Source organism: Cydia splendana, chromosome 1 (assembly GCF_910591565.1).
Source record: "Cydia splendana chromosome 1, ilCydSple1.2, whole genome shotgun sequence".
In the NCBI taxonomy this organism is placed as follows: domain Eukaryota; kingdom Metazoa; phylum Arthropoda; class Insecta; order Lepidoptera; family Tortricidae; genus Cydia; species Cydia splendana.
In genome coordinates, this window is record NC_085960.1 from 27,143,703 (window position 1) to 27,215,791 (window position 72,089).

General features: G+C 37.5%; 6 protein-coding genes and 1 long non-coding RNA gene across 8 annotated transcripts in view; 5 read left to right on the forward strand and 2 right to left on the reverse strand.

Moving 5' to 3' along the window:
- The first annotated feature begins 5,684 nt into the window (after positions 1-5,684).
- On the forward strand, positions 5,685-6,830 carry LOC134792415 (large ribosomal subunit protein uL4m). The gene is made up of 2 exons (XM_063763717.1): positions 5,685-6,438; positions 6,571-6,830. The coding sequence occupies exons 1-2, from the start codon at positions 5,798-5,800 to the stop codon at positions 6,785-6,787; spliced, it is 858 nt and encodes a 285-aa protein (XP_063619787.1). The 5' UTR covers positions 5,685-5,797; the 3' UTR covers positions 6,788-6,830.
- Positions 6,831-8,085: 1,255 nt separating this feature from the next.
- LOC134792427 (uncharacterized) lies at positions 8,086-9,598 on the reverse strand. Its single transcript, XM_063763724.1, has 4 exons — positions 9,397-9,598; positions 8,909-9,244; positions 8,465-8,652; positions 8,086-8,225 (listed from the first exon to the last, which is right to left on the reverse strand). Exons 1-4 carry the CDS (start codon positions 9,551-9,553, stop codon positions 8,193-8,195), a joined length of 714 nt encoding a protein of 237 aa, XP_063619794.1. The 5' UTR covers positions 9,554-9,598; the 3' UTR covers positions 8,086-8,192.
- A 706-nt stretch (positions 9,599-10,304) lies between these two features.
- On the forward strand, positions 10,305-20,525 carry LOC134797534 (aminoacylase-1-like). Its single transcript, XM_063769812.1, has 9 exons — positions 10,305-10,484; positions 12,464-12,633; positions 12,768-12,939; positions 16,589-16,735; positions 17,482-17,552; positions 17,775-17,891; positions 18,714-18,809; positions 19,056-19,189; positions 19,843-20,525. The coding sequence occupies exons 1-9, from the start codon at positions 10,403-10,405 to the stop codon at positions 20,045-20,047; spliced, it is 1,194 nt and encodes a 397-aa protein (XP_063625882.1). The 5' UTR covers positions 10,305-10,402; the 3' UTR covers positions 20,048-20,525.
- A 1,255-nt stretch (positions 20,526-21,780) lies between these two features.
- LOC134792440 (U4/U6.U5 tri-snRNP-associated protein 1) lies at positions 21,781-39,863 on the forward strand. The gene is made up of 16 exons (XM_063763732.1): positions 21,781-22,031; positions 28,571-28,709; positions 29,304-29,476; positions 29,896-30,028; positions 30,190-30,295; positions 30,624-30,758; positions 31,151-31,264; positions 31,669-31,794; positions 31,977-32,054; positions 32,284-32,412; positions 32,768-32,855; positions 37,655-37,788; positions 38,106-38,264; positions 38,471-38,748; positions 39,108-39,339; positions 39,639-39,863. Exons 1-16 carry the CDS (start codon positions 21,893-21,895, stop codon positions 39,762-39,764), a joined length of 2,289 nt encoding a protein of 762 aa, XP_063619802.1. The 5' UTR covers positions 21,781-21,892; the 3' UTR covers positions 39,765-39,863.
- A 1,945-nt stretch (positions 39,864-41,808) lies between these two features.
- On the reverse strand, positions 41,809-42,844 carry LOC134802310 (ubiquitin-like-conjugating enzyme ATG10). Its single transcript, XM_063774936.1, has 2 exons — positions 42,500-42,844; positions 41,809-42,035 (listed from the first exon to the last, which is right to left on the reverse strand). The coding sequence occupies exons 1-2, from the start codon at positions 42,790-42,792 to the stop codon at positions 41,828-41,830; spliced, it is 501 nt and encodes a 166-aa protein (XP_063631006.1). The 5' UTR covers positions 42,793-42,844; the 3' UTR covers positions 41,809-41,827.
- A 923-nt stretch (positions 42,845-43,767) lies between these two features.
- On the forward strand, positions 43,768-50,458 carry LOC134802383 (uncharacterized). Of its 2 annotated transcripts, none has more exons than XR_010145839.1 (7): positions 43,768-43,879; positions 44,336-44,449; positions 44,976-45,107; positions 46,450-46,585; positions 46,924-47,070; positions 47,908-48,047; positions 48,941-50,458. It is a non-coding gene; the product is annotated as an uncharacterized LOC134802383 (long non-coding RNA). The 2 variants fall into 2 exon arrangements; XR_010145838.1 differs by having other exon boundaries at positions 46,924-47,066.
- Positions 50,459-67,365: 16,907 nt separating this feature from the next.
- LOC134797740 (spermidine synthase) overlaps positions 67,366-72,089 on the forward strand; it is a 15,097-nt gene continuing 10,373 nt past the window's right edge. Inside the window, exons 1-2 of the mRNA XM_063770099.1 lie at positions 67,366-67,583; positions 68,238-68,363. Coding sequence (XP_063626169.1) covers positions 67,380-67,583; positions 68,238-68,363 — 330 coding nt within the window. The 5' untranslated portion in view covers positions 67,366-67,379. The remainder of the gene's footprint in view (positions 67,584-68,237; positions 68,364-72,089) is intronic.

A 72,089-nucleotide genomic window follows, 5' to 3' on the forward strand; every position in this document is an offset into this window, starting at 1 on the left:
TCAATATTGTATGCAAATTGTCATTTGATTTCGAATAAAACGTCATCTCGACTGATATTAGAATAGGGGTCAAATCAAATTGCTTTTTTTTTTCAGAGATGTTCGAAATTTGAATGCATTACCAAATCGATTTTGATATAGTAATGAAGCTATTACCACATTTTCACAGATAAGAAATTTGCCGTAACAAAACAGTTTATCGTAATAAATAAATTATTTACGGATTTTGAAGGCATCATAGACAGTTTATGATATGTGTGTAGATAAACAATATTTTTTCTACTCGTCGACTGTACTGGTTGAATTAAAATTTCGTATATCAAACAGTAACTGGGTAATTTTCGATTCATTAAAATTCATATGAGCTCCTAACTCAACTATATACAACTATATTCATTTCGATACGGTTTAGTCAACTATAATGAAATTGACCGATTACCTACAGCTCGCCGCGGTCAAGAGGACGAAACAAAACGATAGCTCAAATTAATTCATTATTTTAGGTTGTAGTAGTAGTAAACTCTTTATTGTACAAAAAGACATATTAAAAATAACATACAAATAGTAGGAAGTACAAAGGCGAACTTATCCCTTTGAGGGATCTCTTCCAGTTAACCTTATTTGAGTAGATGAGAGGAGAGAGTGAAAAGAGGGTGACACCTGCAGCAAAATGTACAACAAGGTACCAGAAAAATAAAGGATATAAATACATACAAAATTTATAGGATAAACATACATATATTACACAAAAAGGAATGGGAAAAATACACAAAAAAATTGAAAGAATTAGAAAGATATAAAGCAACTATACTATAGAAATATAGACAAATTAATCAGTCAGATCAGATAACCATAATATAGCTTCTTTAACCTCTCATTGAACGACGCAATCGATTGTGCCTGCCTGAGCGAAACAGGCAGCTAGCAGAAAGAGTGTGAAGATCTCTACGGCGGCGGATTGGAAGCCAATTGAGTTTTTGTATACTAGAAACAGAAACAATTGCTTCATAAGTCACAAACGCGCATGTGACACCCTTAATATACCTACCAACATCCATAGACTACGCAAACCGCTTAGCGTTGCTTGTTAGTCTCCATAGGCTATTACGGTGACCAAAATCGAGAAAAAATCAAAGACCTTGCAATAATCGCACGCGATCCATTGTCGACTAAAGTTCAATCAACAAATACAACAAGTACAAACAACTCGCTCTATATCGTTTTGGGCGAACTACTATAGTTTATAAGAACAAAAAAGGTTTTTTGTCAAAATTGTATTAATCGTGAAAGTTTTTATAGCCGACTGTTCTTATTGTGTAGTGGGACCGTATCAAGGCCTATTGACTTCCTTGAAACGATGTGTGACCCTTCAAAATTGTACATGTGTTGTCCGTTCCCAGACGAGATTGCCAGTAATTAACATCAAAATATTTTACTACAGCAACATTGCTAGAACTGGCTTTGTCTATAGATACGATTTCTAGGAACAAATCAAATTATTTTATCAAATATATTTTGATTTGTATTTTATGAAGTAGTCATATGTAAATTATTATTTATTTTTTGATATATGTATATTATTATCTATTATATTTCAGTTTGTCTTTGTCTATGTTCATAAAATCTACGAAGGGTAGACGTGCCTCTACCCTCCTTGATAAAATAAAAAAAAATCTTTGTCAATTGGCCTCTTTGATAGGCCTTGATTTGGGTCTGGCCGGTAAGAACATAGAAAAGATAAAAGTCTGTAATGTCAATGCTGTCATTTAAGTCATTTAATGCAAAAATATCAATTTTCATATAAAACGATTTATTCACTTGAAATATATTTATTTACCTATTAATTTTAAAAATAAAAACTATTCATATGTACGAGCAACATATCTAAATGCGTCTTCGCACAGACTTAGTTAAATTTAAACCTTTGTCTCTCTTCCTTCCTTGCTGTATGTATCCGGCAATGGCGACTTCATCAACAATTCTTATCCGGATTATGGAAAGCCCTAGTGTGTGTGTGGAAACTGTTGTAGTAAATCAGAAACAGCGATAATTTCAAGGTAAGATATATATTAATCTTTAAATAAAAATGAGCGTGCTAATTACCAAATTCAAATATAATAATTTAATCATACTATCCCCGTAAGTCCCGCGGACGCTATATCGCGTCCGAAATTATAATCAAAATTCAACATAGATGTAAAACCCCACATTGTTTAAGCTGGTAACCCTAGGAATTAGCTACGTTAGTAATTAGGAAGATAGATTATATTGTTTAATTTTTTGACTATTTTGTTTTAGAAAGTGAATCAGCAGATGGCTTGAGCGTGAGATAATAATATAATCCTGGGCCTTCATATGATTTCTTGGAAAAAGCTCAGAAGGGCACGTATCTGCCGCATATCCAAACTAGTTACCCGGTGACCAAGAACGCTGCGCGGAGCTGTGAAGCAGAAAATGTCCGATAACCGGATAGATGTAATAACAACTTGTAACCATTTGCCATATCAGTGTATGTGTATGTATTCATATGTATTATGAAAATATTTATATCTTAATAATACGTAACTTTTTGTTACCTTTTATATTTCACGAATTTCTGAATATAGTACCTAATCATTATCTTTTAACGTATTTTTTTACTTATTTGTGAAATGCTAATTTAAGAGCCCAACAACGTGCACACTAGCGCCACTGCTAAATAATTGTGATTATTTAAATTTAACGACATGTATTTAAAAAAGGGGCCGCTACGGACTGTATTGTGTATTTAGGTACCTTTTGAATACATCAAACTAGATTTTATGTTGCTGGATTCGTCGATCTATGAGCTCAAAACAAAAACGGCCGTTTTAACTTTGGACGGGTAGATTGACGAATCTAATAACATAAAAACTAGTTTAATGTATTCAGCAGTGGCGCTAGTGTGCACGTTGATGGGCTCTTAAAAACCTGACCCCAACAAAAAAGAAAAAAATACAAAAATAAATTCCCTCTCTGGGATTCGAACCCAGGACCATTAGCTTCCTGAACTGGATTACTGCCAATACCCGCTAGGCTAAACGGGTTGTCAATTCTAATTACAATGGTATCCTACCAGAGCGCTAGTAGTATAAACGAACTTTTGAAAGGGACATTTTTTTGTATGGAGTTATCGTTCTTCTCCTAGTGAGTATTATATTCTTTGGACCGTATTCACTTTTATTTGTCTATGATTTTGATGTAAAGCCCCCCATTCACACTCCTACATTGTAGTCCGCCTCATTATGTAGGACTGTGTGTATGGGGTCGCGGACTACGTGCCGACCTGCAATACCCAAGTAGGATGCCTCTTGAGTCCTACAAATCCTGCAAGCCCCGCCCACCGCTGCAGTCCGCCGCGCAGTATTGTTTGTGGGTTGACGTCCTGCGTAGCGGATTGCCGTGTTTGACATATGACAACAGTGCGCGCAATTTTTTCGAAATTTATAAAGAAAATCGCTGTTCGTGGGACCAAAAATCACCCAATCACTCCAACAAACAATGGAGGAATAGGCATTGCAACAATTATTACCAATACTTAAGAAATATGACGCTCTCTGGCGAATTTTTAGCAGTTTCTTCTCCCACACTCTTTTTTATTTTTACCCAATAACATGAAAATACATATACTGGGTCAAGCAGATCTTGTCAGTAGAAAAAGGCGGCAAATTTGATAAATGTAGGCGCGAAAGGATATCGTCCCATAGGAAATTTGAATTTCGCGCCTGTTTCTACTGACAAGATTTGCTTGACCATCTTATAGCAGAAGAGCTATTTCCTTTTTTTTTTGCACGTAACATTTTCAAGAGTAGGTAGACCGACACTAGTGAGAAACGAAGCAGTACTGATGATGGACGGCAAAACAGTACCGTGTGTGAGCTATTTCTTGCTCCGTAGTCCTGCAAGGCGAACTACAATGTAGGAGGTGTGTGAGCTATATCCTACTCCGCCTTAGAGGATATAACCAACGGAGACGCCATGTCTAAAATTGTCGGTACAAAATAGTCTGCCGTTTTTTGCGGGGGAGGAGCACATCAAATGTATAGGCAGGGGTGCGAAACTCCTGACTTCGGTCAAACTCGGCTCCGCTCGGCTCAGCATTGCTCCGAGCAATTATTAGGGTTGGCACCACTTGACTTCCTTTTGCGTGCACGACCACAGATAAGATAATCACTTGATTTTTGACAACCCTAAATAGCCGAAAGGGATAGTGCCATATATTAGAAAGGGACAGCAAGATTCGACCCTGAACCGCTGTCAAACTTCGTTTTAGTAGGAAGTTTCCTTTCTGTACGGTAGTACTATTAATTATTCTGTGGTATAGGTACGTCATGTCAGATAAACGTCAGTTCATACATATGGTTGACATGTGGTTGACCATTGGCCGCCTTTTTTCGACAGAGGGGAACGCCTGTTAATGGCGGCTCCATTGTTAATTACTCCGAGTACTCCGCGGTCCTGCGAGCCGGACTACAATGTAGGAGTGTGAATGGGGGGCTTAAGTATTCCATTCCGTTCCGTACATGAATCTAGTATTTAACTGGATCTGGCATGAGTGATGGGGGGAACTGATAGAACGGGATAGTCTTAAAGCGTTAACAGACTATCGCACCGCACCGCGACCTTGGTGCGGTGCGGAGCATTTATCGATAGTGTGTAAGCTTCCATCGCACATAATTATTATTAATAGCGGTGCGGTGGGCATGCACGTCGCACCAACTGACAGGTAATAATAATACTGGTGCGCTCCGCACCAATTTCCCTAGTGTGTAAGCTGCATCGCACCGTTTGACAGCTGTCATCTTCAAATTATGACAGTGGAATAATAATACTGGTGCGCTCCGTACCAATTTCCCTAGTGTGTAAGCTCCATCGCACCGATTGACAGCTGTCATTTTCAAATTATGACAGTGGACGGCAATGTAGCCAGCCGATGAAATAACAAAAATGCGGAAGCAGTGCTTTAAAAAGACACACATTTTTTAAGATTTTCATGGAAAAAGGTGCATTATATTACCTCACGCCCTTCATCTACCTCTAAAAAAGCGGAACCACATTAATTGAAATTCAATCTTAAAGGATTCCCTTCCAAAAATTCATTGAAAAACACGGAAACATGGGACACTTGGCAACACTGGGGCACGTGTGCGGCAGTCTGTAAGCTAGGATCGCACCGTTTTGACGGTTCGGTGCTATAGTGTGGCAGCCCACGCCAGTACGAGGTATTCCTAGAACCGCTCCAAGGTCGCGGTGCGGTGCGATAGTCTGTTAACGCTTTTAAAGTCAGACCGAGAAAAGTCTGCAGCGATTTTGAGAGCCCTCGCAGTGCAAGTGTAATTTTAAACCTCATCTATGAAATTGTGTCGTATAAATACAATTGCACTGCGTGGGCTATCAAAATCACTGCAGACTTTTCTTGGTGTTACTCTATGTATCTTTCAGTAGGAGTAGCAGCAAAAGCGCTATTATTGTTTGTCCTTGTCACAGTCTCACTTTTTTGATTCTCCACTACAAATAAATTCGACCAATCATATTAGTGTCGCATTGCGTATGTTTTGTCCCTCACGGCACGCGTATAGCACTTCTATAGGATCCTACCTTCTATGGTTCCGTAGCAAATATTTATCGTATCTGTGGTTAGTTTTAGCAAAGTGACTTTTAGTGTTGAGGTTATGTTATTTAATTAAATTGATTCGATTAATTTTAGAAATAAAAGCCATTATGGTGTACAATTTCTGATTAAAATCTACTTTGGACTTACTCGCTGCTGAAAATCACAATGACTTCGATACTATTAAACGCATTTAAAAACCTTCATATATCTTTTAAGCCGCAAATACGAGCCTTTGCTTCGGCCAATGCTTCTATTATAACATCTAAGGATAATTCATTAACGGTGAGCAACAAAGAGTGGAAGGTTTCCCCCCAATATACCAAGCCTCGCGAAGTATGGATTGAAAACTTGGATACAATAGAGGAACAGAAATTGGGATTGTTCGAGTTGCACCCTTCGGTGTATGCAACGGTGCCTAGAATAGATATAATTCAACGTAATGTGGTGTGGCAGAGGAAGTACCGGTGGGTATCGTGGGCTCACACAAAGACCAGAGCAGAGGTGCGTGGAGGAGGTAGAAAACCTTGGCCTCAGAAAGGTCTGGGCAGAGCCAGACACGGTTCGATTCGCTCGCCTTTATGGCGTGGAGGCGGTATAGCCCATGGACCCCGCTCGGGCACAACCCACTTCTACATGTTGCCCTTTCATCTAAGACTGCATGGTCTGACGTCTACGCTATCTGCTAAATTTGCCCAAGATGACCTACACATAGTCAGAGACCTTGAACTGCCCACAGATGAACCAGAATATTTTGCTGAGCTTATTGAGCAAAGGAATTGGGGACCATCTGTCCTAATTGTTGATGAGTAAGTTTAACCATATATAAATATTCATTTTATTGCACAATACAAAGAGGGGGAACAAGCGTATTGAAATGAATATTTGCTTTGTTAAAATAAACAGTTTTTGAATTTTCTAATTATATATCTTTTTTTCAGTACTGATTTTGTATCAAGAAATATAACATTGGCCACCGATGCTATGCCACATGTCAATATTATGCCAGTTTATGGACTGAATGTGTACTCCATGTTGAAACATGACACATTAATTCTCACAATGTCTGCAGCTGAAAGAATTGAAGATCGGATTCTAAGCCACTTGCACGGCATTACCACTGAGAGGCAGTCACAGTATAAATTAGATCAGGTTTAAATATTAAAGGCAAAAAGTTAGTATAGAAATAAAAAATTACAAATATGAGGTATTATTCATTTTATATTTACAGCACCAGGTGTGGTTTAGCTTAACCCGTGGAGCACCCCAGAATCACAGTAGTATGGAACTCCTATATTAATTACCATCATATGTGTGACAGTAGAGTGCTTCACGGGTTAATTTTAAACAAATGTAAGAAGCCAACTGTGCTGCAGCATTATTATAAACACAGTCACATATGGTTTTCTATGAAACAATGCACAAGAAACTTTAACAGTTTAATAATAATGAACAGTGATCGGGGATTTCTATGCCACACCGTGGGACATCAAGTCGAAATGGTAATATGGATACGCCGCTTGGCCCGCGATAGGAACAAAACTGTTAGAAAAGTTAACGCTATTTCGGTGTTGGTAATTCGTTTATAAAATAAAGGACTGTAAAAAATCAGTGTTGGTTATGATTTAAAGAAAAAAAATGATTAACCCATTCAGGGCCAAGAACCCGACAGTCGGGTACACTGTTCGTAGCGGCTACGCGCTACATACGGCGAAAACGTGGCTACGCGCTACGAGCGTAACCCGTAGCACTCAGTGGCAATGAATGTGTTAAGTTATACAAAAATGTTCTTATAAGTACATATAATGATTTAAGTAAAACATTTTTAAAGAACCGTACATATGTACGTACGTATTTCTATTTTAACAGTTATGTCGGGATGTAGTTTGTCATTAACTTCATTAAGACACGTGGTATTTTTGCACTTAATAATATAATGAGTGCAAAAAGCAGCTGTAGTGCGTTTTTTATTAAAAGAAGACCAACGCGTAACCAATGTATCGTTCTACTGACATTTATTTTTAGACGTTTACTACCTGCAACATGGGTCTCGACTCGGTCGTTGAAAGGCAATGCAAAACTGATAAGGTAACGCGAGCTTAGTGGTTTTATTGATATATTCAATTGATCTGTAATCAAATTTTCAATTATTAATAATAATAATATATGCAATGCATGATTAATTGATTAACAGTAACATGCCAAAACACTCTCCTATATCGCACACGAATCCCGGAATCCCGCGGCATATCCATACCTAGCATTACCTTCACCATAAATGATTGAGGTCATTCACCCCAAGTGGCATAGAAATCCCATCACTGATAATGAATTAATTGTATTTTCTCAAAGAATGTTACACCATTCACTTAGTCTATTTACACATTGATTAGTGTAACACTAAACACTAATCAAAGTGTAAACCGGCCCTAAACAATATTATCAATACATATTTAATTTGCTACTTTACATCAACTTATTGCTAATAACTCTGGATTCCATTCCCAAGTTTAAATATCTATATCTTTTACTCCACAGATACATTGATGTTAAAAGATATTTGTCATTTATCCAATATTTTGGGATTATCCGGAATCTGGAACAAGATAAAAACTATAATTAAAACAAAGAAAAATACATATTATGTATTGTATTTACATGCACAGTAATACATTTTTATGCACAGAATGAGTAGCCTTCAGACACAGCCTCGGGCAAAATCCTTGCGGCTAAATTCTGTGTGGACCCGCCTATTGATTATGTATCATGACATGTGAAAACTTACAAATTGACCTATTTTTATTGCACTTAAATGTATAAAAATGTTAGTCTCACCTTGTTTATTTTATTATGTGTTTGGCTGGCTGTACCTGCCATTTTCTGTCTCACACTCCACCTCAAGTCAGACCAGTTATTTTCACCGGGAACATTGGGCTTGTACTTCTCCCAAAGTGATGTATAATAATGATACAGGGATACAGGATCACATTTCTTCACTGCTGGTGGCTTTGCTACTCTAATTACTGAAATGATCATAATTAATTTCAATACTTATCTATACATGACACTAATAAATTTTTAATATTGCAGTCTGTGAAATTTCCATCTTGCTCCTTTATTTAAATATGAATTAATTAGCTTCAAACAAAAAATCTAAAATGCAATGTCCAAGTCATAGTATCAATATTAAAATCAAACATTTACAAAAAATATTATCAAACAATTAGGTCTTAATATGTTTTGATTGGTCATGACACATTATTTCATTACAAAACTTACTATTATTGTTTGAGGTTGTATTAGAGGTTTTCATTTGGCTGGACATAGATTCCTTCTTCTCAACTCTGACACACGAGCAAGCCCTTCTTAACGGTTTCTCGTCGGGCACGGACTGACGAATATTAGGAGCAGACTGTATATTGCGGACATGCAATGCCTTTCTTCTACTCAGGCAATCTCTATTACATTTCAAATCTGTGCTATTTGATATTCGAGATCTAATCCTCGATGAAAATGTACTAGCACTGTGTAGCCTTTCTGGACCTTGTGTTGGAATGTTCTCATGATCAGATGCATATTTCTGCTGTAGATCATACTTTATTAATTTCTTTAAATCTGTGAAAGTAATAAAAAAGAATTTAGTATCCGAGATACAAATTAGAGTTTACATTAAGGGTGCCACCATAACAAACTTCAAAATAAAAACAAGTCATTTACTTTAATTAATTTATATACCTGCAATACGTACATAAATAATAGCACCATACCTGTGATAAAGTGTTTCAAAACCTCTCCGCTTATATTTTGAATTCCTAGATGGTTTAAGTATTGCAGTACTTCCCTAGCGTCAAGTTCCGCGGTTAGCTTATGGTACTCGTCATTCATAACGGAACTGATATTATTACGATTTAATAAGTGCGTCATGTCATGAAATTTCACCGATAACTTGTAAATGTAATAATGTAAATTCCAGTTTAACTGCAACGGTCACTTATTGGTCAACCAAACTAAGATGAAACTAAGAACACGCAAAGCAAAACGCAGTGCGACGTCGTCATAAATGACATTGACAGTTCATTGGACATTCGTTCAACTCGTTCATTCATTGATTTTTGGAAAAGGCCGTGCTACACGATGACATACACGATGGTGTCGTTTGTTTAAACTTTTCTCTTTCTCGCTCGTGTCATACACGACTGTGACATACACGATGATGTCGTTTGTTTAAACTTCTTTTCTCTTTCTCGCTCTCACTTATAGTGGCGTCCTCAACATACACAAGATCGAACGTACAGCGGAGCGTTGGTACGGCCGTCTGTAATGGCTTTTAGACTTGCACAATGTATGTAGCCCTTAAATCTTTCAATGTCATTGTCAACTTGTCGAGAGATTGGACTCGTGTTACGTCAAAAATCTAAATCACAATATCAATAAAAGTAAGAGTAAGCTGAGTAAGTATTAATAACATTAAGTAAAAAAATACTTTTATGTACAAAGACTTAAACAATTAAAAAGTGACAAAATTTGATGTAATTGAAAATGTAGTTTATATCTTGCGGAAGTTATACCTACACAAGATTGGTTACGAAAAACTTTGATGTTTGTTTTATTGATAAATTAATGGAACATAACAAGACACAGACATTTATCACAGTTGGAAGCGTATCAAATTTGTTATCTCTCAAGACGACGTACCGGTATATAAGGTGCGGAGTTTGAATCTGCTATCATTTCTGCCCTAGAGCTCTGAATGAACACAGTACACCTACAGCCATGTCGTATGCCAGTAACCCGGCCATTGCAAACTTTGTGGAATATCTGCAAATACCGAGTGTGCAGCCAAACATCAATTATGGTAAGTAAGCAATATCACAATATTTTATTTGAATTATTTGGAAAGCAAACGGAAAGAAATTACTTTACTTTAATGGAAAGAAAATACTTTAACAGTTCTCACTAGTTAAAACAATATACTGTACATTAAGCTATAACTGCATTCCTATTATGCAGTATGTATACCTATGTTATTTATTTACAAAATTGCATAGTAATAGTGACAGAATGACAAAATCTTCATAATCTTATCTAATATTATATACATATATCAATGTTTGATGTGAACTATGCTATATACAACTATGAAATAAAATTGCAGATGATTTTATCTTGTAGTGCAGCCAGGATGATACAATTTGTTACAAGATCAATTTGAAATAAATTAGTTATTATAATAATAATAATAAATGATCAATCCTTCCATCTGTCTACCCTTTTCATAAGATTGCATGAAAGTATCAAGTTGAAATGCATACAAAATTCTGAGGTCTACAACTCTACAGTTCTTAAAAAAGGAGAAGCCATTGGATGTTTGTATACTTTATCATGGTCATCCACAGTAATGACACAACACAGCAGGGCCCCGAAGATTGTATGCAGACGCTTTTATATTATCACCCTTGATTCACTGTTGCCATCCACAATAGTATAAAAGCAACTGCATAGCGATACAATCTCATAAATTTACATCCCCTGCTGTGTCGTGACAATAAAATCATGTCGTTACCATGGACAATATGTTGTAAGCGCCCATGAGTGTTTCATCTTTGAAAAAATACTGAGAAAGCAGATCCGCATAAAACACCGGCACAATACAAATGATCGGTTGGATGATGAAGACACAAAAATCGCTGATCAGAGTTCAGGAGTCAGTGGCAGATTTGCTGTAAGGGCGGCTAGATATTAGGGGCTATCAGTCAGTCTATATAGACAGGTACTGAGAAAAGGGTGGCTAGTACGTAATGAGGGACCTGGGGCCTAGGGTGGCCAAGGCTGCAAATCTGCCACTGTCAGGAGTTCTCTCAATTCCTCATGAATCCCATCATCAGAACTAAATTTTGAGGAAAAAAAATCTAAGTTGGTTTAGAAAATGATGGAGTTCTGAGGTAACAAACATACAAAAAAAATGATGGTCAAGTTGATAACCTCCTCCTTTTTGAAGTCAGTTAAATATGGGGTTGCTACTGTGGACAACCATGATAAAGATTAAAAGCGTCTAATGTTTGGACAAATAATGATAACAAACCATGCACAAAGTGAATAAATAGCATTACCTATAGATATGTCTCACCTATTACTGTCAATAAACAAGGCCTAGTTAGATGGCAGTAACCCTCAGGATGTGCACCATTTGGCCTGTAAGATAGGGCTGACATGCAACCAATTGAGTCTATCCTGGCACAATTGAATAATGAGAATAGTGCCCACTTTTGATAGTGTTAAGATATATCAATGTTTTATGCCACTTCAAGTGACAACATCGCGAAGGGCTTACAATTTGGGCACTGACATCTTAAAAAGATCATAGTTAATAGTCACAAGAACCTAGCCCTAGCCGCCTCCATCCAATCTAACTTTACGCTCTCATTTTACTGTGTGCTCTCACATGTACCATCTAGGATCCTAGCTAAATTGGTTGTTCAATACTTACGCTATAGAATTTCCAATTTAGCATGAACTCTAAATGGCATAACAATCCCGTGTGGTGAATGTACCTACGAAAACTAATAGGTACCAGCCATAGATATTTTGTTACCTACTTAATTTAATGTTCGTACAAAGTTTTATGTTATTTCAGCATCTCGTCTTAAAATGAGAGGGTATCTTCAATTGTATGGGGGCGGCATCGCGGATTCTTTGTGACTTTCCACCTGTCCAATTTCTTTGTCCAATTTGTACGTTGTCTCACATTTTGCTTAATAAGAGAGTGAGACGCAACGACATTGGACCAAGATATTGGACAGATGGAATACCACCCTTATTAATAATGTTATTCAGATGCGTGCGTAAGTTTCCTGAAAAAGCAAGCGTCATCGCTCGGCCTGGAATTTGTAGTTCATGAGATCGTACCGAAGAAGCCAATCGTCATTTTAACATGGCGAGGCTCGGAGCCGGCTCGTCCTTCGATACTGCTGAACTCGCACATGGATGTCGTGCCAGTGTTCGAAGTTAGTATTCTACCTATGTATAAGTTAAAGATTTAAAAAAACTCGAGTTTTTCGCTGTTGTCGTACCTACTTACTATGATAACCTATAACAGATCTAGCTGTAAACTAGTGGTGACCATATGTTACTATTGCAGAAAAGTTGGTCATACCCACCCTTCAGTGCCCACATCGATAAGGATGGAAAAATCTTTGCCCGCGGTTCTCAAGACATGAAATGCGTTGGTATACAATACCTGGAGGCTGTTCGTAAATTGAAGGCTGCCGGAGTGCAGTTAAAGAGGACTCTTCATATCACATTTGTTCCAGGTATATAATAATACACCCAACATTACTAGGTACCGTAAACTGGGATTTCTTTGAGTCGTGGGGTAACATTGAATACCGATTCTTAAACTATAAGGAATTCGTTTCTGAATTGTTTCATCATGTATTTCTGTTAGGGCTGATTTAGACGGCGCGCGAACTCGCATGCGATTTTAGTTACATTGCGGACTGTTGGTTACGTCCAATTCAACCGACCGATCAAAAACCGCAATGTAACGAAACTCGCATGCGAGTTCTCGCATCGTCTAAATGAGCCCTTAAGGTTGGTTCTGGTAAGGTTGGTTGCATCATAAAACTCTAAATTCGTGTTCAAAATAAACTCCATATTCCTGAAAAATAGATACTTACTCAATGGAAAATTCAACAATGTCTTGTAGATTATTGAATCTTTTTAAATCTTGTAATCTCAACCACATGTTTATGGAGCCCACTAGAGTGACTGCTACTAGTGCAACCTGTATAGATAATATTTTCACAGATATTTTTCCTATTGCTAAAAAAGTTATCAGCAATTTAGAATCAGACCACTTAGGTCAATTAATGGTATTTGAGGCATTAAGGAAAAATACCATGAGAAAACAAATAACTTTTGTACCAGTAACCTCGGACCGCGTGGAAAGAATGAAGCTAAGTTTAGTTCAGGCGCTACCCTTTTTGTCTTCCGATATGAGTCCTAATAGTATGTATAATTCATTCTTTCACACTTTTATGGATCATTATAATGCGATATTCACCTCAAAATCGGTCGTAGTTAGTGGTGCATCAGTTTTTAGTGAGTGGGCTACTGCGGACTTACATCAAAGAAGACGTGAACTGTATGCCTTATATGAGGAACGGCGGTTTAATCAGAGTGATGAATTTAAAGAACATGTGAAGGAGTATTCGAAGAAGTTTAAAGTAGATTGTCATATAGCTAAGCGAAATTATCTAAGTCAGAAAATAAAAAGTAGTTCCGACATTGTTAAAGCAACCTGGAAAGTTATAAATGTGGAGACTGGTCGCTCTAAACACACAATTAAAGAGCTTAAACTAAACATTGATAACAAAATTATAGATTCCAATTTAGAAGTAGCTACAGAATTTGAAAAATTTTTCACCGAGGTACCAGTATCCACAACTAAGGATTTAAATTCATCACCCTCATCTGCTGTTACATTATTAAAACATAACGCTCCAGAGTGTTGTGGAGACCTTCATTTTGAACATGTTTGTACCTCAGATGTAATAAAGGCGTTTAAATCAATTAATGTCAAAAAAACTAATGACCTCTGGGGAGTCTCTGTCCATGCTGTCAAATCCTTAGTTGAAATTGTAGCGCCTGACTTGGTAGTTATATTTAACAACAGTGTTGATTGCGGCGAGTTTCCTGATCTAATGAAACATAGTAAAGTAATTCCTTTATTTAAATCTGGTAGCAGCTCTGACCCCACTAACTTTAGACCGATATCTGTGCTACCAACATTTAGCAAGATTTTTGAAAAATTAGTTCTTTCTCAATTAGTACGACATTTTAACGTTAATAATTTGATGCATAATAAGCAGTTTGGTTTTACACGGGGTCGCTCAACAACCGATGCCGGTGTTGAGCTAATTAAGCATATTTTCGATGCCTGGGAGGAGTCACGAGATGCTTTAGGTGTCTTCTGTGATTTATCTAAGGCCTTCGACTGTGTTTGTCATGAAACATTAATCAGGAAACTTCATTATTACGGAGTTAGAGGATCGGCACTGAATTTACTTAAGTCCTACTTAAATGGTAGAATACAAAGGGTCGATGTGAATGGACAGCGATCACCTGGGTCATTGGTCTCTATGGGTGTACCACAGGGGTCAATATTGGGGCCTTTCCTGTTCCTTATCTACATAAATGACTTGCCATTCCTTGTTAAGACCCACCATGATATAGTATTGTTTGCAGACGACACCTCACTTATTTTCAAAGTCAAACGACAGCAACAAGCTTACAATGATGTAAACAATGCCATTTCAAAAGTAGTAAATTGGTTCAATGTTAATAATTTATTGTTAAATGAGAAAAAGACTAAATGTATTAAGTTTGTCACTAGTAGTAACGTAAGGCATGTGCAAACAAGTGTCATTGTGAAGGATGAGGAATTGGAATTAGTTGATAGTACAGTTTTTCTTGGTATAACTTTAGATTCTAAACTCCAGTGGGGTCCCCATATTGCTACTCTTTCGAATAGACTGAGCTCTGCAGCTTTTGCAGTGAGCAAAATCCGTCAGTTAACTGACGTGAAAACAGCTCGATTAGTATATTTTAGTTACTTCCATAGCATTATGGCATATGGTATTTTACTGTGGGGCGGTGCTTCAGAGATAAATACCATTTTTGTTCTGCAGAAGAGGGCTATTCGAGCAATATACAAAATGAACCATAGAGACTCACTTAGAGATAAATTTAAGGAAATTGACATAATGACAGTGCACTGTCAATACATTTATGAGAATATTCTGTATGTACATAAAAATATTGTAAATTTTAGGAAAAATTGTGAAATTCATAATATTAATACTAGAAATAAACATAAGCTCGCAGTGCCCTTCACTCGGCTCCATAAAATTAAAAAATCATTCATGGGTAATTGTGTAAGATTTTATAATAAACTTCCAAACCATATTACTGAATTATCTATTAATAAATTTAAGAATTATGTAAAGCGTAAACTTATTTCTAAAGCTTATTATACCACACAAGACTACATGAATGATATTACAACGTGGGATTAATTGTTATTCGAAATGATTATTTATTTATTAGGTACATTTGATTATTGATGAGGAAATGGATATTCCGATGTAATACTATCTACTTCTTTTGTTACTTATGCTTTTTTTTGACATTTAGATTTTATTCTAGAAATTCTAGACTAGTATTTTTTTATACAATCTTTTTAATGTTTGACGATTCTTTTGTGAAATTCTTAGTGTTAAATTTGATATGTATAATAATCCAATTTTATTATGGAATAATATTAACATCAATAAATTGCTCTGATAATTAGATTAAGATTAATTACGATTCATAAGAGCTTGTTGCTAGGCCTACATGAATAAAGTATATTTTTGATTTTGATTTTTGATTTTTTGATAATGTAACCCCTCTAATCAAAGTAACCCCAGTACCCGTATATAATATTATGTGTACCTAACACTCACAAAAAGAAAACAAACCTACTTATGAGAGAGAAATAAACAATTTGTTATTCCTTCACTAATCGAGTTACTTGTAACGACTGTAAGAATACTCGTAAAGTCACATAAAGGAGATATTAAAAAGATATTCCAATGAACTGAGAACTTGAATCGCAAAACCCAAACATAGGTAATTATACTTACCTACAGATATTTGAAGGTTATTATTATAAGTACAAAGTTGCTTGATTTATCAAGTAAAGTAGCTAAGAAAGTAAGCTGAGTTTAAGTTATCATTTAAAACATTATAAGTATAAAGGAAAATGTTATTATCTACATACTAATTAAGATACCGTCTCTGTTTACTGAGCCATTATTAAACGCGTACATTCATTGTTTGAACAAATACTGTTTCTTCAAAGATAAATAATGGATCTTTAATAAGAGCAACGTTTTGAGTACTGTGTAACTTTTGCAGATGAAGAAATTGGGGGTCATGATGGCATGATGAAGTTTGTGCATACTCCTGAGTTCAAGGCGTTGAACGTGGGATTCGGGTTAGACGAAGGGATCGCGAGCCCTGATGAAGAATTCATCTTGTTCTATGGCGAGCGTAGCATATGGCGTAAGTTTTTTATATCCAACAATTTTTATTATACCTGCTTGCCGCAAAACAAGTGGCGAGTCAGGTCATAATGCCATCTCTTTCACTCTTGTTTGGTCTTAACAAGGGTAAAGGAGTCGCATTATGATCTCAGTCGCCAGTTGGTATTGCGGCAAGTATAAACAAAAAAGTCGTTAGGTAGGTATAACATTAATATTATACTTAAGCTATTTTTAATATGCGATAAGGGCTGTGGTTGAAATTTTGTTTTCATTAGGTGGACAGTAGGTATTTTACTTTTTACCCGACTGCGGGGGTTTTTCCTATAAATAGGTTTAATTTTAAACCTAAGGGGCTATTCATAAATTACGTCATTTCAAATTAGGGGGGGGGGGGGGTCTGGACATCGGATGACGGTAGCATGAAGTAGGAGGAAATGGGGTCATTTGAAGCATGATTTTTGGATGATGATAGGGGGGGGGGGGGGGGGTCAAAAATCGTCAAAAATCGATGACGTAATTTATGGACAGCCCCTAATCCTGTATGTATGTACGTAATTCTTCATATGGCCCATAGTTTTCAGATTCGTCTCAGGTATGCGAGAGATGCATAGGCTTTATTAAATTGCTTGCGAATCCTAACCGCAGTCGGATATTGTAACAACTTGTTTAAATTTATCTACTATTTTAGACACGAAAAAAATAATAATTTCTTGTACATACCTATATTATGTCGCCCGAAATAAAGAGATTATAATTTATTTTTAGAAATTCACGTTCACTGCCCTGGAACGCCCGGACATGGTTCCCTCATTCTTCCGAACACTGCTGGTGAAAAGGTGAGAAATGTTATTCTACGTTCTCATTCTACTAATATGCTTAGTAGATGACCCATTTTAAAAATTACTTTTAAGCTGCCACAAATGTATATTTGGTTATTTTAATTACCATAAAGCCAGGGGTTTAAAAGTGACCCAGGCGACCGTATCCAGCGATGGTAAGTTAAAACGGTGTTGCTGTTAGTCAGTATTTCTGTTCACTAATAATGTTTATTTTTATAGCTGAGATATATCATCGACAAGTTTATGGATTTGCGGGAACAACAAAAACGCATCCTGGAAAGTGACCCCAAACTAACAACTGGAGACGTGACCACGATAAATATGACGCAGATCTTTGTAAGTTTATTTTATTACCTTTGGTGTGTCACAAAATTTTAAGTACCGTAAAACCACTCAGTGACTTAACTATAGTCTTTATTTTCTCAACTATTATGGTCCAAAATTAACTCTAATATCTTTGTTTAGGTGACTCATATTATTTCAATGACGAGTTCTAAGGCAGAACTACTAGGGGAGGGCTAGAGTGAATAGGCTATTACTGAACCGGTGAGCTCCATCTTAGGCTCTGTCTTCACTTTCCATCAGGTGTGACTAGAGCCAATCGCCGATCAGTTTATAATAAAAAAAAACTATTTTTTCTTAAATGTTACTGACTATGCAAGTGTTATTTAAACGTCATAATTTCATAGAAGATTGACGTTTAAAATAACGCATAGTCTGGGCTATAAAAATCGCTGCCAACCTAGCTTGGTCTCTGTTAAGAATATTAACACTTAATTACTTTGGAACCTTTGGAGTCTTTGGACCATGTTGTAGTACTAGACCATAGTTGGGTGACTTGGAAGGTTTTACGGTAAGTAAACAATACTATTTTATATTAACCTATGCTTAATTAAAATTTAATAGTCTTTATTGGAAATATTTGAGAAATTATTGAGCATCGTGCGATTTATTTTCAAGCTGACCACTTAATTGAAAATGGTAAGTGGGCAGAAGCAATTAATAAATTTGCACTCCTTTTAAGCCGTTTTATTTGTAATTTTAAATCAGAAATTTTATAAAATTTTATAAAAAACTATATAGTAAAAATCTGTAAATGAACGAATGAAATATGTTCATTACATTCAAAAACTGACTAAATTGTATTTTCTTCAATAGGGTGGTGTGCAATCGAATGTCGTTCCCGAGAAACTAAGTGTAGTTTTTGATATGAGGCTGGCCATTACCGTCGACCATGTGCAATTTGAGGATATGGTAAGCTTTATTTCTAAATGAAATGAATAACAATCTGAATAATAATTTATGTAGGTACAAAATTAATTGTGGTAGGTACGTTGATATATATTATTGTTAATCAGGTAGACTATCAATACTAGCATGTTATAACATTTAAGTGACGTTGTGATATATTCTTCATGTATAATAACTTGGAGCACAATTACCCAATGGGAAGCAAAGTAGGCGCATTTTACGTTTTCAAATGTTTTGCTTATTTGTCAGATCAAACAATGGTGCAAAGAAGCCGGGGAGGGTGTAACTTACGAGTTTGAACAGCGGAATGACAAGGTGGAGTCCACTAAACTTGACGCGAGCAACCCTTACTGGTTAGCATTCAAAGCTGCCGCCGATGAGATGTAAGTTAAAAATTGTATTTTTTGATACCACCTCGGTGGCCAACAGGCGTACGGTCTGCCTGATGGTAAGCGGTCACCATGGCCTATGAACGCCGGCAACTTCAGGGTTTTTTCATTGCCCGTTACAGATTCTTTAAAAACCTGTACACTCTGAAGAATCCCATACTATATAGCCCCAATAAAACACGTTAAAGTTATAAAAATTATACTTAGTCGAAACAAACTGTTGTGTTAAAGTTATAAAAATAATACTTAGTCGAAACAAACAATCGTTTTGTTTGTGGGACAAAGGTCAAATATGATTGATTATTGGTAATGTTGACCTGCTTAAAGTTATTAATAAACAACAACCCATATCTCTACCGTTTAATTACTTATTCAGTAGTTGGTTATAGTCTATATATAACTCATAAAAGTCAGTTAATTCACGTATTATATAGATGACGAATAGTACTGTTCCTTTTTTTTGCTCATCAAAATTGTCTCTTATGACCGAGCAAAACAAACTAGAGACTACGGTCCGAAAGAGAGAATGGAACCGGAGGATTGTATCTCACTCGCACTAGTACTATTGACAAAAATTTACATATTGACTAACTGTATGACAATCCGTAATATCTAAATATAATTATATATATTTGGTAAAATTTCAGGAATATTAAACTGGACTGCAGAATCTTTCCCGCTGCTACGGATAGCAGGTACGTTCGCAAAGTTGGTATCCCTGCGCTGGGGTTCTCGCCGATGAACTATACCCCAGTGCTGCTACATGACCACGACGAGTTTCTGAAGGCCGATATTTTTTTAAAGGGCATTGATATATATGTTAAACTGATAACAGCTGTCGCTAACCTATAAATATTCTCATTCATTCGAGGCGCTGTTGACCACCCTGAGTATTTTATATAACACACAATAGTAAACTTTACTAGGATGTTTTAAGGTTCATTTTATACTGTAATCTTTGTCGGCTATGGCTGTCAAAGGATTAAGTATAAATGCATGTGGTAAATATTATAGCTACTTTTGGATAATAAACCTATAGGTTTAATTATGTATATAATGTCTACAATGTGCCTTATTATCATATGGATTTTATATCATTATTGGACTACTTGTACTGTAGCAATTTATTTATCTATTGACGAAAATTAATTTATTGTTTTTTATGTTGGTGAGCAATGTAAGTTGAAAATGTTTTTACTCTTAAGTACGTTGACAGTTGATTTCCGGTAAGAGCCAATATTTAATGTAACACTGACGAGTATTTCGTATAGAAGTATATTTGTATAGTTCAGGGATCTCCATACTACGTCCCGCGGGCCGGAGCCTGGAAGCCTGGCCCGCAAAAAGTGCCAAACTCTATTATAATTAGACCCGCAAAAAGGGAACAATAGCCTGGCCGTGGCCGTCTGCTCTAAAAGTTTGGAGGCCGCTGATATAGTTAGTAATTAATAATTATACCCGACATGTTATCTAGTATTAAGTACGTGGTTTGTTTGTAGCCGTATGTAAAATTATATTTTGTAATATAATTATAACAACTATTTATCCAATTCTTTGAACATATTCATAGATATATTTTTTACAACATTTTATATTTGATTCATTTACTAAGACAATAATGAATGAATACTGAGTTAATTCGAAATAAACTTGTTGAATGTTTTATTTTTTGATTTATTTATAATCATGTACGTAAATGAAACTATAAAACTTATTGTTCACTGGTCTTCCATATAAAACTAATTAATTTTATATCATGTTAAGTTGATTGTATTTTATTCGTTAATATTTTACATTTTATTAAACGATTTATACACCCCCTTGAATTAGTTTTATTTTTAGTACCTATAATAAAATTACAGATGTATTGCATAATTGTTTACCATCGTATGTATTTTCTCGGAAACGTTCGTATTTGCCATGCTACTTCAGCCAACCTCAGTACTTTTTGTAGACTGACTGAAATAGCAATACACCTTCGTACGTTTCCGTTAAAATACGATGGAAATATGTATGCACTATCTGTACCTAATATCAATTATTAACCTATTCAAGTAATCACGATTAGGTAGAATACGAACCTCAGCCTACGCCAAGCATAGGTATAATAAGAATTTATATATAACGTCATTCAACCAGAGTGAATAGGGATGGCTGGGGTGAATAGGGACAAAACAAAATGTGATTTACCCGTCAATTTCTTAAAAAAAGGTGTGTGTATTTAATCGCCGGCAACTTAGCTTGGTCTAACTATAATAATATTTTTAACTAAAATAAGTATCATCATTAGGCATACAAGTTTTCATCGCACAGTAAGATTATAGTGAGCAATTGCAGGGCAAATAAGTTGAAATTACTGAATAAAGATGAGTATGATTTTCATTTTTATATTAACATCGACTCCATTCCTCTAATCTTACCTATATCTCTTTCACGCTCTCACTTATGGGTGCGGTCACCGTGATCTTGTTGCGTGCGGTACGGTAGTGTGGTTTGGCTTTAAAATTCCGGGTTTGTGATGTCTGTGAAATATTAATTCCGTTCCGTTCATTTCATTCTTTTTAAAATCAATATGGCGTCGTTGAATGTATTTGACAAATAAAACGTGTTGTGTTTGAAGTTGTAAAGTGTTTAATTTATTTAGTGTTATTATCAGAAAACATACATACATTTTGTATTTAAATCAAACACCTCAAAATGGGTTCCAAAAAACATAAGAAGGAATCGAAAAAGAAGAAGCACAGGAGTCGGTCGCGGTCTCCTTTGGAAGGCGAAGAACGTGAACGGAAAAGGCACAGAAAACACAAGGATCGCAAAAAGGACCGGTCCCCAGACGGTTAGTTTCACCTCCACTATTTTAATTGATTACGTCTTACGCCGTTGATCATTTCTGTTTTGGGAACATTTGTGATTGTGCAACCGTGTGCAACAAATTATTATATGGTCTTTTGGCCTTGTAGTAACTGTAGTAAGTGTAGAGTCCCAGTTTAGAGATGATAATCGGCTAGACGGCTTTTCCGTTTGACTTTATAATGGCATTGTCTGCTCGTTATTTCAGACTCGGTGGCATTCGCGTCGGGCCCCTGCGCCCCGAGTGCCGGTGCCGGCAGGTGGGTACTGTAATATAGTTGCCTCTTCTCCAATGTTATTGAACCAGTAGTTCCTTCTCTTCAAAACCACATAGGTACATAGTTCATACTAACACTTTAAACTCTCGCGTTTTGTACACATATTTAATTTCACAAACGGGTCTACCGCGCGAGCTGGTGCAACTCAGCTGAAGCGTCGGAATTTAAGGTAAAAAAAATGAAATTATATTGCGGTAGACCTGTCTGTGTAATTAAATATAGTTCATACTATTTATTCATTCATTCTATTGAACACTAAGTTAAATAAAACAAACACAATGAAAAAGCAGCAGAGATTGGACTGAACAAAACCAGCCGGACAACACACCAACAAATAAATAATAACAGTAAATATTATGTGACAATCTTAGATGATAAGATAAAGATAGTTTATTATTCAACTAGGCATATTACAATGCACTTATGATGACAGGCCCACAGAAAGCTCCATAAGTCATGGTACTAGATGACAATACATAAATACTTAAATACATTTAACAGATCCATACAGTTTTGGAATTTTTTTTGTGTTAAACACATAAATAAATCCCTTTAATGGGATTGATACTCAGGGTCTCCAGCTTTATACTTACTAGGCCAGGGGTCACCAAATGGCAGACCGCGGTCTGCATCCGGACCACTGACTTATTTTATTTTTTTGTTTATTTAATAAACAAGGAGAAACGGACCGCAATGGTAATTTTATTATAAGAGCTGGACCCCTGAAGAAAGTAATAGGTGACCCCTGGACTAGGCTAAATACAACCAGTAGCAGAACAACAAAAACCATCCAATGCATTTTGTTCCTTTTGTATAAGTTTACTTTACAGAGGATGATAGGCCAGATAAAAACCATTTCAAATTCTTATTGTATAAAGGTAAAGGTATAAAGTAATACATTAGTTTGCATTATACATATTAGATAAGTTTGAAACTTCACTTAGTAAATATATTTCATAAAATACAGGGGCACTACCACTATCATTGAAAAGTGGAAAAATCTTACAACATTTTTACAAAATAGTTACAGTTACAATTAAAGTAGGAAGACTTAATTGTTGATAATGTATATTTATTGTTGAATTTCTTTTTATACCACATTGGTGGCAAACACGCATACGGCCCGCCTGATGGTAAGCAGTCACCGTAGCCTATGGACGCCTGCATCTCCAGAAGTGTTAAGCATGTTGCCGACCTTCTAAAAACCTGTACACTCCTTTTTTAAAGAACCCCATACTGTAGACCCTCGGGAAAACCTCGGATGGGAGCTCATCATGATACATAAATTCCAGAAATTTAACATACCTAGCAAAAAACCATAGAATCCAGTTTATATATAGGTATATTATATCATGCTGTTTATTAACAGCTTAATAATAGTTTATTAACAGAGAAAATCACACAGATTAAAACTCTTTGCTTTTCCCTGTTAAAAGATCTAATTGTACTTATTATATTGTTAATAACAAAACTTGTGAGACACAGACATATAATATATATACAGGGTGAAATTTAATTCACTGGCCAAATTGAAACACCCGAAAGAACTCGAAAAAATATTAAACACGTGTTTTTTCTTTTAATACCGCTCAGTACATTTTTTTCGAAATAACTCATCATCAAGTTGTCCTAAAAACCTCGTACGTTATGGTGAACCGACAACTACCCACTACACCCGCTTCTCTCTTATCAGTTAAGGTCATTGACACCCCGCCCCTCCCGCTGTTTGCAATCGCGTCACCAATTATGAACCCTATTGCAGCGAGATAAGACGCTTACCTAAGTACATAAGTTGCTAATTTTTCCTTCATACTTTAACGGGCTTAGAGCCATCAAAATGCAAAGGCAACCCATTTTTAATCTAAAATATTATTTCTGACTAATGATTATTAACAAAACGTCCGTGGCTTAAAAACAATGAGTAAAAACTAGGTCAGGAATCTTTGCATTCAGGCGTATTTAAAAAATTTAATCATCTTATGTACTTACATTTGATTAAAAGTCGACGCAATTAACGAAAGTCCCACGAGATGGTACTCTTGGATTCAATCCTTGTCTGCGAAGGCGTGGAACTGATTCCATTTCGTATAATCTTTGTGCACCACGTAAACACTCACCACTTAATAAATAACACCGTACCATTTCCTAATATTCCCGGTTCGAAAACATTTTTTTAAACCTTAGTACGCGCGCGATTATTATTTTAAGGTTGGCGAGTGACGAGTGACTAATCATTTATGCTAACCGTTATGTTTACCGCTAGCGCGGAATGGTTTAGACTACCCTCGAAATTGATAAACCTGCCTACCATCGCCAACACTAACTAGGTGGACCCTATTGCAACGATTATAAGGTTTAGTGAAGGTCAGATAAGGGTTTTGCTGATGTTGTTGTTAAAACCTACTATTAGGTTTGTTTACATTTGTGGTAATAGGGTGACCACGACTCGTGGAAAGTATTTAAAAATTGAAAAATGAAAATTAAAAAAAAATGTACTCTTTTTTTTCGCTAAATAGATTCCTTAAGTGTAACCTAGTGCCTGGAATGAATATGGCCAGTGATTTAAATTTCACCCTGTATATTAAAAACCGCCGGTTCGTCAACGCAAGCTCCTACTGACACTCCTCGGTACGGAGTGAAATATGTCGAGTGTTTTTCGACTTAAAATACGTGAGTGACCTGCGGGCTCAGCACGGTTCCATTTTTATCGACTATCACTATGCGCGTCCCTTTCGCACTTACATACTTGTTAGAACGTGACAGGCATGGTGACAAGGGATAAAAACGCGACCGTGCTAAGCCGCCTGGTCTTAATAGGTATATTAATATTTTATGAAAATAATCATAACAAAAAAGATTGACTTCATGAAATAGTCTGACATGCAGTAATTATTTGGTCTTCAACTCTTCATGAGCAGTTTCACTTAACCAATTAGTGATTTCCAGGAGTAAATTCGCAAGTTACCAAAATAATATTTGTAATACCCAAAATCACTGTTGGTGTACCTATAATATTTGAAAATTCCCTCAATTTCAACGGGATCCCATCATCAAACCCTGACTTGATGACAATGGGACCAACTAAAAAGATTGCCCTTTCAAACAAAAAAAACCGGACAAGTGCGAGTCGGACTCGCCCACCGAGGGTTCCGTACTTTTTAGTATTTGTTGTTATAGCGGCAACAGAAATACATCATCTGGGAAAATGTCAACTGTCTAGCTATCACGGTTCGTAAGATACAGCCTGGTGACAGACGGACGGACAGCGGAGTCTTGGTAATAGGGTCCCGTTTTACCCTTTGGGTATGGAACCTTAAAAACTGAATACCCCTTTTGTGACCGAATGACAGTATAGGGTAATTCGCCAGTAACTAAATAACTGTTACCAAATGGTTTATTAATGCTATTAAATTATCTTACCAAATCATCAGATCATCACTTAAAAGTCCTTCCTATTAGCTGAGCTGATGAAACAACTCCAAATTTGCATGAAATTACTGTACTTTGCATTTTAGAAAAATATTTTTCACCACACCCTCTTGGAAAGGCACTACATTTTTGGAACTCACCGCGAGAGCTCGAATTTATGCCTACGAATCTCGTCCCGCCAGCGGTACAAAAGCTAGTTGGTTGCCACACGCGCTCATGCACGCACGTCACCGCGCGCTATGCCAAAGAAATGTCTTCGTCGCGAACAAAAAGCACAGCTTGTAGTGTGGATGAATGCAGAAACAACAAAACAAATAAAAAATATCGGTTTTTCCTCTTTCGACAGATGAGGAAAAATAAGTAGACATTCTCAATATATGTATATGTATAATATAGGTGTATGTATATGTATATATTCTTAACATCTACTGTTATTATTTTTACGATAGTTACAAGCTACGTAGGACCGTAGGTACTATTAAATAGTTTAAAGATGTACATAGTAATGTATTTACGGCACATAGTTATATATCTACCTAAGGGTGGTATTCCACCTGACCAATTTCTTTGTCCAATGTCAATGCGTTTCACTCTCTCATTAAAGCAAAATGTGAGATGCAATACACATTGGACAAAGAAATTGGATAGGTGGAATACCACCCTTATTAGATACCTAAGTATTTGAAAGAAGCGTCGGCAACCCTACCGTTATGTCGGCGCGCGCGGTGCGGGGAGCGTCGCGTTGAAGGTCACTCCAGTGCTTCGAGCAACACCGGCTTCCGACACGTCGGAAGGGAGGGGCCCAAGCGATATCTCACCGTACAAATCTTTCTGCCATTTTTCGCGGGGGGAAAGGTGCACACAGTCGCACTTCTCACACACTTACATACAAAATCCAATCTGTAATGACGACACAAATACATAGAAAATGACACACGTTAAAGACAAATCTTGCAAACCTCGATCTCTTTTTGTGTACGGACGAGTCACAAGTGTCACAACACACACGCTAACACATTTTCGTCGAAGTATTTTATTGTATTCTGAGAGATGAAAAGTCGGATTTGTCGTTCGACCGATCCGCAATTTGTACTGGGCGAGCAAAATCGATAAATCCAACAATTACATGAGACTAAAATATAATAATTGTGTTTAAATGTAAGTAAACGTATGATATGTAAAAAAAATATTATATGTGAAAATGTAACACTTTCTTTTTGTAAATTTGATGTCCCCGACCTCTTTTTATAACAAAATTTTTATAGCAATTAGGCATTTTTCTGCTGCTGTGTTCACGCGCGCGTCTCGACTCAGTCTAGTTGAAAATCCGAGCGCAACTAGTTTTATTACCCGCGCTAGATCAGTTGATCTTGTACCTAGGCAGAGGGGAAATAGTGCGAATGCCGCCTCCCTTCCGTGTTGCTCGAAGCTCCAGTGTATTTTTGTGTAGGTATCAAAACGGTAGATATTTGCGTTTTCTTTGAAAGATAAGTATCTGTTCGTAAGAACTATTATAATCTGTGAACTTACCAAGATAGTAGACAGCAGTGATCAAAGCGTTCGTAAATCTAAGACTATCTAAGTAGCCATACTGCCGTGTCCTTGTTTTACCCCGTGTCACGGTTTTGGACTAATCTCCTACCTACCTCAGAAAATTTATAAAGTCCTATAATTTAAAGGGGAAATTTTTATCTTCATAGTTTGTACTTATGCCTCGTTTTGTTATAATGATCTCTAAAGTGGCTGCTCCTAAGAACTTTTAGGGTTACCTATGTACGTCACGTTTTACAATGAGAATAAACAAACTAATTTTAAATTTCACGATTATTTAAGTATGTAGCTATTTTTAGGGTTCCGTACCCAAAGGGTAAAAACGGGACCCTATTACTAAGACTCCGCTGTCCGTCTGTCCGTCCGTCTGTCTGTCACCAGGCTGTAACTCATGGACCGTCATAGCTAGACAGTTGCAATTTTCACAGATGATGTATTTCTGTTGCCGCTATAACAACAAATACTAAAAACAAAATAAAATAAATATTTAAGTGGGGCTCCCATACAACAAACGTGATTTTTTTGCCGTTTTTTGCGTAATGGTACGGAACCCTTCGTGCGCGAGTCCGGCTCGCACTTGGCCGTAGTATCAGCGTTCATGCTAATACACTTGTTCCGTCCGTACGTCACGCGCGAGTTGATCTATAAAAAAATATATGTATGTATGTTATATTATGCATTGTATATTAGACTTATATGCAACGAAAACAAATAATTTAAAAAAAATAATATACCCGACATCGATAGCTAAACATTAAATCATCACTACACCTTATTAAAACAAGGTCCCCCGCGCGCGTCTGTCTGTTTGTGTTCGCGATAAACTCAAAAACTACTGAACGGAAACTGAGTGGTCGTTCGAACTATAGTTCGTTATTTTTAGCATTAGAAAAAGACTACGCGATCTGACGTGTGTTTTAATTGAAAAACACTTTTAAAAAACAATAACTATTACTTATGAAAGCAAAAGAATGTAAATAATAGTATATGATTCATAATTGTTACATATTTGCCGTGCTTATTTTTACAAAAGTGTTTTTCAATAAAAAGATACATCAAGATAGTTTACCTTTTTTCTAATGCTATAAAAAACAAACTATAGGGTTACCAGCCGGACGCCCATTGTAAACCAAAATGCAAACGTATTCGAGCGGCCTCAGTGCACTCAAATCTCTTGAAATCTCGAGGCTACGCTGTATGCCCCGACCGTACACGTATACTTCAAAATGTAGGTAATTTGCCCTAATACTGTGTTTATTTGTTGCAGTTGAGGAGGTGCCAGTGGATTCTCATTTAACGGACCGGTACGAACCAGGCTTCGAGTCGTCGCCCAGCAGCAACGGAGAGCGCGAGCGTGAGCGAGAGCGCAGCTTGCGGAGGGAGCGCGTGCGCGATGATCCAGTCAGGTATGCTGTAGTTTTGACACCTTGCAGGCCTATTATGGATAGCTTTATCTACGTGACAAAATATTCGTCACTTCTTAACAGAGCGTGATCCATGACGGATATCGTTTTATCACGATGTCACGTAGACAAGAACGACCATTATATCATACTTGGGATGAGATACCCGACACCTTTTACTACCTTTTTAGGGCCTATCGATAATCTAATGAAATGCGAGGGATACAGAGTAGATGTGTTCTTGCTCGTGTCATGGGACGCTCGCAGAGGCAGCACCCGCCGGCGTAAAGACTATTTAGAGTTTATAATATTTGGTGAAATTGATGGACTAAATGGCTTTTAGATAAACTGAACGCCTCCCTAAGTAATGAAATTTACTAACATGTTCTTTCTTTTTATCTTGCTGGATCCACAGCAGTCGAGCAATCTCCCTGAGTCCATCTTAGCGTCACCATCCATACACATTTACATATTTTGCGTGGATAAATTACGAGGTTCCTTAAGGCAATTATAAAGGCCAAACGCTTTATTCGCGACAGCATCGGGCAATAGCCGCGGCCGTGCGTTAGCGATTATTAATATTCTCCTTTTTTGCAGCGCGCGCGAAGTCAGTTACCCGCGAGACAGCCACTCACGCGAATCGTCACCTCGCGCAGGTGGGAGTGCGGTGGAGGGCGCCGGCGCTGGGGAGAGCCTTTCCATCGAGGACACGAACAGATTGCGAGCCAAGCTCGGGTTAAAGCCTCTAGAGGTTCAGGAGAAGCCAGATGGTAAGTAGTAGCAACGCATAAGATATTTTTTTGTAAGTTGTAGTTTATTATTAAATCGCAAGTACTTATAGAAAAGAGCACCAGTGCTGGCAACAGTCTTTCCATTGAAAAATAGACCGAGAGCCAAGCCTGACTCAAGCTCCTTTTGGTAAATAAAACGCTTTTGGTAAATAATTTTATTTCCTGTGTTGTAACTTTTTTTCGGCATTTAAAGCAGGCCATTATTTTTCTGTGCATATTTTTGACCACTTGTCATAGAAAAGGAAACTCTTATACCTGCAAATGTTCAGAAAATTCGCGTTTGTACGGTACAAACGGTAGACAATTTCGTGGAATGCTCCAGCAGATCTTTTTAGAAAATTCTTAGTGCCCGAATGCCGCTTTATTAATAGATCTATTGAAATGCTCCACTTCCACAGATGACGGCAAGTTCAAAGATGATTTGGGGGAGTTTTACCACAAGCCGGCCGCGAACCTCGCGCAGCAGCGACGCACCGAGAAAATACGCGAGCGGCTGGAGTTGCGCAAAGAAAAAAGACAAATGGAAATGAAGTAAGTGCAGTCAAGCTTCACTTGTTTCGAAGGATCAAGGATTACCATCAGAATAATTATTGACTGATTTTTGCTGTTTATATTTTTGCTACAACTGAAAGGTGAAAACATGCTTTCCTTGAAGATATCAATATATACATACAATATTGATGATATTTCAGATTGCAAACAACTCTGCTGGCAGAAGGCTCCGACGAAGAAGATGCGTCGGCCTGGGTGAACAAGTCTCGCGACATTGCGAAACAGAAACAGGAGGCTGCTAAGAGGGTAATTTTTTTTGCTCAAATGTAGTATCTTCTGTGCTGGCTGTATAGTTAGATTTTTTAAAGATCTCTGAATAGTAGAGCTCTTTATTTATTAATGCCTACATTTCAAAAAATCGGTATACCAGGGTTTCTTAAACTATTACTAATAATAGCCTTACATACACTTATTAAATCTGCCACACGACTGCAAACCTCATCCTCAAGAACTATAAAGTGTATCGTAATCTAACGGTCTCTGAACGAGCCCTCCAATCAGATTCCAAACTACTGGAAACCATATTCACTTATATCTAAAGATTTTTTTTAAATCATTATTTTGTTGTCATCAGGCGGCCATGTTAGATGAGATGGACGCAGTGTTCGGTGTGTCAGCCTTGGTCGAAGAGGAGGAGCGTGCCGACCGTTCCCTAGCCTACAGTGCCTCCGCGCTGACGGGCTTGCGGGTTGCACACGACCTCAACTCTGTAAGTACACATTTCGGATCCACCGGTTATGGAAACAGGGCTCCTTAAGGCGATAAATAGTTTTACTTTGCATAGGCAGTATCCTAGATAATTTGAAGACTGAATAATTCATTTTAACCTTTGAAAGAGGTGCTTCTCAATTTGTCGGGATATTTTACTATGCATTTTCCCTGATAACTTAAAGACTCCTGCCTGGGCCAATTATAAAAATCCTGTATTGGTTTAAAATGTATACTTGATGCTTGCTTGAAAAATGACGGTAAAGTGAGTGAGTGACCGCTGGTGAAGATTATAAAATGGTGGCACGTTTTGTGAAGTCAGTTCTTTATATAATATATATAAGGTTTTGTCAGTAGAATGAGGTGTAAATTTAACTTATATTTATTCATCAGTTGGCAGACGAACGCGACACGGTGCTGACGCTGGCCGACAAGGACGTGCTGGCCGAGGACGCGGAGGACGTGCTCGTCAACGTGAACATCGTGGACGACGAGCGCTACAAGAAGGTACGACACGATTACATAACACGCACACTGCCTCTGCGGGCAGGACAGTGGGCGACAGATTGTTGCCAGAAATATTGCCGCAACTGTGCTACAGCACAGTGGTACTTAACTGGTAGTTCCTAGAAACATCTGAAGCGGTTTCTTTCATTCATTTATTCAATATTGTATTAACTTTAAAACAGTTTAAGAACCAGTTGCTTCAACGAGCAAACTTGTTCTGCCTCAACGAGCAAACTTGTTCAGCGTCAAGGTATTTAATATCCCTGCTCACTGCCCTGCCCTCAACAGCAAACGGTAAATAAGACTTAAATGTTGAGTTTCGTATCAGATTAATGAACAAAAATCTTTATATTTTATTCGTACGCAAACATGTATATTTCAACGTGATTTATTTCCGTTGTCAGAACATCGAGTCACGCAAGAAGGCCAAGACCGGCTACCAGGCGTACGACGACGAGGCGGACCTGGAAGCCGCCGCCCTGGGCTATCAGAAACCCGTGCTCTCCAAATACGACGAGGAATTAGATAAGGTAACCAAGAAGATGATGATGAATTCCCATTTGTCCCCGCCGGGCACAGAGATAAGCGCTTCATATTTGCTTTTGACGACAATACACCTAACATTGTAACTTTTATTTGACCGTTGGTGGATCTTGTTTTTGAAATAAGGGTTATCAGTCGAGACAGTTAAGTGTGGATTATTATTTAATAGGAAGCGGCGGAGAAACGTCGCGGCTTCGTTCTCGGCGACCACGCGGGCATCGAGGCGCAGCGCTTCCGAGACATGATGGTGAGTGCCCACTGCTTCTAATATAAAGGTTCAGTTTCATTAGTCGATATACGAGGTTGTGGAGATTTCCATAAATAAAGCATGCCACAGGGCCCGCATTCGGGAAACTGTTTTCATAACTGCCCTCTATTGCATAACCTGGCATAAATCATTGCGAATTTTGCTGTGGTCGATATTTAAAATTGGCTTGTTTACTTTGATTTGAAGTAACGCCTAATAATTATTCTAGCGGCAAGAACGGATGCGTGGCGGGCCAGACAAGAGGCTGGAGACGCTGAAACTGCCCGAACTCAAGCTCGCGTCCGACTACCTCAGCGAAGCAGAGTTAAACGCCAAATTCAAGAAGACCAAGCGCAGGGTAAGTGCTTTTTGGTAAAGTGGCTGTCTTAATTTTAGAAATACGCGATATTAGTGCAGGTACTCGGCAATAGAAACACGAGTGATAAAAACACTGTAAGGTGGGCGCCTTTTTGCTTAATACACACCTTTCGTATCTCAGGTTTGATAATTTTGTGGATTGGATTGCATCTTTTTCCCTAAACGATCGAATATACCTATTACCAGATGTGAGTGAGAGGGATAACAATAAAGAGCAGAGTATTATTAATACTTTGGTGTTACTAAACTGGGATTTAGTTCTTATAAAAGACCTTGAAACACGCATTTAAGGTTCATTAAATTAAGTATGTAACTACTTGTGTGTGTTTTGGCAGGGTAAGATACGCAAGAAGGCGAAGGAGGAGCCCATAGATGTCGATGATTATGACGCTGCCGCTGCACCTCTTGAAACCGACGACACAGGTAGACTCGCAACTTCTTTGTTTTACTTCATGACTTTCATGAGATATAAAATTTACTTTTCTCAAAAATGGACGGCAAAGTCGACTTTGCCGTTTAAAAAATAGGTTGCGAAGCGCGTAGTTTATGGTCAGTCAAAAATTAAAAAGTTAAAAACATTGCAGTCTCGATTTTGGGACTGCAATGTTGCATACAAATTCCATTATTTGTCGAGTTCCAAACTTTTTAAAAGTTGAAATGGCCATATCAAATGAAGGCACAGGCCCATTAAACAGCCAAACAGATGATTAGTACCGCGACTATTTAGCTGTCTCAAATAGGTTGGCGTATTTTCGGCAGAAAAATACACTTCTATTTTTTTATTAAAAAAATAAAAAGGCGTCAAAGCTAATTTTTTCAATTGTTTCTACTTTTTTCTGTGAAAATATATACGTAAGAAAGTTGCTTTTGTAAAATATTTCTATGATATTTATATTTCTTGCACCATTTTTGAGAAAAGCACTATATATGACTCGGCTGGAAGGCTACTTGCTGGCTTCGGATTCAATTAAACGGACTCCCAAGGTCGTCCGTTTAAAACGAATCCTCAGCCTGCAAGTAGCTACTTCCGAGCCTCGACAATAATGTACTATTAACTAGACCTACATTTTGAAAGATTCAATACTTAAGGCGCGGTGTGTAGTAAAATGCGCTTTTTTGTCACCATATTTGCAGACTTTTACAAGGATTTCATGCATTCTTTTCTAGTATGTATAACTTCAGTCCTTGAACTACGTTATTGCTTGTCAGAAACACGACGGCTCATAATTTTCTCGATAGAATCTTAAGCTGAAAACATGCCTAACACTGTCTTTATTTCCTTATGTTAGAAGTACTACGACGAAAATGTATATGAAACTTACTTCAGTCGATAGCTTTTAAGTAAATCTTCATTATTGCTTGTCCTTTAATCGAAACGTTAATGTTTTCATTCATCATTTGATGAATTCATCATTTTGCTTACTAAATTACACCCTACGCGGCAATACCTTGCGCCCATTCCTCACGCCAGTACGCCCGTGACCACTGTCGGCGTCGGACCTATGCTAGTTTAGCGGACGTTTCATAAAATTGGTAATCACAGTATAAATATGCAAATATGTTATACACACAATGTTTTTCAACATGCTTACGAAGAAAAGCAAAATAATTCTTAAATACGGTGACATTTCAGACATTCGTCCGTCATATTGTCATTTTATATCAAGTTGGGCAGCAAAGGCACACACCCATCTAACCAATCCGGAATTCAGTCACGATTGATAAATTGTGTAAACATATTTTAAAAGGCTATAAAATTAATCAAATTGAATAATTTTTAAACATAGATATACAAGATTCAAATATTTTAGACTGGTCATATTTTTCATAATATCGATTTCGACTGGCTAATCGTATTACTTTTTGGCAACCGGGTTTTTTAACCTAATTAGACCCCGCTGAATCAGAATTTGCCGGTTGCTTGATCGAATTCTTGACCGGAAGTGAGATATTTGATATTAAAGGACCCTTTTTTTAGTTTTTCGTAAATAACTCTTAAACGGTGGCGCATAGCAAAACATATTCTATTACATAAGTAATCTGCATAAAATTGCCTACAAGAAAGATTTAGTACAATTTTTTGCTAGGATCAATATTCAAAGAGATATTAACGCGGGAAATTCAATTATAATCACTTCTAAGGTCCCTATTTTTAGTTTTTCGTAAATAACTCGTAAACGGTGGCCAATATCAAAAAATGTTGTAAAACGTTAGTACTTTACACAAAATTTTGTACAAAAAAGATTTAGTATACTTTTCGCAGGGATCAATATTTAAAAAGATAATAAAGAAGGAAAGTTAATTATAATAAATTCTAAGGTTCCTTGTTTGTATTTTTTCGTTAATAATTTGAAAAGTATGACTCATTACAAAAAAAATCTTATACATAAATAACAACTTACCCGCTGCTTTGTCTTTTTAGGATTCCGTACCCAAAGGGTAAAACGGGACCCTATTACTAAGACTTCGCTGTCCGTCCGTCCGTCCGTCTGTCACCAGGCTGTATCTCACGAACCGTGATAGCTAGACAGTTGAAATTTTCACAGATGATGTATTTCTGTTGCCGCTATAACAACAAATACTAAAAACAGAATAAAATAAAGATTTAAGTGGGGCTCCCATACAGCAAACGTGATTTTTGACCAAAGTTAAGCAACGTCGGGCGTGGTCAGTACTTGGATGGGTGACCGTTTTCTTTTTGCAGTTTTATCGGTTTTTTTTTTGCATTATGGTACGGAACCCTTCGTGCGCGAGTCCGACTCGCACTTGCCCGGTTTTTTTTAATATTGATCCTAGCGAAAAGTGTCCTACATGTTTCTTGTAGGAAATTTTATGTTTATTATTTACGAAAAAATAAAAACAAGGAACCTTAGAATTTAATATAATTAACTTTCTCTCTTTATTATCTTTTTAAATATTGATCACTGCTAAAAGTGAACTGAATCTTTTTTGTACAAAATTTTGTGTAGATTATTAACGTTTAACAAGATTTTTTAATATTGGCCACCATTTACGAGTTATTTACGAAAAACTAAAAAAAGGGACCTTCACCCCCCCCCCCCCCCCCCCCATTTTCAAAATTATACGAATTATTTCCGCAGATTTTTTTTATTTTCTTGAGCTATTAACAAACTCGAATGTCGAAGTAGAAGTGTTTTTTGTCATTACAATCTTTAAATGCTTGACTTTTACTCGTCAATTCAAAATTAGAAAAATAGTAAGTATTACAGTTAGAGTTATAAATTGTTATAATTCTTTCTTGTGAAGATAGCTAATTTTATGCACTTATTGGAGCTATGCATAACTCAATAGTCCCACAAATTATCTTAGCTTTGCTAGTATTCTTCCTTATTTTCACTACCTACTTGCCCGAAATTGACTGCTAGTGTTAGACCAAGTCTGCAACGATTTTGATAGCATAGGCAGTGCAAGTGTTATTCATAATTTCATAGAAGATTGACGTTTAAAATAACACTTGCACTGCGTGTGCAATCAAAATCGTTGCAGATTTTTCTTGGTCTAGCTCTATTACATTTTTAATGTCTATTAGTATAAGTACTATTTTTTGTCTCATAATAATTTGGTATCATTTGGTTAGATTCTCAGTTTGTCGCGGTATACACTTATATTGTATATAATTAATAATTATTTACACTCACCGTCTTACCTACCATTTTTAATTTCATTCAGTACTCATCAAAATTCGAATTTGCTAATAAATCTTATTCAATATTAATTGCCGGAAAAAATCCCGGAACTGACAATTCAGAATACCGATGTCGTCAGAATAAGGACGTAGACGTGCTGCGCGGGAATGGTGCGGTGCGCCGCGCGGGGCGCCCGCCTGCCCGTTCTACCACGCGTCTGCTTCACCCCCTTGAAAACGTAAAACTCGAGTATAAGAGCGCCTTAAGTACTTTTAACCCCTTATGAGTCAGATGTTATGCATAACTGAAACCTGTCATTTTGGAATAAAGTTCAAAATCAGGTGGGAAATATATTCCCTCTGCCTTATATTATAAAGGCTTAGTGATGTGCCGTTACCGGTAAAATACCCAAGGCGGTAAAATACCCAGTAATGTTACCGGTAATATTACCCAGAATCAGTAATTTACGGTAATATTCAAATTAAGTAAATGTCAACATAAGTTGTTTTACATTAAATCATTACTTGTCAACAAATGCATCATACGAAGTGCAAAAAATCAACATAGGTTTACTTTTCTAGTAAATTCCCAAAACTACTGGTAATTTTCCCAATGTTACTCGGTATTTTACCAATATTACTAGGAAGTATTCCCCTTGTCTGGGCAAGTGGGCATAGTCAAAACCAGTTCCAGTCAAAACCACTCAATGAATAATACTAGAATTTTAGTAAAACTAAAATGTAAAAATCACATTGATTTAATAATAATCATCACATTTTTATGAGTAGGCAAGGTGTAGTTCAATGACATTGTTTTTATACGTTATTTATTCATTAATTTTTTATAGCTTAATTGATATAATTATATTCTTATTTTGAGCGTGTATATTTGTTCCTTTTTTAATTTTTATTTAATATATTTTATTTATTTTATTTATTTTAATTATTGTATTTATTTTAATTATTGTATTTATTTTAATTATTGTATTTATTTTATTTATTTAGTGACATAATTAAGCCATTTCTACATGTTTTAAATTAAATTAATTCATTTATAACGTAAGCGTTCAAGTACGAGTATATTACCCGCTTTTGGGAATATTACCGGGAAGAATGGTAATTTACGGGTAATATTCCCAAATGGTAAAATACCGGTAATGGTATTTTACTCTCGGCACATCACTATAAAGGCTTAATATTTGAAAGCATTCTAAATGCTGTCATTCAACTTCTGCTATTTTTTATTATACACAAGTAGGGTAATTCGCCAGTAACTGGCCACCTGTTAGTAACTGGCCACCCTAAACTAAAAATGAATTCTATTCTACTATAAACAGAATTTATTTTAGTATAAGGTGGCTAGTTATTGAAACCTTATACTAAAATGAATTTCTGTTTATAGGTGAATAGAATTCATTTTTAGTTTAGGGTGGCCAGTTATTGGCGGTGGCCAGTTACTGACGAATTACCCTATGTAATACTAAAGCGTTGTTGGTGATCTGTAAAGTTATTTTATTTTAACCGCATAGATTACCTGGAATCCTTGTATTTTTACAAATGTAATTTATCCTTGCAGATGTAAAGGTGGAGCAGCTGAAGACATCTCTGGTGATCGACGAGGAGGAGGTGGAAGTGGACTCCGAGTTGCAAACGGCGTTGGCCCGAGCGCGCCGCCTGCGGCAGGCTGAGCACACGCCCATCGTGCCCAAGGTCAGTTACAGCACAGATATACACCGCATTAGTTGTCCGTAAGAGAAGTACATGGTCCAAGGAAGAGGTGAAAGTGGACTCCGAGTTGCAAACGGCGTTGGCCCGAGCGCGCCGCCTGCGGCAGGCCGAGCACACGCCCAAGGTACACGAGATATACATCTACACGTACGTTTCTGGCGTGAAAAATTAGTCAATCGATACTTACTTTACCACAGTTGGTACAAAATTATTTATCCTGCTCAATGGACGAGAGTTCTCTATTATTCTCTTTTTCCGCATGTGTTGTACAATTTTATGTATATCGTGTTTGTTCCAAGGTGGAGGAAATACTGGAAAAAGTGAAAGAAGAGCCCGAAGGCGAGGAGCCGACCGACGGGGTGATGGTTCTGGACGCCTGCGCCGAGTTCTGCCGCACGCTCGGCGACATCCCCACTTACGGCCAGGCCGGCAACCGCGACCACACGCAGGAGATTATGGTAAAAATTATTAGCGAAATACGTTGCCATTTATAGATGAATTTGTAGTAGTTTTTTTAACAAAAGAAACAGCGTATCTCGATTCGTCCTCTGTCACGACTTTTGCCATTGTCGGTAAACAAGAAACAATGGGCTAGGTATATCATTTTAGTTGTCATTTCCGAAACTCGTAGAGTCGTTAGTCATGATCTATATTCGACACACAGGACTTCGAGCTCCCGGAGGCGGAGCCGGAGCCGCCGGGGTCGGACGGGGCGGGCGCGTGGAGCCGCGTGGACCTCGCGGAGGAGGCGCCGGCCGACCTGCTGGCGGGCGGCGCCGCGCTGGCCGCCGAGCCCGCGCTGGGCCACGGCGTGGCGGGCGCGCTGCAGCTCGCGCTCAGCAAGGGCTACCTCGAGCGCGCCGGCCCGCAGCCCGCGCCGCGCGCCGCGCTCACCCACCTGCTGCAGGCCCGACACTACACCATTGAGGACAAGACGCAAGGGTAACTTTCATTCTCATAGAGGTTCATTTGGGTTATGTAAAAAAAAAACATCTGTTACCCCAGCGAACTGCCACGGTTCCCGCTAGCAAAATCATCTAAATAAATAAGTTGAGGGTTAAAAGTTGGCTCTGATATTCCACCTTCTACCCAGTGGTAGTAATTGAGTAAAAATTCCAGCTGTTAAGGAGGTAGCACTGACCTTGTAGTTTGAGCTACCGGAAGATAAATAGGAACCTTCAGAGGCCAATTTTTTTCTGTTGGAATAAATGTGGAGATCTCTAGCATAAATTACCTAAAACATTTAATTAGGTAACCGAGCGGGTCCTCGAAAGAGTTATTCACAAATAATTTGTGTGCAGCGACGACGATAAGCACGGGCGGCGCGAGCGCGGCGGCGGCGGCGGCGGGCCGCTCACCGAGTTCCGCGAGAAGTCGTCGTTCCGGCCGCGCATCAAGCTGGAGTACGCGGACGACGACGGCCGCCCGCTGGCGCCCAAGGAGGCCTTCCGCTACCTCTCGCACAAGTTCCACGGCAAGGGGCCCGGCAAGAACAAGCAGGAGAAGCGCATCAAGAAACAGCTGCAGGAGGGGGTCAGTACACAGCTTTTTAGGCCCTATTTGATCATTAAAAGTTTAAATAAATTAAATAAGGAATAGGCTAATTAAGGACGTGAAAACTTTTTGTTAAAAGGCGTACCTGAGCACTACATTCTGTAGAGGTCAGAGTCCTTCCACAAAATTCACTTGTCTGTGAATATTTGATATAATAAATTTTACATATAGTTTGCTAACCTTTCTGGGTAAGTATGTAAATATCCTTTATTGCACCATAAAGTTAAAAAAATACAAAAAGTTAAATATATAAATACATTTTCTTTTTTATTTAACAGCTGATGAAGAAGATGAGCTCAACCGACACGCCGCTAGGCACGCTACAGATGCTTCAGGATAAGCAGAAGGAGACGAAATCGGCCTATGTCGTGCTGTCGGGTGCAAAGCGCGATCCGCCACGCTAACTGTAATGTAGCAGACAATCAGGGCTCGGAAACCGTTATTTGCTCCATACAAAAATACCGGTATTATTACGTTTGTTTTCGTTCTTTGGTTTATTATTTCAATTTTAATGGGACAATCTGCAGACAATGTGCAGAGTTTCACGCAAGGATCGCGTCCGAAACGCCCACATTCGGGGTAGTCTTGGCGTCCGTGACATTGCAGACAAACTGCAAGAGTGTCGCCTTCGTTGGTATGGCCACGTCTCGCGCAGACCGGCAAGTTACGTGGGTAACAAATGCCTGGCCATGCCGCCTCCTCCCGGTACGGGAAGAAGAGGCCGGCCCAAGAAGCGATGGCTTGATGTCGTCAAGGAGGACATGCGTGCCAACGGACTCACTACCAGGGATGCCGAAGATCGGGCAAAGTGGTCACGAAGGAGTCGGAAGGCGGACCCCGGGTCCTCGCGCCCCGCGCGGGGGCACAGCCGGGATTGACGCCAGGATGATGATGAATCTAATAATACGAATTTGTTACCTAATTACATGATTCAGTCCTACGTACAGCAGAAAATAATTCAAAATATTGGGCTATTTCGGGGTTTTAAAAAAATACCGGTTCCGAGCCCTGGCAGACATCGGTGAAAGTGGATATTAACCCTTTAAACATAGGCATTTAGACTAGGGCCTATCCATACTAATAACATGTCAAAATGTTCTTAATGTTTCTGGCATATCCAAAATAGCTCAAAGAATGGCATGTTGCTTGTAAAAAATGTCAGATTAATTCTGCATTCTAAACAATTTGTTTAACCACTAGTGCAAAACCATTACTAAAATGACATGAAATTAATTTACTGGAAATAAATTTGTTTAGACTACTTGTGTTTACTTTTAATTTTAACCCATCCATACACAACTAAATATTACTATATTACCATTATTACATGATCTTAAACCGTTTTAAATTAAAAAGCGTTTTACCTAGTTTTGCGACTTTTGCGTAACACCTTAGTTTATAGCCGGAGAGCTAGCCACGGAAATAGGTATGTAATTTATAGATTATAGAGCAACGAAATCCCTCTAGTTAGTGTGCCATACTATAATTATTTATTAATTCGGGCGCCTGGCAGCTGTTCAGCGGTGGGTGCGGGAGTGGATGAGCAACAAAAGGGTTGTAAAATCAATTGAAGGTGTGCAATTTATAGAGCTCTGAGTTTGGTGTGATATAATAGCTAATTATGTATTTAATTCAAATATAACAATGCTAGGCGTTTTATTTGGGGGAAAAGTAGTGCCAGGTGATGAAAATAGTGAAAATACACAATCACTTGTGCACCTGCAGGAAGATCACGAGCAAATTGCACCTGACTCACAATCTATGCGTAAAGCAATTGTGAGTACTTCCTGCAGGCGCACAAGCGATTGTGTATTTTCATCACCTGGCACTACTTTTCCCCCTAATAAAACGCCTGGCATTGTTATATTTGAATCAAATACACAATTAGCTATTATATCACACCAAACACAGAGCTCTATAAATTGCACACCTTCAATTGATTTTACAACCACTTTGTTGCCCATCCACTCCCACACCCACCGCTAGACAGCTGCCAGGCGCCCGGATTAATAAATAATGATAGTATGGCATACTAACTAGAGGGATTTCGTTGCTCTATAAATTGCATACCTATTGCCGTGGCTAGCTCTTAGACCATTACTGTAGTTGGGATTTTTCAGTCAAAACTAGTAAAGTAATGAATAAAGTTAAACCTTTAATTGTTAATAATTTACTTACACCTTTTCAGGGGTTTATTAACAAAAATAAAAATATAAACAAAATAATTAAACTAATGAATAAAGTACTTTATTGTACGAAAAAATATTGGTTACAGCAGATAATATGTATAACTAGTTTTGGAAAAGTGCCTTGGTGAAAATTTGACACAAAAATTTAAAATGTAAGAGGAGGCAGGCCTATGTGAATGTGTCTACCTAAAATATGAAACACAAATAATCAGCAATAGAGGCTTAGAAATAAATGAAAAACAGTGTAAACTACATAATTAAAAAAAAAAAAAAAAAATTTAACTCATTAAGCCATATTCTACTGACAAATCTAATTTTATCAATGGAGTTATTAATCCAAGAAATGTCACAATAATGTTCTTTGACTTGTTCTTGAACACCAAGAGCAGTTCCTCAGTGTGGCAAGGATGCACCATGAAATATGGACGGAAGAAAATTGGGTGCTCCTGTTGAGTTACAACAGAGTAAAAGTCCTTTTCACTGATACTGAAACAAATTTGGAAAATCATTCTAATGTAAAAAAAAACTCCCTAACAACCAGAATGGGAAAACTGACCGGTGCCATTGTCAATAAAACTTGAGTAATGGCAAATGATAGTATAATCAAAGAATGTTTGAAAATGGTAATTGGTAAACAGGCAGGATGGTGCAAGAAGTTGTTACTTTTGGAAAAAAGTACTAGTGGAGGGTATGGTGAATAGGGTTGCCAACCGTACTATATTATATCGTATTGTACTATATTTTGGCTCTCTGTACTATATACTTTTGGAAAAATATATAGTACGCTAAAATACTATATTTCCGATTAAACGTATATTACACTCATGTTTAGTATTTTATCTGAATGTACTATATTTTTATTCCTTATTCTGGAAAATACTATATTCCACCAAAAAAAAGTTGGCAACCCTAATGGTGAATAACCCAGACAAATGAAATGGAAATTTTACCTGATAAAGGACATTTGTCTAATATTCTTCAAAGTCAGGAGGGTTCCTGTTGAGTTCCACACATTGAAACTGAATGATGGTACGCCATAACTATGATTGTAAAATATTACATATTCAGTTTTTAGAAGAGTAGAATCGCCTGTTCCTTCACAAACTTTAAAGCTCTCTTTCTTGAGGTATGTCTTACTTTTATCTTGTAGTTGCAACAGTTGCCATCCGTCGTTTATCTTTTGTGATGTCTTTAAAAACTGTTCAGCAGCATTGATAAAGTCTTCGTAAGATATAGCGCTCATGCTTTACAACTCATAATGAAAGTAATTACAATTAGCCCCCATTCTCACGGGAGCTTTTTCAACGCGCGTTAAAAAAGCGCTTGAATCTGTCTGCACTCTAAATTCGATTTAACGACCAAGGCTTAAAGTCGAAAATCCAACAACGTTTGATAAAAAGCGCCACCGCTGTCGTGTGAATACATACATGGTTATCCATTTGTGTCATTCAAACGCTTTTTTAACGCGCGTTGAAAAAGCTGCCGTGCGAACGGGGCCTTAGTTTCTAAAAACTACAGTTATATTTTTCAGACTGTCCTAGTACTATACATATATTATTATACTCTTTGGTCCTAGTGTCCTGTCGACGGTGACGTCGGTGACAGTGGGGCTACCGCGAATACCGAAAATCGTCAATTGCGGGCAATTCTGACAGATAAAACACGGTTTGCTACCGCGAAGACAGCCGTCATCGAGCGGCCCGTTCGAAAGACGATTATGGATCGAATAACGTTCCATAGACCTACCGCGAAACGCAATTTTCGGAGTTTTTGACAGCACGAAATTCGTAAAGAACTGTCAAAACACACGTTACCTCAAGAGCTAACGTTGTTCTTTCGTTTATCACAGTGCTGCCAGAAAACTCACCTTTCAGCTTTTTATCCCGTTTTTGTGGCAGTGAATCCGCGCATTGTTTTGCAAATATTTTGAATGTCCTCGGTTTTTGAGCACTGCAGCGGGATGAATAAATGGATATTTGGGGATTATGCTCGATCAACTCGCAGTTTCAAAGCAGTGCTCCTGTTTTTTCAATTTCATGACCTGGCAATTTCATTCTGTCATAATAGGGTATCATGCCCTTCGTGTATTTTATTATTATAGTTGATTGTGTCGTGCTGCGTGAAATTGTACTGTTTGTTTGTGAACTATTACAAAGATGTTTCTGTCGCAAGAGAACCTGGCTGAAGATATCCGGCAACAAGCCGCTTCTATATGTGCCTAATGCGAGAAAAATTCCGCTAAGTGAAAGTTCTGGACGCGGAGTTTGTAAATACCACGCTGCATATTTCCACATCCACGACGAAATAGCTGTAGGACCCTGTTCAATAAGGTATACTTTTTAGATTATTTCGTAAGTCATTAATCAAATAGTCAAAACATTGAACATTCACAATAAAAGGTCTAGAGCATTGCAAGATGTATGTTTCAAGTATTGTAAGTTCTACCTTCATGGGAAGCTATGTAGTGTCTGTCAGTATCTAATTAAAATAATATACCATTTGATAGAATGTATTTTTGTATTATACAGAAGATATTAATTTAATAATATATGTAAGTATATGAATGTTATGGGACAATCTTACCCAAATTGACAAAGCCCCACAATAAGCTCAAGAAGGCTTATGTTGTGATATATAATAAATACACACATGGAAAACACACACCAAATGACTCAGGAACAGATATCTGTGCTCATCACATAAATAAATAATGCCGAGATTCAAACTGAGTTGTTCGCAAAGTAGTGTACTTCTACGTTATTTTTCCATTTAAACTTTTATGGCAGGCAGATTATCAAGATGAAGTGGGCCGGGACCAAATGGATGCCTGTTTCTCAGCAAGCGGTGTCCAACTGCTAAATTACCCCGGTCTTATCAGTATGGGCTATCATTAAAGCCGGGTAAGTGAAATTTGTTTACATTATTTATAATAACCTCATATCAGATAAAATAATACTGTGAGTACCTGGCACGTACTACTTAATATGCCATGAATGAATATGAATTTATAAAATATACTGATAGATATTGTTAAAAAAAAACTTGGGTTTAAAAAGAAGAATTGTCCAGTCAAATTGTATTTGTAATATATGGGTCTTCTTACCTGATTGAAATGTTAAAATAAATAAATACATAAAACATTTACAGTTAAGGTTGTTCTAGCCCCCACTCTATCTATACACAGTGTTCCTTATATGTAGGTAATCTTACCTACATACAATAATTACGTATCTACCCAATTCTAAAAGAAGTTTACATATATACATAATTGATGCTAAGTAGTACTTAACCAGTATTTCAGTAAATACTTAGCAGGGCTCTTCTCAAAAAAATAGTTATACATACATTGTACATTAGAAGTAATGCACATTAATCTTATATCATATTTCATAAATTAAGTACTAATAATTTCATTCTGCATTCCAGGGGTTTTCGATGCACACATGTGACCCTTCATGGGCCATAGGAATATGAAGACCGCTTCTTGTATATCTTTTCCATCACGGAACAATGGTGTTCCGGACCTTTGGGAGGCGTGCGCGGAGCCGTAGGCAACACGTGAGTCCCTTTTGACACTTAATGAAATGTAAGGGGTAAACCGAGCGGATGCTGCCCTTGCCCGCGTCATGGAACACACGCAGAGGCAGCATCCGCCAGGGTGTAAGGACTATTGAGAGTTGATGGTATCTAAAATTAACTAGGCTAATGCGTGCAAGCGATGGTGATGATAAGTACTGGGCTAAGGGATATAAATGGTATAAAACGGACGACTGCCTAATAAAATGATACGCAATTTTATTTCCGGCAGATATATTATTATTATTAGTCTAATACAAGCAGCTAAAACAGCTTGTCTATTTCTGTGCTTGTTTTGAAGGGCAATTTTATAAAAAAACCTACCTCTTATTTATACTACTGTATACTATTGTAATAATGTTTTGAAAGTTGTCTCTTTAGTGTACCTTATAAAAAAAGATTGCCTCTTTATCCTATTAGGAGGTTGATATATTGATCAGTATATTTCATGTTTTCCATGTGTGTAAAAATAATTTTGTGGAATAATAATCTTAACCAGTTTATTCTAATCCCAAAATATTTTAATTTTAAACTGGCTCTTATCCCAGTCGGTAGTGACCCCGTCAATGAAAGAGGAATTTTCGAGCTCGAATCCTGGTAAAGGTATTTATTTCTGTGTTTATCACAGATATATGATCCGGAGTTATGAATGTTTTATATTATTCTATCTATTGTATAATTATATCTTCATTTAGTACTCACAATACAAGCTTTATTTAGCTTTCTATTGGACTAGGTCGATTTGTGTCTTAGCTTTTAGGTTTTTTACGATTTGAATATATAAGTAGAATATAAAAAAAAACACAAAACAATAAAAAATATATAAACATATTATAAAAAAAAACTAACCTAGAATGCCGCCAGCAGCGGGGCAAGGCCCAAGCTGCCGGTGGTCAAGGCCGCAGTGAGAGGAATCGACGTAGGTACTATACGCGCCGTGTCCAAGATATTTATTAATTACTAGCTTCTGCCCGCGACATCGTCTGCGTGGGATGATGACGATGATTGAAAAAAACTAACCCTTTCTCGGGGCCCAAACTATATCCATACCAAATTAAGTCCAAATCGGTTCAGGGGTTTAAGCGTCAAGAGGTAACAGACAGACACACTTTTACGCGCATTTATAATATTAGTATGAAAGTATGGATTATTAATTTATTTAATTTACTAAGCCTTACATTACTTATTTCCAGACTTTATAGAAGATGTGTATACTACTGTATACCTACTCTAAAATATTCATGATTTGAATTTGACTTCCATTTTTTGTAACTTCGTACTAAAGTGAAACAGAAATTAACAACAACTGACGTTTGGTTTTCAGATACGGGATCATATCAATTACGTGGACAAGTCGTATGGTGGGACAACCTACGACCCCTTTATATGGAGCAACAGCGTTAGTCGAGATTACTTCGAGCAGCTGGCATGTGTGGCACCAGCGAAATAGTGTACATTAGGTATGTATGTGTTATAATTTATATACATATATTTGGTGTTTCTAATCACGCACTACGATACCACAGTAATATTAATCAGCATGTGTGTGTATGTGTGTGTGTGTGTTCATTTTTATTAATTCACACACACACACACACACAATCAATTAATCGTTTAGTTAGCGCATCATGGAAAAAATGATTTACAAAATTGTCGAATGACGCTAGATGTAAAATGTGGATGACTGAAAAAATAGGAATAAATTAGAATTGTACAATACAAGCAAAAGGGAGCTAAGCTAACTAAATTCGTACTATGGTGAAATATAAATTAACATTATGTAACGTTCGGTTTTCAGATATGGGAACAAGTCAACTACATCATTAACATGGACGCGTCGTACGGCAGGGCAACCCACGACGCCTTCATATGTAGCAATAGCATTAGTCAAGACTACTTCGAGCAGCGGGCATGTGGTACCAGCGAAATAGCGCACATTAGGTAGGTAGGTATGTTATAACTTAATAATTTATATAAATATATATTGTGTTCTTAATCATACACTAAACGATCCTACAGTAAGATCAATGAGCCTGTGTGAGTGTATGTGTGTTTGGGAGCTACGTACTACAGACAGACATAGATGCACATGTTACGTCAGGGGTTCATTAATGGTTTAACGCAGCGGTCGGCAACAGGCGGCCCGCGGGCTGCATGCGGCCTGCTAATCTTTCGCTTGCAGCCCGGCCCGCGAGCCTTGCTGGCTATTTTGTATGTAATATTGACAAACGACAATATCTGATAAATTCACAAATATTAATAAAGTGCGGCCCACTTCAACATTGTTAACAACTATGTACTTACGTGGCCCTTGGCTGCTAAAAGGTTTAGCTCATCACGGAAACTATTTACGAAATATTTCGAATGACCCTAGAGTTAGACCAAGAAAAGACTGCAATGATTCTGATAGCACACGCAGTGCAACTGTTATTTTAAACGTCAAACTTCTATGAAATTATGACGCATAAATAACACTTACCTACACTGTGCATGCTATCAATATCGTTGCAGCCTTATCTTGGTCTAACTCTAGTTGCAAAATGTGGATGACGGAAATAATAGGAATATAATTGTGTCTTATTTTATATTATTATCCCTGACAGAACGGCAATAATTGCCGCTTATTTTATATGCATTTAGGGTGAGAGACTCTTCGTTTGTTTGTGTTAGTTACAAATAAATGTTTCCATTGCGGCCTTCAGGAAAGGTTCCGTAACACCAGCGATGGTTTTTAGGCAGATATTAACCCACTATTAATATAATGTGCTTATTATAATTTTAGAAGACTCCGGGTATCCACTGCGGGAACACGGGACACCTTATGATTTCTGCAAGCGGCGCCGCAGAAGAATCCCCGAGGCTATAACGCCATACAAAAGAAGGCGCGCTCCACTATAGAGCTAACATTTGGGATATTAAAAGGTAACTTAGTGTTATGGACACTGATTTGCAGTTCTTTATTATTTTTTATTTATTCAGGCAAACACTAAGTATAAGTTTACAGCTGCAAGATGCCAAGACACTTATACTGTTAATAATACATAGTCAGTATCATAAAATTCATAAATATGTATACACTTTTCGAACTATCTCTAACATACATATTATGTATTACTAAGTTACCTAGATATTAAAAAAAAAACTGATATTAAGTAACATAGGCAGAGTTTAAAAAAATCCTGATACTACGTTGTAGGGACGGCCACTTGTCTGCGAATGTGTCTGCGTTTTGGACTGTAGCTATGAAGTTAACCATCCATTGTGTAGATTTGCATTGGGGGGTGACGAGAAAGCTGTTTCATTCGCCGACAGATCCAACAACCATCGGCATAGGTCCTACTATAGGCTTATACTTAGATACGCTTTCCACAGGGATAGCACGCGCATTGTTGGTGTGTGTCTGTTTCCCGGCGACACTTCAACGACATGTAACTATTACACGTCGAAAACTTTCAAAATGGCGAAGTCATTGTAAACTAGCGTCTAAAGAAAATAAGAATCATAAAATTAGTATTCTAAATCAGCGGTCGGCATCATTTTAGCAGCCAAGGGCCACATAGTAGTTAAAAAGTTGAAGCGGGCCGCACTTTGTTAATATGTGTTACTTTATCAAACATTGTCGTTTGTCAATATTACATACAAAATAGCCAAGGGGGCTCGCGGGTCGCAAGTGAGAGGTTCACGGGCCGCCTGTTGCCTACCGCTGTTCTAAATAATAATGAAATTCCTAGTAATGTAATGAAGATGTCAAACAGTAATATTAGTACATAGTAAGTATAGTAATAATTCTAATACCAATTCTTATGATGTTTCAGTTACACCACCACCATGGCCACTACTGTCTGATCTGTGATCCGTGCTGTGCCTATACGCGAAGACCGTACTCCCGACGACGGCGATGAAAATAACACTGCCGGCTTTTCAAGGAGCTACATTACCAGCTGATAATGCAACTATTACCCAATGCCCCGTACCTACGTAGTATAGAAGAAGACTAAGACTTATCTACTATATAAGCAGAGGCTAGCAAACTAGTCTTATTTCCTATGAGGCCATGCTGTGGTAATTATTAAATTCACCTTAGAAAGCTAATGTAAGGCATAAGGATAATAAGGCACATATATTTGAATCGCCTCCTTTACAGGAATAAATTGTGTAATTTATTGTACCTGCTAGTTAAACTAATACACGATTAGCAGCACTAAGAGTTGTATTGGCCAAGTTGACTACGGAGTAATATACCTAGCAGGTACAATAAATTACATTTGTTTCTGAGTGATTTAAAATATGTGTCTTAACCAGACACAGATTGTGCCGATTGTGTTATTAACTATGATTGCATAACTTTGTCTAGTATAGTTCTGAATATTTGACCATCGATATAAATGATGTAGATATACAAAGATAGATAGATAGAATACTTTAAAATTTAAAGATGTATAATGCGTGTGTTTATTTTTTAAGATGTATGTATTGTTCAAAATTCCATGGCAGAATTTTGTTACAAAACAATCAGTGTAGTAGTATAGTATATAACGATAAGCAAACATGTTACTCGTAAAGGAATAATTACACACGAACGAAATATATAAGACTTGTAATGTAAAAATCTAAATGTTATATTATATCTGAGTTGTGTAAACTTCGAAAACTTTTGGCTGTGGCGGCGAACAATTATTTCATGACACGGCAGGCGTGCCTTACGCCATAGAATATGATCGCACGCCTGTCGTGTCATGCGCCACACGTTGAAATCATTGATGACACGCCTGTCGTGCCAACCGCACCGAAACGGTTATAAATGTACCTATGATAAATAATTTTATAAGGTTAGGTAGGCTATTTTATTTCTTACTCTTGTATGTGCAAATAAACATAGTCAATGATTAGTCAATAATATGTAAATGACATTAGAGTGAGACCAAGATAAGTATGCAGCTATTTTTATAGCACAAACGTGCAAGTGTATTTTAAATTCCAAATTTCTATGAAATTATGTATTTAAATAACATTTGCGCGTCTGTGCTATAAAAATCGCTTAATATCTTGGTCTGACTAACTCTTTTCGAATGTAGACAATAAGGGAGGAGGAGGAAGCTTCTGCCCATTTGCCGCCTGTTTGTGCATGTGCTGCATTCAGCTAGTCCCAAATTTTATTATATTAATATTTAAAATATAATTATACAATTTTAACCCTTTACCAGGCTAACATTTCGAAAATGACAATTGAATGTCTTACTCATCAAAAATAGAACAGATGTTTGAAGTGCCATACGTGGGAAATATAACCCTTAACCCTTAGCCTGGTAAAATTGTTAAATTTTTTACACAAATTAATAAATAAAACAATGTTAATGTGAAGACAAACTTTTTATTGAAAATCTCCCAACTACGTGTTCGACCACTGCCCGACGATCCGCGAGATATAGTCGCGACGCTTCCGTGTACTGATAAAAATAGCTAAATTCAATAAAATATACTTTGCGTATAATTTTATTATTTTTTGTTTTAACAAAAATCGGACAAATCTCTATATACATTATACACTTTCAATAAAGAATATTTCAAATCAGTCTAAGCAAATAAAGTTATAAAATTAATGTTAAAAAAAGACCAAAGTTTTTTCCACCGCATCAGTTCGCGGGTGTATAAGTGGTCGTTGGCTTCGATCACCTTCATCTCCAGCACCACCTCACATTCTTGTGGCTCCTGTTGCGGTTGACCGGGTTGGAGTTGTGATTAGGCGACGGACCGGCGCGGCTGGTAGACTGGGAGTCGAGGGCAGGATAGCCCTATGAGGCGCTGCCAGACATGCTCTGGAGTCTGTGGAAATGTTAATAAAAACAAGAATTATATTTAGATATATACAAATTATTGTATTAAACCATACTCCAGTGAACGGTGTAAAATTGAAATTAAGTTTATATGTCAAATCTAATGATTCTTATTTATTATAATTTAGACATTTGTAGACCTTTAAAGCATGACGTATAGGATATATAAGTATGTAGCTAGCCTACTTGGCATCTAGGTAAGTAGGTACCCATGTACCTAGTTGGCGTTGGGCAGACACTTTTATTTCAAAGAAAGTATGAAAGTGAAAGAAAATCGTAGATTATCTCATACACAATCAGGATAGTTTCATGAGTACGAAACGTTACTGTGATTTAAATCAGTAAAAATGCCTACCTTTGTTGGCCTCCATATCATTATAGAAATTTCCATTTTCCAGCAATAGCTGGAAGCTATAAGCTTGAACATATTCCTTGCCAGGGTGCTCACTGTAGGTCCATTGTGATTCCCACTAGTCTGGAACTAAAAAAACACATGAATTAGAGCATATTTTTCTAAAATAACCGGCTACAGGAGCCGCGGACAATCAATAGACTATTTGACCTTAAGAACTTACAAAGTAATAAAATAAATTACTTTTGAGAAAATATTAATAATAGGTAGATTGAAAATTATCCTTTAAACTGCTAAAATAATTAGTTTATGTAAAAACTACAACTGTTCACTGTTTACCAAGTATCTTATTCTTATTTGTTTCATAAGTCGAGCGAGAGTAACCAAAAGTATGCAATGAAACTACATATGTAGTTTCGAAAGTCATCGGGTACTAGGAAGTAATTTATATGTTTAAAAGCAACTAAAATAATCAAAAGTAGGTACATTGTGATACATAGTTTCAAAAATTCGTCAAGTACTTCAATTATAACGGTAATTTCTTCTGCTTAGAAAGTTTTTTTTAAAGACAAGATAAAGATTTTCTTACCTTTTCAATGTAAATACAAATTTTATAATATTAAAATATGTGGTACAACAGACAAACATCGGCGACATCAAGACAGTCATGAGACAGTAAACAATGAATTTGACATTGACAGTCTTGACACTACTGCTTAATCTATTAAAATTATATTCGACAAACAGCAAAAAATGTTAAATTGGTATTAAAACTTATTCTACGAAGGTTTTTAGTATCATTGTATGTTATAAGTACGTAAAACTAATTATTTAAGTATATCTAACTCAGTTTTAAGTAAATTATTAATTTACCGGTTTAATGTCCCAGCGTAGGATGTGAAGTGTGATGCACACTTAACGTTAGGTTCGTTCATTCCATTCACGTCGGTCAATTCTATGGATTCGAAAGACGTAAGCCAAAACGAAAGAGTTTCCCGGTAGGCTTCAGTTGGTTCGTTCGAACTAATTTACGTGCGGATGGCGCTCTATCGTTCGATTTTCACGGTAGGGCCCCAGGTCTAGGACAATGACAAGTCCCTTCCATCAATTTTTTTTTTTTTCGTCCATCAGGACAGGCTAAAGCTCTAAGCCATACTGCCTCGTCATAAGTAAATTTTTTGTCTTTTCAGTAAGTCAATCCGGTAAACGTCTTCAGTAAATACTATTCATATTAGGTCAATTCCGATAGTAATGTCTTCAGTAGCCTTCATTTTCAAAATACTTTAAGTAAAAGCGTCTCTACCAGTTATTTGGTCATATCCATTAAACATCCATTCTCATTGGTGATTTAGCTCTTGTAAAGCGATAGCGAACTTTACAAGGAACACATGGACAACCGGCCGTAGACTCCAAAATGACGGCAAAACGTGCTTCAAGACCAATTCTCCATTCACTGCACACCAAAGAATATAATACTCACTAGGAGAAGAACGATAACTCCATACAAAAAATGTCCCTTTCAAAAGTTCGTTTATACTACTAGCGCTCTGGTAGGATACCATTGTAACTAGAATTGACAACCCGTTTAGCCTAGCGGGTATTGGCAGTAATCCCGTTCAGGAAGCTAATGGTCCTGGGTTCGAATCCCGGAGAGGGATTTTTTTTTTGTATTTTTTCTTTTTTGTTGGGGTCAGGTTTTTAAGAGCCCATCAACGTGCACACTAGCGCCACTGCTAAATAATCGTGATTATTTAAATTTAGCGACAGGTTTTTCAAAAAGGGGACCGCTACTGACTGTATTGTGTATTTAAGTACCTTTTGAATACACCAAACTAGTTTTTATGTTGCTGGATTCGTCGATCTATGAGCTCAAAACAAAAACGGCCGTTTTAACTTTGGACGCGTAGATTGACGAATCCAGTATTAGGTACTATATTTAGAAATTCGTCAAATATAAAAGGTAACAAAAAAGTATATTAAGATATAAATATTTTCATTCCTATTAGGATTACTGTATATATGTTAGGAGCAATACATATGAATACATACATTGATATGGCAAATAGTTACAAGTTGTTATTACATCTATCCGGTTATCGGACATTTTCTGCTTCACAGCTCCGCGCAGCGTTCTTGGTCACCGGGATACTAGTCTGGATATGCGGCAGATACGTGCCCCTTGAGCTTTTTACAAGAAATCATATGACGGCCCAGGATTATAGTGTTATCTCACGCTCAAGCCATCTGCTGATTCCCTCTCTAAAACAAAACAGTCACAAATTAAACAATATAATCTAACTGCCTAATTACTAACGTCGCTAATTGCTACCGGGTCTAAATTTACCAGCTTAAACAATGTGAGGTTTAACATCTATGATGAATTTTGATTAAAATTTCGGACGCGATATAGCGTCCGCGGGACTTACGGGGATAGTAAGATTAAATTATTATATTTGAATTTGGCAATTAGTACGCTCATTTTTATTTAAAGATTAATATATGTATTTCTTACCTTGAAATTATCGCTGTTTCTGGTTTACTACAACGGTTTAAATTTAACTAAGTCTGTGCAAAGACGCATTTAGATATGTTGCTCGTACATATGAATAGTTTTTATTTTTAAAATTAATAGGTAAATAAATATATTTCAAGTGAATAAATCGTTTTATATGAAAACTGATATTTTTGCGTTAAATGACTTTAATGACAGCATTGACATTACAGACTTTTGTCTTGCCTATGTTCTTACCGGCCAGACCCAAATCAAGGCCTATCAAAGAGGCCTATTGACAAAGATTTTTTTAAATTTTATCATGGAGGGTAGAGGCACGTCTACCCTTCATAGATTTTATGAACATAGACAAAGACAAACTGAAATAGATAATAATTTACATATGACTTCGACTACTTCATAAAATACAAATCAAAATATATTTGATAAAATAATTGGATTTGTTCCTAGAAATCGTATAGACAAAGCCAGTTCTAGCAATGTTGCTGTAGTAAAATATTTTTATGGTAATTACTGGCAATCTTCCTCTAGGAACGGAGCACACATGTACAATTATGAAGGGTTACGTCATTCCAAGGAAGTCAATAGGCCTTGCTGCACACTACCACATTAGTTTACTGTATAATAGACTATCGATTTAATATCGACCGCGAACGCGAGTGTGGAGTCGATTTTCGCAGACAGCGAAATCGACTCCACACTCGCGTTCGCGGCTTCGCCCGCGATTCACGCGGATAGTCTGGAGGGGGCTTTACACTTTAAACAATATTAACACATTCAATACCACTAAGTGCTACGGGTTACGCTCGTAGCGCGTAGCCACGGTTTCGTCGTATGTAGCGCGTAGTCGCTACGAACAGTGTACCCGACAGTCGGGTTCTTGGTGTTGAATGTGTTAATGAGCAAAAAACAAAGCAATCGATCCCAACGCACGCCAGTTAAGATGGCGCTCAAACCTGAAGTCCCCTTCCATCAAACATCCCTTGAAAAAATATGATAACCATATTTATTATGGTCACTTCAGTTGCCTTCATTACATTAATTTCTATTTTATTCTTAGATTCTTTTACAAAAAATTTTTTAATCATTTATTACTATCACTATTCGACAAACTATGCATTCTTGTGGTACACTTTACGGAAAAACTATCGCACTGATAGGTCTGAAATTTGACATAGTAATATAATAATATACAGAGATACCTTCCAAGCGAGCTGTCAGTGGGACCACTTTTGTTTAGTGTACGATTAACAATGTGGCCTACTTTGCTGTAGCCATGTCGATAAAGTCATATTGTTAGAGCAAAGAGGCCTAGGCAATTGTTGACAGACTGGCTGGTTTGAATCTTGAAGGATGTTTGAATAGAATGTTATGACGGTTCTCTGTTCGAGAAAATAATATTGTCAGCGGAGGCTGTTTTTATTGTAATTGTATTATTTTATTGTGTTGTATTTGATATTAAAGTATTTCGTTATACACAGTGTTTTCAGTGATTAGTTTAATGTGAGAGGAGAAGTTCTCACAGGTTATGGGAAGCACGATTTCCAAAAATCTGATCGATCTAATCATGAACAAGGTACAACACTAGTGTAAAGCTCAGAGAGAAATATTTTATGTTGGATCTAGAGGAATACGGCGGTAAGAACTACCTACCTAAAACGTCCTACGTTCGTTCGAGTAACAACACAATGAGTACCAACATGTCGAATGCGGGACCGGGGCTCCCGAGCATAGAGAAATTGCAAGGTAACAATAACTGGAATACCTGGAAGTTTGACATGGAGTGCATATTGGTGCACGACGATTTGTGGTAGTATATTGAGGCAGTTGCTGACACTACAAATGCTACGGCAAAGAGAAACGATCAGAGAGCGCGAACCAAAATATGTTTACTGATCGAGAGTCAGTGCAAGGTGCACGTGCGTAAAGCTACTACGGCGTACGAGACGTGGAATAATCTGAAAGCAGCTTACGAAGATAAAGGTATCAACTGTAGATTGTTGTCAAGGCTAGTGAGCCTAAAATTGAACATGTTTAATTCAATAACTGAATATATAACTGAACTGATGCAAGTTAGCAACCAACTAGCAGACTTAGATAAAGAAATCGATGACGAATTACTAGCAGCACTAATGCTACAAGGCCTACCTGAGGAATATGCGCCTATGAGGTTGGCGCTGGAGAGCGCGAACATAACCTTAACTTCGGACTATGTTAAAACAAAACTGCTGCAACTCGATGAGAACAAAATGAGTGCAGGCCCAAGTAACAAGCCTAGTTCGAGCTCAGCGCTCACTTCATCAAAGCATCACAACACTCATAAGAAATTTGTTCAGAGGAACAAAGAGTCCAAAGAGAAGAGGACTGTCAAATGCTTCATTTGCGAGGGACCGCATAAAGCTTGTGACTGTCCACACAATCCACGTCAATCGAAGAGGAATCATATGGCGACGGCACTAAGCAGTGTAGATCGAGAGAAGACTCATCAAGACGAGTGGATAATAGATTCAGGAGCGTCAGGACATATGAGTTTCAGGAAGGACTGGATGGATAAGTTTGTGAACTTTGACAAAGAGGTAGAAGTGAGTTGCGCGAATGGAGGTAAGGTTTTTGGAGAAGGTTTTGGTATTGTAGAGGATGGTTCACTTGATATTAGTATCAGTAATGTGATGTATGTACCAGACTTGTCTTCAAATTTACTTAGTGTGAGCAATATGGTCAATACTAAAAATAAGGTTGTGGTTTTTAATAAAAAAGGTTGCGAAATTTATAATGCTGATGAATGTTCTATAAAAGGGAACCCATGTGTAACCGGAAAGCATGATAGGGGCATTTATAAACTGACATGTTCCTCACAGGCAGTTGCACTGGCGTCTACAATTGGAAACGAGATGGAGTTTTGGCATAAAAGGATGGCGCACTTGAGTGTACGTAACCTGACTTTATTGAGAGACAAAATGGCAACAGGGGTGAGTTTTTCAAACATTACTAACTACAAAATAGACTGCGTAGCGTGCTTGATGGGCAAGCAGACTAGGCAACCATTTAAACGTAACCAGGCTACGAGAGCTGGAGAGCTCCTCGAGCTAATTCATTCGGACATTAGCGGGCCAATGAGTGGTAAGTCTATTGGGGGTCATAGGTACTATATAACTTTTATCGATGACTACTCGCGAAAAACTTTCGTATATTTTCTTGAAGCTAAAAGTGAAGCGTTTGAAAAAATAAAAGAGTTTATAAATTTAGCAGAGAGGCAAACAGGAAAGAAAGTGAAAGTAATAAGAACTGACAATGGAACTGAATACGTAAACAAGAGAGTGGATGCCTACCTCAAAGAACATGGCATAAGGCATCAGCTAACCATTACATACACGCCTGAACAAAATGGTGTAGCCGAACGTGCAAATCGGACGATTGCCGATAAGAGCCGAGCAATGTTACAAGAGGCAGGACTTCCCGTCAGTTTTTGGGCCGAAGCAGTAAACACTGCTGTATACTTAAAAAATAGAAGTCCTACTATAGCGGTAAAGGAGATGACGCCAGAAGAGATGTGGACTGGACGAAAGACAGATCTAAGTCATCTCAAGGTCTTCGGATGCAAGGCATATATGCACATACCAGATCAAAAGAGAACCAAGTGGGATCCGAAGAGTAAAGAGCTGGTATTTGTAGGATATTGCGAAGAGTCAAAAGGGTACCGGCTGATAGATCCTTCAAATGGAGAGCTGCATAGAGCCCGAAATGTAGTATTTTTCGAGAACCAAAAATATGAAGGAGGTGCAAGGGCTCATGATCCTGAGAAGAAGCAGCACGTTACAATTAACCTAGAAGATCATGTACAGCAACCGGTAACTCCACAGCAAAGAGATAATGTTCAGCAACGGGAAACTCTACAGCAAAATGTTCAGCAAGAGCAAAGGGTTCAGGTAGAGAACCTGGAGTCAAATGATGGAGGTCATGATGCTCATATTGAAATATCTGATTGTGAAGAAAACTGGGCTTCGTCTGAAGAGAGATCAGATGAAGAAAATAGAGATATATCAGTAGAACTTTTACCAGCTGAAGAGAATAGAGATACATCAGTTGAACCTTTAGTGGAAGAAAGGAGATATCCACTCAGAGACAGAAAACCTGTTCAGTTACCTGATTATGTAACCTACCAAGCGACATCAGAGGTGGATGATCCGCTTACAGTGCAAGAGGCATTATCCAGAAAGGATGCTCAACAATGGAGAGATGCAATTAAGGAGGAGCTTGACGCACTGAAGACAAACGGAACGTGGATTCTAGTAAAGCCTGAACAAGCAAGCAACGTTGTTGATTCCAAATGGATATTTAGAATCAAAAAGGAGGCGGGGAATAAAACTCGTTACAAAGCTCGCTTGGTTGCACGCGGCTTTAGCCAGAGAAAAGGCATAGATTACGACGAGACTTTCTCACCGGTAGTGCGACACAGTTCAATGAGACTTCTTCTAGCTTTAGCGGCTAATCTCGGTCTACAAATTGATCACATGGACGTAAAAACTGCGTTTCTAAATGGAAGTCTTAATGAGAGAGTCTTCATGCGTCAACCACCACATTTCGAAGAGGAAGGGAAGGAAGACTACGTGTGTCTTATCCAGAAATCCCTATATGGACTTAAGCAAGCACCAAGATCTTGGAATTTGAAGTTACACGTTGAGCTGGAGAGCCTTAACTTCAAACGATGTAAAAATGAGTCGTGTGTTTATATAAGAAAAACAGAAAAGGACACGATAATCCTAGCTGTATATGTAGATGACATCTTGATACTATATAACAACAAGATTGAGATGGAAAATGTTAAAGATGGACTGAAGGCAAAATTTGAGATGAAGGATTTGGGAAAGGCCGAACTGTTTCTTGGAATGCGAATTAAACAAGAAAACGGAAATATCCAAATCGACCAAGAGGAATACATAGACAAAGTCCTTCGTAGGTTTAAAATGGAAAACTGCAAGCCAGTTAGTACACCAGGAGTTCCAGGCCAACGTTTTCAGAAACCACAAGAGCCATATACACCTGATGAGAGTATACCCTACAGAGAGCTGATAGGATCACTGATGTATATAGCTGTGTGTTCTAGACCTGACATAGCACATTCAGTAAATTTTATGAGTCAGTTTTGTAACTACTATGAGGAAGTTCACTGGACTGCTACAAAGAGAATACTGAGGTATCTTAAAGGTACGAAAAGCATGGGACTCAAGTACTCCAAGGACATGACATACGGATATATACGAGGATTTGCCGATGCAGATCATGGTGGAAACCTTGTTGACAGAAAGTCATATTCCGGCAATGTCTTCATGATGGCAAAGGGAGCCATTTCATGGCAAAGTACCAAACAAAGGAGTATAGCTTTATCAACAGCTGAGGCTGAATATATGAGCCTATCCGAAGCTGCCAAAGAAGCCATATTCCTTCAAAGGTTCCTTACAGAAATTATGGGAAAAGAGGAGTCGCCCATAACAATACATACGGACAGCCAATCCGCTATGGCAATTGCACAAAACCCAGTGCAACATCAGCAGACTAAGCATGTTCGCTACCATTTTATTAGAGAAGCAATCGAAAATGGTGCAATTTCGCTGGCGTACTTAGAAACAAAGCGAATGGTTGCTGATGTCTTGACAAAAGCCGTTGTTAGAGAGAAGCATGATTTTTGTCGTAGAGAGATGGGTGTGTGTTAAAGGTTGTTCGTTAGAGTGAAAGGAACCAGGAGAGTTTGGATGAGGATAGGATGTCTGAGGGAAAACAATTGAGGAGGAGTGTTAGAGCAAAGAGGCCTAGGCAATTGTTGACAGACTGGCTGGTTTGAATCTTGAAGGATGTTTGAATAGAATGTTATGACGGTTCTCTGTTCGAGAAAATAATATTGTCAGCGGAGGCTGTTTTTATTGTAATTGTATTATTTTATTGTGTTGTATTTGATATTAAAGTATTTCGTTATACACAGTGTTTTCAGTGATTAGTTTAGTGTGAGAGGAGAAGTTCTCACACATATCGATAAACTATCGACATTTCTTGCAATTTTAATTTTACTTCATAGGTTTAATGATACCTAAAATGAACCAAAACGCTTTTATTCTTTATTGTGGTTATCAGATCACAATTTTATAGTCATGCCCCAGCAGGGAACCAAGGGAAAGTTCAGATATTTAATTAAAATACATAAATACCTACTAAAATAGGTGTTCCGCAATAATTGAATTATTTTATTATATTATAATATATTCATTATCCATTAGCATTTCAATTATGTTTATGTTTAACGAAGATATTGAAGCTTCAATTAACCGCTATTGCGTTCCGCTGTGTAGCGTTTATCGATATATAACATGATTAAAATCGACTTTTTACATCCCTAAAAGAGCACACATATACGTTTTTACGCACACATACACAACCTGGGTCTACCTAAAAAGGGGACACCTGGATTTGAAGTCCATCTTGTCAACAGTATGGTTGTCCTTTTTTGACAAACGGCATATTTAAAAGAGCAAGGAGAGAGAAATGATACTAGTTGCTGCGCCGTCAAAGAGAACAGAAAGCGTTGGGGCCTAGGAATAACACTTTGTATTACTACCAGCGCCATCTGTTAGAAAAATTATGAATTAAAATTCCTGCTAATGTACTATGTGCTAACAACGATGAATACAAAAATGGTTAAAATTTTGGATTCTGACCCATCTCGCTTCGCTCGGTTTGATTCCCAATTTAGCAATTAAGTTTCTGTGAATACTGGAACATTCAATCTTGCTGTATATTCACTGCGGAGGTCAATTTACTCGTATGTTCTGTTCTGTGGCGCCGATGAACTGATTAGTCATGTTGTGTTAAGCGGTATCCAGACGGGACTGATCAAATCGGTCGATTTGATCAGAAATGAAATTGGCGTCAATCTCCAATTTTAGGTTTATGGTGATATTAGAGCCCTCTAAATTGAAAAAATGCCCCAGAACAAAAATACTGACCTCACAAATTGGCATTCTTGCGTCCGCACCTCATTTTATCGGTAATATCGGTCATTATCGGCGGTTGAATTCGGCGAGCTTTGCGTTCGCACCTCCTGATTCGATCGGGCAATTGAATCAGATTGGCGAAAAATTGACTAATCTGGATACGCCTTTAGCAAATTTAAATCGGGTATTTTCAGTTCGACAAACAGTTTTAGTGTTACTATTGCTTGGAACTGCCAAAATTATAAATAAAGATAAGTTGTAGACGGACTACAACCCGACTGCAACTTGTATGGAAACTGCACGCCGACTGCAACGTCGGCGTGCAGTTCAACAAAATGACCCAGACCCAGGGCAGTACCTAGTGGAACTCAGGTTTGGTGCAACATAGGCACACGCTGTTTTAGTACCTAATTCGACATGTCTTGATGAGCACTTGGGAGAGCAGTAGGTACGATAGAGCTGATGCTGAACCCTGGCTGTACCTAGCGGAACTCAGGTTTGGTGCAACATAGACACACACTAGGTTGGACATCCGACTCGTCATGATGATCACTTGGCAGAGCAGTACCCAAGATAGCTGATGCTGAACCCTGGCAGTACCTAGTGGAGCTCGGGTTTAATACAACATATGCACACGCTGTTTTAGTCATCCGACTTGTCTTGATGAGCACTTAGGAGAGTAGTAACCAAGACAGAGCTGATGCTGAACCCTGGCTGTACCTAGTGGAACTCAGGTTTGGTGCAGCATAGGCACACGCTGTTTTAGTCATTCGACACGTCTTGATGGGCATTTAGGAGAGCAGTACCCAAGATAGAGCTGATGAGCTGATGCTCCCAGTTGACCCCAGGGTTTAGCATCAGCTCATCAGCTCTACCTTGTATCGGCATTGCATCGGCTGTACCTAGTAGAACTCAGGTTTAGTGCAAGATAGATACACGCTGTTTTGGACAACCGACTCGTCAGAATGAGCACTTGGGAGAGCAGTACCCAAGATAGAGCTGATGCTGAACCCTGGCAGTACCTATTGGAACTCAGGTTTGGTGCAATATAGGCAAACGCTGTTTTGGTCATCCGACTCGTCTTTTTGAGCACTTAGGAGATACTCAAGATAGAGCTGTAGCTGAACCCTGGCAGTATTTAGTGGAACTCACGTTTGTTGCAACATAGGCACACGCTGTTTTGGTCATCTCACTCGTCTTGATGAGCACTAAAAACTTAAGAGAGCAAATTATACGTAAGTTTATGTGCGGAGGACGCATAAATAAATTTAAGGACATTGGCTCGCCGACCCAACATTATGTAGGAAAGCCAGTTGGCTTCCTTACACAAAGTACTGGGCGACCGTGTAGGATGTAATATATGAAATTGTATATTACGTGTGGATGATATTGGCAATTTGATTTTGTCGTCTGGACAGGTTTTTAATGGACAAAGTAAAAGCTAAAACAGACAGGCGTACCGGACAGCGACCGGGATCCAATTAGTAGGTATATTTCTTTCTTGCTCTCACTTTTATAGCTGCGTCCTTAACGGACTTATTACGTACCTACTCGATCGAACATGGAACAAGCCTCGGACTGGATCAAAGTCGCGGTCCGGTACGTTTATTAGGTTTTAAAACTCCGCGAGCCCTTAAAGTGGTAACAGACTATCGCACCGGACCGCGACCTTGGTGCGGTGCGGAGCATTTATCGATAGTCTGTAAGCTTCCATCGCACATAATTATTATTAATAGCGGTGCGGTGGGCATGCACGTCGCACCAACTGACAGGTAATAATAATACTGGTGCGCTCCGCACCAATTTCCATAGTGTGTAAGCTGCGTCGCACCGTTTGACAGCGGGGCTACCGCAAACTACATTCGACGTGTAACCTCTCTGTCGCACTTATAAATTCGTACGTAAGTGTGACAGGGAGACAATACATCGAAAGTGGTTCGCGGTAGACCCTCGGCTTTCATTTTCAGTGGAATGTTAAACGTCAATTACTACTATGACGTACAGCGATTTTTCTTGCTAAGTTTATAATTAATTTTGTTGATATTCTCTACCTGTCACCATTCTCACTGACTCTGGCAAAGGCCCTAAAGGCTGCCATTTCTCTAATATACTATATATATATCATGTGATGAAAGACAATCCATCATTGAAATCTTGGAATTGTATAAAGATTTCCCGTGGTTATGGGACTTAATCCACGCCAAATATTTTGATAAGGACGCTCGCTCGCAATCATTCGAAGTCCTTTTAGAGTGCTACCAAAAATACTTTCCCAATGCAACGGTCACCAGGATATCAGGAAAAAAATTGAATACTTAAGATCATGTTACCGGCGGGAGCGAAAAAAGGTTGGTAAATAAATCAAGTTTTTTTTTAATTGTATTCAATAATGTACCAAATAAAAACAAATCTTGCTAACTTCAGGTGGAGTCCAGCAAGACTACAGGAGCTGGCTCAACGGAAATATACCAACCGAATCTCTGGTACAGTCGCCATCAGATATATCGGAGCGGCCAAGGTGTTCACAATATCTGAACACGCGCTCTAACGCCCTGACAATAGAGGCGTGTTCCGATATTTGTGAGCACCTTGGCCGCTCCGATATATCTGATGGCGACTGTACTACCCATATTTAAATGTATGAGTATATTCTGACCATCCTAAGTTTTCATTCCAAGTACTTATCAAGTATGGATAGCTTATAAGGATGTGTATGCATTCTTATTGCAACGTTTGTGCATAATTAGTGTGGTCAGAGTCTATTCAGAGGCAAATAAAAAACAATAAAAGATCTGTTTTTTATAAAATAGCCCCTTGAGATGATATATTATATATTATGTTAGGTATATGGGACAGTAAGCTGCAGAGGCTACCTTTTCTCTGCAGCTTACTGTACTATTTACACTTTTAATTTTCAAGTCCAGTCAACCTATTTGATTTCGGTACCCCTTCATAATGTGGCAAGTTATGAAGTGGCCCCGAAACCAAATTGGTTGACTGCACAGTTTTCACATTTTGTAACTATTATTTGGAAAGGGTCTAGTGATCCTACAAATGTTAGCCAGTTTAGTGAGTCATGGGGAGTATGTATTTTTCTGACACTAATATTATTGTTATAAATAAGTATAAGTAACATATATTTCTTCCCTTTAACACTGCCAAAATTGGTGTGACAGAGAGGTGACTGATAATAAAATTATTGTTAATTATTATTAGGTATTTAGTATGATCATTCTAATTAGGTGCCATAAAAGCTGTGATTCATAAATAATAATAATTTGATTATTAATAGCATATTGTTTTATTTCTCACATTAGGTACCTACACATGTTTGTTGTTGACACAAAAGTTGCTGTTTTATTTTTTATTCCAGATACTAAAAGGTTTTCTAAAGTAAAAGTAAGGTAAACATACTAGTACTCCACATGCTATTGCCCAATAGATGACACCTTGCTGTCATCGCTATTGACAATGAGAATGACTTAAGTTTCAAGATGACATGTACTGGGAAAATATGTACACATTACCTAAATATATAGCAATCTGTCTGGCCTAGTGGTTAGTGACCCTGCATATTAAGCTGATGGTACCAGGTTCAAATCCTGGTACCGCCATTTACTTGGGTGATGACAAGGGAAATGAATTGTTTCATTTGTTATACACAAAGTTAACTATGACTACATAGGTATGACTTAAGATTCAATTGTTTCACCTCTATATAGTCTTTGAGAGCTTCAAAGATAGCTTGGCAGGTCTCTGGTATTATTTCTGAGAGCAGTTGGGACGATATGGTCGTGCAGAATTTCAGTTCTCTTAGGTCTCTGCCAGACGCTAGATATTTTAACGTCGCCTAAAATTAGTGGCAATTGTAGCCACTACCAAGCGATTTTAGTTTGTTTAGATAACACTGGAGGCATTCTTTTTTGAAAACTTATACATTTTCGTGGTGTCATAGCAACTGGACGGCAATGTAGCCAGTTGACGAAATAAAAATATGCAGGTACAATGCTTCAATGAAACTGATTTGCAAAGATTTTCATGCAAAACTATGGATTGTGTTGTCTTAGGCTCTCTACCTACCTCTAAAAAGCAAAGCCGCATTGAAGCCCTTAAGATTTAATTTAAAATTATAAAGGATTCCATTGCAAAAATTTGATGAAAAACACGGAAATATGGGACACTTGGCAACACTGGCGCACGTGTGCGGCAGTCTGTAAGCTAGGATCGCACCGTTTTGACGGTCCGGTGCGATAGTGTGGAAGCCCACGCCAGTAAAGCATTTCCTAGAACCGCTCCAAGGTCGCGGTCCGGTGCGATAGTCTGTTACCACTTTTACAAAGCTCTGCTTTTTGCTAGTTTACATACAATATGTGACGTTCCACGGGAAAAGGTACCTTATGAGGGTTTCTAGTTTCGGAGATATTAAATGTTTTGTAAAGAGGTGAAAAAATGCTCAATTTTTTTTTATTGTGTGATCTGAAACCTTAATGCGTAACGTTTGTTTACCTGTTTTTATTTTTGTTATAAGTTAGTTATAAGCCTAGTAATGTCGTCTCAGAGTTTAGTAGAAAAGGTACCTTATGGAAAAAAGATTGAAAATTCCCAAAAAAACTAGTCAATACGGGAAAAGAAGTTTGGTAGAGAACTGTATTAGCATTCTGCAAAACTAATTTGATAATTTCAGTTCTGGTTGGGGCGCCTCGCAAATATTATAACCGTACATAGACCGACATCACAAATCCAAGTAGACTGCTATTATACCAAAGTTACTCTCGTCAAGTCTTTCTTGACTAGAATAATCTTCATTTGGTTTGGTCGCATGCAGTAAATCAGCCATTGGTTTGCTGAAAAATGCCAATACCCGACGCATTACCTTATGGAATATCTGAGGTCATTGAACCTCAATGCCGCTTATCTTCAATAGCAACCGAAATATATTATTGATAAGAAATAGACGATTTATACCATCTTAACCCCAAAATATTATTAGTTTATCCTAACTGTTCCATCATCATCATGCCTCATCATGTAACTTGACCACAAGGTACCTTTTCATTACATACAAATTATTGGTCTTTTTTAAGATTATTATGACGAAGAACTAATTAAATTGGGGGCAGTTTAATGTAAATTAATATTTTCTATTCATAAAAGATAAACTATAATATGATTGATATTTTGTAGTGATGTATTATTAGATTTATTTCCATAAGGTACCTTTTCGTAAATGTATGGAGCAAATACTGTTATTGTTATGTAAGTTTAAAGTGGCATAAGGGGTTAAATATAGTATTTAGTTGGGGTTTTAGGATTTATTTCATTTGAATGACAGAATTTCTTTCATATGTGCTCAGAAAAATTGATTGTGTGTCACATTAAAAGTAAAAATATTCAATTTTGTGATTTTATATGAAAAAGTCAGAAAATACATTTTCACCTCTAAATCGGTATTGTTTTTTGCTTAAACTGTCTGTCAGTGTCGTTTTCTAATAGATAAAATTTAAATCTTGAGAGCTCATTGCAATCAATCGTGAAAATGAAATAAAACTTTATTTTCAAGAGATTGGTTAGTATACACATAAATCAGTCGATATCAAAAGTTTCTATTTGCATTACAGAACAAGTCGCAATATTTTTTTAATCTCAGATATATCAGGCATTATTATTTGTAGTCAACTATGTAACTTACTTCAGGAACATAGTTTTTTAGGCGGCTAAACTTAAAACTTCTCTATCGTAAAGTTGCTCATTTCACAACATTATTTTCAAAAAATCATATCTCTGTAACTACGCAACCTAGAAGGTTGATCTTTTGTGTTATCGATAGGTTATTTATTGTAGATTACTGGGGTATGCATAACTCCATACCCGCCATAAGGTACCTTTGACCGTGGGACGTCACATATATATACAGTGGTACTACTAAACGAAATTAATAACTAGCTTAAATCTAAAATAGGCCCTTGAGGCATTGTACCAAGGATGCTGGCGGCATTTCCTCGCTGTATCGCAATGCTGATACGTTGTGCGAGGTAGTCGCCAGCTCTTCGGTCACCAGTTAAATTTACAAAATTAAATTTTAATATATACAGCGCATCTATCTGTTTGCCTGCGTTGAAGAGGTTTTATTTTGTATCTTAAATACTTTGGTAGGATCAGCTGACACATGTTTGTCACTTGTCAGTGTCACTTACTGTCAAACTATAGTGGATGCGGTGGATGCGCACGACCCGATAAGTTCACGAAGTTGCTCGTAGTTCGTAGTCGTAGTCTGATTGAACTTGCGGTGAAGTTTCAACGCATTCTGACTCTTCAAGAGTTATTAAACAAATTAATTTTGTTCATATATTCAATTCTGTGCTCTGACTTTGTTCGCGCATCAGAAAGTAGGTAAGTGTAATTTTTTAAACTGTAATTAATTACCGTATTGGTACATTTTGTCTGAAATAACTCGAAAATATCGGTAAATTATGTTTATATTTCAAATATATTCTAATAAGAATTCCGTTTTTTTAATATTTGGTTTTTGATGTTTTTATGAATTATTTGTTATTTCCAGAGATAATTCTCGTAATGGACTCTCTTAAAAAGAACTGGTTTACTGAGGCATGCGAATTATGGCCTGGAGGCACGTTTTCGTTCGAAGTGAAGGAGGTGCTTTGTGATGAGAAATCTGAATACCAACATGTTCAAGTTTTTGATACTACAAGTTTAGGTAAAGTTTTGGTACTGGATGGAATCATACAGTGTACTGAGAAAGACGAATTTTCTTATCAGGTAAGTTTTACTGGGTTCATTTTAGTTACCTATTTATATATAAAAAAAAAAACAGGATTAGTGGAACTAAATCACTGCATGCTAATGTTACAGTTCAAAAACAAACATTGTGATTGGAGATTTAAATATAAAATTAAATTTAAATTTGCATTAAATAAGTACCTACAAATGTGGTGGATTACAGTGTTCATTGAAACAAACCGAATAATTAATAAGAAGCTGAATCACTCAACTTGTAACATACATATTATTTATGATCACAAGCCCTGTGCACATTTAATCAAGTGGCCAATAGAACTGACATAATTCTGTTGTTCTGAAAGTGAATTAACAAAAGTTATATTGTTTGAATTTGTTTGTGTTGTGTTATACTTAGTTCTTATTTTTTTAATATTAATAGCCTGCCTACACTATTGCATTGGGAAACTGTAGGTATGTATTAAAAATATAAGAATATGGGGTATTATACTTTTGGAGTACTTATAATGAACACTACCTACCAATGACACAGTTATAAGTTTGTCAAAATGACTTTTAGTCCTTACTTACTGCCGTGGCGCAGTGACCCGAAGTGGATCTTGGCCTCTGACACTAAGGAACGCCATAAAGTAAATAATATTATATCTGATTTATTTAATAAGTTGTTTTTTGTAGGAGATGATATCATTCCTGCCTTTATGTTGCCACAAAAATCCTGAAAAAGTACTAATTGTGGGTGGAGGTGATGGTGGAGTAGCCAGAGAAGTGGCCAAGCATCCTAAAGTGAAACAAATTGTTCAGGTAAGCTTCATATAAAAACATTAAAGTAAAATCTGCTGACGGTATTTGGTACCTGATTACTGTATTGTCATCTGTATTAGAGAAAGAAGAAAGAGAAGAGTCGTGAAATGTATGGGAACCAATACATTCCATGACTCTACTCTTTCCACACAGACTATATATTATTGCATTGTTTGAAAATGATATGGATAGGTTAAAATCAACATGCTAGATTTTATTACATTGTTTTTCACTAGTGAAGTTGATGTAAGTGTGTTAAAAATAGACATGATAATTGCATCCAACATCATCATAACTCTAATAATCTAATAATGAAAAGAGTGATAGACTATATGATAGACATTATTACAATACCTAATTTACTTTATAGGTAAGTTGAAACAACATAAGATGGCAATAATTATTTTATTCATTCATATTTGAATAATAAAAGAAACATTGTTTAGTATTGATGCTTATTGTTAATGAGTACCTACTACCTACAATAAAGCTTGTTTACAATCTCATTAGTAATTGCAATAAATGCATATTAGCCCTCAACGCACATACTAACCAAAATTATTTAAATACCAGTAGAATAGTCATTTAGATAAGGATTTGAAATAGTGACGATACCAACATTGTTAGTATAGATAAAGTATTAGTTTGCTTAGACTGATAGACAGTTAAATATGTTGTTATCTGAACTTGGAATTGGGAAGGTCGGGTGGTTATCTCTCTTATCAGTACCCCAGGCTGACCCAGCAACAGGATGTACCTATGAAGACAACTTATTGAGTGCTAACTTTGAAATGACAGATTCTCGATTCAGATAGCAGCATGTACGTGGGCCATACTGAAAGTTTCTGGATTCTGATGTATGAGACGACTTATTTTTAGGGTTCCGTACCCAAAGGGTAAAACGGGACCCTATTACTAAGACTCCGCTGTCCGTCCGTCCGTGTCCGTCCGTCCGTCTGTCACCAGGCTGTATCTCACGAACCTTGATAGCTAGACAGTTGAAATTTTCACAGATGATGTATTTCTGATGCCGCTATAACAACAAACACTAAAAACAGAATAAAATAAAGATTTAAGTGGGGCTCCCATACAACAAACGTGATTTTTGACCGAAGTTAAGCAACTTCGGGCGGGGTCAGTACTTGGATGGGTGACCGTTTTTTTTTGCCGTTTTTTTGCATTATGGTACGGAACCCTCCGTGCACGAGTCCGACTCGCACTTGCCCGGTTTTTCTAAATGGCCAATCCAGGAATTTTCAGTATGCCCTAAGTTCAATTGTTGGTATATACCGGGTGTGGCCTGTAACATGAGCAAAAAATTAAACTGTAGGCTGTACTCCTCATACCGACCAACATTTGTTCAGCAACTTTTAAAAATAACTTGGGGTTTGATTTTTAATACACTTTAAAGTTTATTCTAAGACGCAATGTATTGCGAATTTTGTTATGTTTAAGGCATGACAAGCAACGTCAATCACAATGATATGGCGTGGCGATGGCGTTCATTGAAAATAATATTTATTTTGTATGAAAAATAGGGAGTCTAAATATGTACTTCATAATTTTTAAAAGTTGTAGAACAAAAGTGTCACCGTTTGAGGAGTACAATCTATGTTTTAATTATTTGCTCGTGTTACAGGCCACACCGTGTATATTAGGGTGGTCCTTATTTCTCATTTTTTGAAAAGTGAACGGGGCACCTCTTTAAATTGTTATTTAGTGTGAGTTAATTCCACGTTATTTTTATTTAATTTTTTTAACTAGTTTTAGAGGTCGCTACCGAAGGTCAAAGTTTTGAAAAATATGTAAAAAATAACAATGTTATGAATCAAGCCGACTAGTTATTCAAGCGGTTTCATTGTTAATTTTTTACTTGTTAAATGATTATCAAGTGCTGGAACCTACTAGCAAAACACTGACGCACCCCCCGCCCCCCTATCACACCCCTGTGACGCGAGCGCACGGGACGCTCTTCAGTCCATTTTCGTTCTTCTGACAGTGTGCACGTAATTTTCAAGCGTATCGTTCTGAAGTGTCGTAATAGCGTCTACAAGTAGTGGCGTACGCGTGTCAACGCGAAATACATCTAACGTCTGGCTTATAGGACAGTTAACACCAAATTTGAAGCAAACAAAATTACCCTCAATACGTGAAGTGCTTAGTTTGTTTTTTTACTTTAAAATCGACGAGAAAAGAACTGTAAGACGTTCTGCGACGGACACTGCCAATTATGTCTTGGCTATATGGCAAAAAGCTGCAATACCGACAAGATTAAAGAAGCATGTAATAGACAAAATTGAATATCACTTTAAAGAGTGGCAGAAACTTAAAAAAAAGAAAATGTTTCAAAACGCTCCGCTGTAACAGCCGATAAAGAACAAAAGTGGCAAAAACAAATAGACCAATTGTTCGATATTGCGCACGCGAATGCCTTAAATATGATGACCATCGAAGAAGACAAACAATTCTTATTGCAACAACGAGTAAATCGGGCAGGTTTTATGACCACTGTGGACAAAGAAAGTTTGCAGAGAGAGGCTTTGAACTTAAAGAAAGAAGAAAACCTTCAAAAACGCCGAAAACGCGAAGAACAAAGAATTAATGCTCTGCGAGGAATAAATAAGTTTTCATCTTCATCTAGCAGTGAAAATACTACGCCAACACCTGACATGAACCAGGAAGCAGGGCCTTTAACACTTCCAGCACCGCCACCACAAAAGCGAGGTAGAAAGGTTTTGATTAATGAAAACATAGCGGAGAGTCTTGATGCCGCTAAATTATCTGACAGAAAAGCTACTATCGTCTTATCATCTGTTTTGAAGAAAACGTGTAAAGTACCTCGAAAGTTTAATGTCAACCGTTCTTCGATTCGCCGGCAGCGGATGAAGCATCGTGAAACAATAGCAAATTGTTTAAAAACAGAATTCAAACCCGACTTACCCTTAACAATTCACTGGGATGGTAAACTTATTGAAGACATAACAGGACATAAAACGGTGGATCGCTTACCAATTTTAGTGTCCGGGCATGGAATAGATCAGCTCTTAGCAGTTCCCAAACTTGAACGTGGAACCGGTGAAGCGTGTGCCTCTGCTGTTCATGAAACCGTACAGTCATGGGGGTTAAGTGACAAAATTAAATGTTTATGTTTTGACACAACGGCAGTAAACACTGGACTGCGAAACGGATGCTGCGTTATTTTGGAACAAAAAATGGAAAGAGATATGATTTGGCTCGCCTGTCGACATCACATAATGGAAATTATGTTAGAAGCCATCACAAATCAGGCACTTGGTCCATCTAGTGGCCCAGAAATTTTGATATTCAAAAGGTTCAAAAAGGATTGGACCAATATTGATTGTAAGGATTACAAGACGGTTATTTCTGATCCCGAGTCAGCCAAACACGTTGAAGATATATCTTCAGAAATGATTTCTTTCGGACAGGATCAATTGCGTGAATACCAACCGCGTGACGATTACAGAGAGCTATTAAATCTCACAATAATTTATTTGGGAGGAATACTTGAGAGTGGAGTTTCATTCAGAACGCCTGCTGGACTTCACCGTGCTCGCTGGATGGCAAAAGCTATGTACTGTTTAAAATTATTTATGTTTCGGCATCAATTTAAAATGACTAAAAGAGAAGAAAAAGCGATAAAAAGTATTTGTACTTTTACTGTCGTCATATACGTGAAGTATTGGTTCGAAGCACCTGCTGGGCAAT

Excerpts from the sequence above, each read along its gene's own strand:
- LOC134792415 (XM_063763717.1), top strand. The coding sequence starts at position 5,798 with ATGACTTCGATACTATTAAACGCATTTAAAAACCTTCATATATCTTTT. Across the intron at positions 6,439-6,570 it reads TCTGTCCTAATTGTTGATGA|TACTGATTTTGTATCAAGAA; the intron begins GTAAGTTTAACC and ends TCTTTTTTTCAG.
- LOC134792427 (XM_063763724.1), bottom strand. The coding sequence starts at position 9,553 with ATGACGCACTTATTAAATCGTAATAATATCAGTTCCGTTATGAATGAC. Across the intron at positions 9,245-9,396 it reads TTTGAAACACTTTATCACAG|ATTTAAAGAAATTAATAAAG; the intron begins GTATGGTGCTAT and ends TTACTTTCACAG. Across the intron at positions 8,653-8,908 it reads TACAACCTCAAACAATAATA|TAATTAGAGTAGCAAAGCCA; the intron begins GTAAGTTTTGTA and ends TGATCATTTCAG.
- LOC134797534 (XM_063769812.1), top strand. The coding sequence starts at position 10,403 with ATGTCGTATGCCAGTAACCCGGCCATTGCAAACTTTGTGGAATATCTG. Across the intron at positions 12,634-12,767 it reads ATGTCGTGCCAGTGTTCGAA|AAAAGTTGGTCATACCCACC; the intron begins GTTAGTATTCTA and ends TTACTATTGCAG. Across the intron at positions 18,810-19,055 it reads ATGTGCAATTTGAGGATATG|ATCAAACAATGGTGCAAAGA; the intron begins GTAAGCTTTATT and ends CTTATTTGTCAG.
- LOC134792440 (XM_063763732.1), top strand. The coding sequence starts at position 21,893 with ATGGGTTCCAAAAAACATAAGAAGGAATCGAAAAAGAAGAAGCACAGG. Across the intron at positions 31,795-31,976 it reads ACGACGAGGAATTAGATAAG|GAAGCGGCGGAGAAACGTCG; the intron begins GTAACCAAGAAG and ends ATTATTTAATAG. Across the intron at positions 39,340-39,638 it reads AGAAACAGCTGCAGGAGGGG|CTGATGAAGAAGATGAGCTC; the intron begins GTCAGTACACAG and ends TTTATTTAACAG.
- LOC134802310 (XM_063774936.1), bottom strand. The coding sequence starts at position 42,792 with ATGAGCGCTATATCTTACGAAGACTTTATCAATGCTGCTGAACAGTTT. Across the intron at positions 42,036-42,499 it reads AGACAAATGTCCTTTATCAG|TATCAGTGAAAAGGACTTTT; the intron begins GTAAAATTTCCA and ends AATTTGTTTCAG.